Source organism: Manihot esculenta, chromosome 12 (genome assembly GCF_001659605.2).
Source record: "Manihot esculenta cultivar AM560-2 chromosome 12, M.esculenta_v8, whole genome shotgun sequence".
NCBI classification, from domain to species: Eukaryota; Viridiplantae; Streptophyta; class Magnoliopsida; order Malpighiales; family Euphorbiaceae; genus Manihot; species Manihot esculenta.
The window spans coordinates 9030167-9102255 of record NC_035172.2 but is presented as its reverse complement, the minus strand read 5'-3'; the positions used below and the strand labels follow the sequence as shown (position 1 = coordinate 9102255).

General features: G+C 32.3%; 3 protein-coding genes across 6 annotated transcripts; 1 reads left to right on the top strand and 2 right to left on the bottom strand.

Annotated features, from left to right (window-relative positions):
• Positions 1-11179: 11179 nt before the first annotated feature.
• On the top strand, positions 11180-15857 carry LOC110627940 (beta-amylase). 2 transcript variants are annotated; one of them, XM_021774353.2, is made up of 8 exons: positions 11180-11603; positions 13424-13486; positions 13613-14011; positions 14163-14327; positions 14417-14680; positions 14766-14975; positions 15175-15414; positions 15497-15857. In XM_021774353.2, exons 1-8 carry the CDS (start codon positions 11379-11381, stop codon positions 15713-15715), a joined length of 1785 nt encoding a protein of 594 aa, XP_021630045.1. In that variant the 5' UTR covers positions 11180-11378; the 3' UTR covers positions 15716-15857. The 2 variants fall into 2 exon arrangements, with proteins under 2 accessions (XP_021630045.1, XP_021630046.1); XM_021774354.2 differs by having other exon boundaries at positions 11490-11603; positions 13140-13486.
• Positions 15858-27160: 11303 nt separating this feature from the next.
• On the bottom strand, positions 27161-34256 carry LOC110628257 (peroxisome biogenesis protein 22). Of its 2 annotated transcripts, none has more exons than XM_021774828.2 (8): positions 33893-34256; positions 32394-32630; positions 32253-32300; positions 31102-31158; positions 30917-31018; positions 30353-30418; positions 27680-27800; positions 27161-27590 (listed from the first exon to the last, which is right to left on the bottom strand). In XM_021774828.2, exons 1-8 carry the CDS (start codon positions 33995-33997, stop codon positions 27553-27555), a joined length of 774 nt encoding a protein of 257 aa, XP_021630520.1. In that variant the 5' UTR covers positions 33998-34256; the 3' UTR covers positions 27161-27552. The 2 variants fall into 2 exon arrangements, with proteins under 2 accessions (XP_021630520.1, XP_021630519.1); XM_021774827.2 differs by having other exon boundaries at positions 27699-27800; positions 33893-34255.
• A 4444-nt stretch (positions 34257-38700) lies between these two features.
• Positions 38701-54995, bottom strand: LOC110628693 (uncharacterized WD repeat-containing protein C17D11.16). 2 transcript variants are annotated; one of them, XM_021775488.2, is made up of 17 exons: positions 54771-54995; positions 48651-48786; positions 46266-46465; positions 43760-43839; positions 43589-43684; positions 43395-43518; positions 43154-43212; positions 42986-43057; positions 41645-41715; positions 41466-41562; positions 40625-40699; positions 40333-40431; positions 40009-40152; positions 39893-39922; positions 39347-39409; positions 39184-39261; positions 38701-39078 (listed from the first exon to the last, which is right to left on the bottom strand). In XM_021775488.2, exons 2-17 carry the CDS (start codon positions 48767-48769, stop codon positions 38995-38997), a joined length of 1491 nt encoding a protein of 496 aa, XP_021631180.1. In that variant the 5' UTR covers positions 48770-48786; positions 54771-54995; the 3' UTR covers positions 38701-38994. The 2 variants fall into 2 exon arrangements, with proteins under 2 accessions (XP_021631180.1, XP_021631179.1); XM_021775487.2 differs by having other exon boundaries at positions 48651-48791; positions 54771-54994.
• Positions 54996-72089: the final 17094 nt, after the last annotated feature.

The following is a 72089-nucleotide window of genomic DNA, read 5'->3' as shown; positions in this document are numbered from 1 at the left end:
CTTATTTCATTACTTTGACAACTTGAAAGGCCCTTCCAAAATTGGGGTAAGTTTTTTAATGCCTTCTCTCTTATACTTAAGGTTCTTTCTGACTTTGTGGTCATAGTATCTAGCTGCTCATTGTTGCCATTATTCAGATGCCGGCTTTATCTCTTAACCCTTTTAGAGCGTCAAGATTGCTTCTCAGTTTATCTTCATTATTTAGCTCATTGCGGAACTACACTCTATGAGTAGGGATTTTGAATTTGATCCGTACCATAGCCTCTATCGTAGGAGAGTGAGAAAGTGTTTTCTCTGGTAGTGGCTCATAGTGAAGTTCTACAAGTTCATAGAATACTTGGTAGCTCATATGTCCATCTAACTTTTGCTCCATTCAATTTTTATCATTCAAGATAGTTATGTTAGTGACTTTTATCTAATGTTAGTCTACTGATGTGAATTTGTGATGTAAAACGGCAACATTGATGATGACAAACATTTCTAGTGAAAGATGAGAGAAATGGATTAAGGGCAAGAGACCTAATTGGATACTTTAGGGTTTAGGAGGGTTGAGTCTATATATAATGGCTCAAAACCACACAGTTTAAAATTGTATTTTGATTTGAGTTTTTTTATAAAAATAATCGAACTAAATATGAAACTCAAAAAGTAAAAACCAAAACTAAATTGAGTTTGCTTATGTGTCAAATGGTCCCACATTTTTATTATAAAGAATACTAAGTGGCATGTCACATCAAATTGGGCACACTCTCCTTAAAATTAATTTAGATTTTAGATAAAAACTTTCAATATTTTAAAATTTTGACTAATTATACTAAAAAGAAAAGATTTGGATAAATTTACAAATACACACAAAATTACAGATTTTTCATATCAATCGGACTTAAATTCATTTTATAAATTTTATTAACATCATTTACTTTTTTTAACAGATTAATTAATTAATTTTTAAAAATTATTTTGCTTATAAAATATTTTTCACTTATAAATTAATTTTTTAAAATAAATAAATTCTAATATTTTAAAATTTCCGTGAGTTGAATTAAAATATAGGACAATTATTGTTAATTAGTTCTTTAACTTATATTAATACATATATTTAGTTTATTTATAAATTTGGATTAACTTAACAAATAATCCTTTCATACAAATCTCAACAAATTTTTTGTTATTTCAGGTTACATTTATTTTATAAAAATTATTTTATTTAAAAAATTTAATCAACAAAAAATAACCTATTAATAAAAAAATTAAATTATTTTTCACATTTTGAAAATTTTATTAAATTTTTATATATAAATTTATTAATATTGATATAGTACAATAATCGCCTAAAGTAAAATGGGTGTTGGTACTCGAAAATAGAGTCATGGGCAAAAGTCTGGTTAAATGATACGCGATCCCATTAAAGGAAAAGAAGATCCGGATGTTTCAGGTCTCAGCTATTCGTCAAGACTCGCCCTCTCAACCTACAGGGCGAGACTCCATGGAAAGTTACCGTTAAATGATACTGTATATTAGATTTTCATTACGTCTACAGTCATGGCATCTCCTATCAATTAGCTGGTACCAACTGAATTTTCAGAAGATACAATAATTAACTTCATCTTCTTACGGTATAAAAGCTAATGATCGCAGAGACTAAGGTACGCATTCTTACACAACTACTCTTAAGTTCTAAGCAATTACTTACATTCACCATTTTCTTCAGTTTACTTATTTAAGCGTTAAAGTGGCTGCCATAAGCACTAACCACCTTACATTCTCTTTCTTGTATAGTGATCAATCACGATACAATTTCATTTCAGCCACATCATTTAGTTCTGCTACCGGGAGTATCTATTGAATTCTCTTTGTTCATTTGAATTAAAACTGGTCTTTTATTTCCTTTTCTATTCTCTAAAATACCTGAAAATTCATGAGTTGCTGCCAAGGCTACTGCCAACAAGGGCGTAATCATTTTTTCACTCCTGGTAGTGAACAAAACACCCTATCGATGGTCAATGAGATTGATCTTAGCAACATAAATAATGAGCAGATGCTTCAATATATAAAAAGCCTGCAGGCCACTTTCGAGTAGTATAAAGAGACCTCATTTATGGCTCTCAGGGGAAGGGAGAACGCCTCCATTGATACCCCAAGAACTCGGACAAAAGCGATTCAAGCCTAGTCTAAAGGGAAGCCAAGCTAGAGGAAGAGAAGTCATCGGATGAGGCTCTAAAGGACATTGACTGGAAGCTGATACGAGCTGTGCAAAGGTACTAGAAGGAGTAAGAGGAAGACTACGGGTTGAACGATGCCTCCCCCCTATCAGAAGAGATCTTAGCAGAAACATTTCCCGCCAAGTTCAAACTTCCAAGTTTAAATAAATACAACGGAACAGCAGATCTCAGAAGTCATCTGGTGATCTTTAGGACAACCATGCAACTTTAGGATGTCAACAATTTTGTGTTGTGCCGAGTGTTTCCGTCAATACTCACATGTTTGGCTAAAAAATGGTATCAATATTTGAGAACAGGTTCAATTCAGAACTTTACACAATTTGCTATGTTATTTAAATTCAAGTTTATTACTTATATACCTCCTAAAAAGCTCTCCTCTGACTTGCGGAAGATCCGCTAAGAAGAGGGTGATTCTTTAAGGAGTTTTATCTCACGGTTCAATGCAGAAGCAATAAATGTGGAAGAATTAAATCATGAGATAACATGTGAAGCATTGAAAAAAGGAACGTGCAACATCAAGTTCATAGGTTCTCTAATCAAGAGCCCAGCCTCTACGTACCAACAACTAATTTGCAAAGCTCAGAAGTACATAAGGCTGGATGATGAAGTCTGAGCGTTGAGAGAGGACAAAAGGATAAATCAAAAGTAAAATCAAAAGCTAGAGAGGCGAGAATATGGATGAAAGCGTCGAGATAAGAATAAGGGCACAAGGCGGGTATCTGCTAGGCTATAATCCGGGTGTTAGTCCCGCTAAACAAAATATCTTATGCTAGGCCGCAAGGCAGATTCTGCTAGGCCATAGTTCGGGTGTTAGTCCCACTAAATAAGGTATCTTATGCCAGGCCACAAGATGGATTTTGCCAGGCCATATTCGGGTGTTAGTCCCGCTAAACAAGGCACCTTATGCCAGGCCACAAGATGGGTTCCACTAGGCTATAATCCAGGTATTAGTCCCACAAAATAAGGCATTTTATGCCAAGCCACAAGGCGGATTCCCAGGCCATAATTCGGGTGTTCCCACTACCTAAGGCATCTTATACTAAGGCCACAAGGCAGATTCTGCCAGACCATAATCCAGGTATTAGTCCTGCTACCTAAGGCATTTTATGCTAAGCTCACAAGCGGGTGTTAGTCTCGCTAAAGGCATTTTATGCTCCGACCACAAGGCGGGTATCCGCCATTTCACATAATATGGGAGTTAGTCCTAATAAAGGCATTATATGCCACAACCACAAGGCGGGAATCTGACAGGCCATATAATCCTAGTGTTAGTCCCACTATCAAAGGCATTTTATGCCAAAGCCACGAGGTGGGTATCCACTAGACCACTTGACTGGGTGATTATTCATGTTAACTAAGGCAAATTTCTGCCGAAAAGCACCACAAGGTGGGTAATCACCAGGTAAGTCTTCGGGTATTAGTCTCAAAAGGCAAACGCAAGTTTCTGCCAAAAAGCGCCACAAGGCGGGTAACTATCAAGCGAGTCTTCAAGTGTTAGTCCCGCTAACTAAAGTAAATTTCTACCGAAAAGTGCCACAAGGTGAGTCTGCTAGGCGAGTCTTCGGGTGTTAGTCCCAAAAGACTAAGGCAAATTTTTGCCAAAAATAGCCACAAGACAGGTAAACGCCAGGCAAGTCTTTGGATGTTAGTCCCAAAAGACAAAGGTAAGTTTCTGCCAAAAAGTGCCATAAGGCAGGTAATTGCCAGATGAGTCTTCAGGTGTTAGTCCTGCTAACTAAACCAAATTTCTATCGAAAGCCGCCACAAGGCAAGTAACTGCCAGGCAAGTCTTTGGATGTTAGTCCCAAAAGACAAAGGTAAGTTTCTACCAAAAAGCGCCACTGTAACGACCCGAAATCGGACCGCTACCGGCGCTAGGATCCAGATCGACTTAAGGTCGCTGGGACCCGTAGCAAGCCTGACATACAACCTGTCATACCTGATAATCCCATACATGATCATCCATATACATAAAAATTTCGAACTTTTTCATTCACCAAGCTTGACCTGTGCATGCATCATATCCATAACATAAAAACCCCACACAAGAGCCCTCATCAAATGCTCTAGTGGGACATCAAATCATACATCAAGCTTGGTCTAACATTTCTTAACATTAAAACATTTTATAATAATCATGTACAAAAAGGGATTAACATAACATTAGGGCCAAGCACAATACTAGACCTCATAACATTTTTACACAATACTTTACATTACATTACTTTTCATTATTTTCTCATGTCCACGTCTAACTATTACATCCAAAGACCTTTATTCTTGCTGACATCCTGGTCTATCCCGAACCTGTAAGCCTAGGGGATTAAGGGAAATGGGTGAGCTACTAGAGCCCAGTGAGCAGAATAGTAAAACAGTATATTAAACATATGCTTTCATGGAATGCATCACAACACAAACAAATCACATCAAGGATGGACTTGTCACCAATAGCCCTCTATACATTCCAATAGTGTCAGGGCGTAGAATGGGCCACTGGTCTTTCTCTTAACATAACATAACATAACATAACATTCCAATGTGCCAGGGGCATAAAATGGGCCTCGACTTGGACTTTCTCTTAACATCGTGCCAGGGGCGTAGAATGGGCCTCGACCTAGACTTCCGTACCATATCATCGTCATCATATCATATCAAGGGCTACTGGGTCATCCAACATCCATCCACATCAACATCATAGTATGCAATGCAACATATTCGTGAATTCTAATGCAAACAACCTAGTATATATCATGGCATTCATGATGCATGAACATGCTTGAAATTTATTTGCTTTAAAATATAAAGTTCCAATCTACTCACCTCAGGCTGACTCTGAACAGACTCTGAAGCAGCTATCTCACTGCTGGGGTCCTCGGTTCCTCGGGTCCGAACCTACACAGGTGGACTCAAATGAGGGACCAAACATACCCAAACATGACTCTAAACATCTCCCCAAAAACCCCCTAAAACACCATAAAACAATCATAGAAAACATGCAAAGGAAGGCTGAACAGGGCACTTTCGGCGGTAGGTTCGGCGGCCGAAAGTCCCTCCAGAGCCGAAACTCAGCCACTTTCGGCGGCAGGTTCGGCGGCCGAAAGTGGTTCCAGAGCCGAAACTCTCCAACCTTCGGGGGCAGGTTCGGCGGCAGAAACTCCTTTCTAGAGCCGAAAGTCCAAACTTTCGGGGGTAGGGTTCGGCAGCCAGAACTGCCTCCCCAGGCAGGTTCTGTGGCCGAACATGGCTTCGGCTGCCGAACTTGAGTTCTTCCAGAATGGCAGAACTCAAGCTCCTCTCACACATTTAGCCTCCCAAACCTTCCAAATTCGAGCACAACACTCCCAAAACATGCATAAATATGTACACAAGCATATAGGGGTCTCAAACTATCCTATACCCCAACAAACATCAACAAAGCAACATAATTAACATGCATTTCATACTTAAACTCACAAAAACCATAACATTTTACAAATAACCTAATCATGTATCATATACCCTTAAAACCCCTCAAAACTTACTTAAAACATAGGAGAGGGTGAGGATCTACTCTTACCTCTTGAAGATCGAGAGGAAAGACGCTCCAAGCTTGGAGATGTAGAGAAACTAACCCTTGAGGTCTCCAAGCTTCAAAACTCCAATCTTTGCTCAAAATCTTCAAAACCAAGTTAAAACTCATCAAAACATGAATGATTTGAAGGAAAACATTAAAACCAACCATGGAAGGGTATGGACTCACCTCTGCCCGAAAATAGAGAAGAAAGCTCGCCCATTTTCGGACATGGGGCCTTTTATAGGTGGCTGGCCAGACCACCTTCGGAGGCCAAAGATGCTTCCAAAAATCTACCACGTTCGGCGGCCGAACTTGACATTCGGCTGCAGCAAAAGGGAGCCACTTTCGGCGGCCGAACCTGGCAATTTCCCTTCAAAACTTTCTTTTCTTTCAAAACTCAATTTCTTTCTTACTTAAAACCTTAAAACACTTGAAAACATTTTAGAAAAATATATTTTACCTGTAATACCCGGCTAGACTCCGGTATCGAAATTTCTACCGCCCGGTGGAATCTCGGATGTCAGAAACCTCTAGAAGGGTAAAAATATGTTTTATAAAATGTTTTCATGTATTTCATGGTTTTGAGTAAGAAAGAAATTGAGTTTTGAATGAAAAACACCATTGAGGGAAATCCAGGTTCGGCCGCCGAACATGCATGAGTTTTGGAATCATCTTCGGCTTCCGAAGGTGGCCTGGCCAGCCACCTATAAAAGGCCCCATGGCCGAAAATGGGCGAGCTTTCTCCCCTATTTTCGGCCAACGGTGAGTCCATGCTCTCCCATGGTTGGTGTTGATGATTTTCCTCAAATCTTTCAAGTTTTAACAAGTTTTAACTTGGTTTTGAAGATTTTTAAAGCTAAGATTAAGTTTTGGAGCTTGGAGACTTAAGGAGCTAGATTTCTCCCATCTCCAAGTTAGGATCGTCTCTCCTCTTGATCTTCAAGAGGTAAGCTTAGATTCGACCTTTCTTGTATGTTTTAAACAAGTCTTGAGGGGTTATGGGGTAGAAATGCATGTTTAGGTTAATGTTGAGTTTATGAATAATGTATGTTGTTTGAGTTGCTATATGTGTTTGTGTTGGGATTTAGGATAGTTTGAGACCCCTATATGCTTGGTGGTATGTGTATGCATGTTGTAGAATAGCTAAATGTATGTTTCAATGGTTTGGGAGGAAAAACGTGCATGAGGAGGCTGAGTTCTGCCACTTTGGAAGAACTCAGGTTCTGCAGCCGAAGGCACTTTTGGCCGCCGAACCTGCCTGTGGAGGCAAGCTTTCGGCTGCCGAACCTTGCCCCCGAAAGTTGCACTTTCGGCTCTGGAAGGGAGTTTCGGCCGCCGAAGGTGCCGCCGAACATGCACAAGTTTCGGATCTGAAGAGAACTTTCGGCCGCCGAAGGTGCCGCCGAAGGTGCCGCCGAAAGTGCATGACTTTCGGATCTGGAAGAGGGTTCGGCCGCCGAAGGTGCCCTGTTCAAGCCTTCCTTTCCATGATTTCAGTGATTGTTTTAAGGTGTTTTAGGGGGTTTTTGGGGAGTAGTTTAGAGTCACCTTTGTAGGTTTGGACCTGAGGAACCGAGGACCCCAGCAGTGAGATAGCTGCTTCAGTGTCTTTTCAGAGCTAGCCTGAGGTGAGTAGAATGACTCTTTATGTTTCAAAGCAAATAATGAAAGTTTTAGCATAATTCACGCATCATGAATGCCATGAGATATATTAGGTTGTTTGCATTAGAATTCACGAATATGTTACATTGCATATTATGTTGTTGATGTGGATGAACATTGAATGATCCATTAGCCCTCGTGTGATATGTTATGATATGATGATGATACGGTACGAAAGTCCAGGAAGACCCATTCTACGTCCCTGGCACTATGTAAGAGAAAGTCCAAGAAGACCCATTCTACGTCCCTGGCACATTGGAATGTTATGATATGTTATGTAAGAGGAAGACCAGGACCCATTCCACGTTCTGGCACTATTGGAAATGTAGAGGGCTATTGGTGACAAGTTCATCCTTAAGGTGATTTATTTGTGATGTGATGCATTTAATGAAAGCATGAATTTTAATATAATGTTTTACGATTCTGGTCACTGGGCTCTAGTAGCTCACCCCATTCCCTTAACCCCCAGGTGTGCAGGTACAGGATAGATCAGGAAGTCAACAAGAGTAAAGAAGTCATGTCTTATGTAATAGCTAGATGTGGACATGAAAATAATGTAATGTAAAGTACAGTAATGTAATGTAGTGATGTTTATTGAGGATTAGAGTTGTGCTTGACCCTAGTATGTTGGTTAATCCCTTTTTGGTATATGATCTTCATTTTATGAAATGTTTCAATGATGTTTATGTAAACCAAGCTTAATGTATGATATGTTGCCCCATTGGAGCATTTGATGAGGGCTCCAGTGTGGGGTTTTATGTTTATGAATTTGTGCATGCACAGGTTAAGCTTGGTAAATGAAAGAAAAAGTTTAAAGTTTTATGTATATGTTTGATCATGTATGGGATTTTAACAAGTATACAAGATGTATGTTAGGCTTGCTACGGGTCCCGGCGGCCTTATGCCGATCTGGATCCTAGCGCCGGTAGCGGTCCGATTTTCGGATCGTTACATTACCCTTCTAGAGGTTTCCAACATCAGAGATTCCACCGAAAAATAGGAATTCCGATGCCGGATTCTAGCCGGGTATTACAACCACAAGGCAGGTAACCGTCAAGCGAGTCTTCGAGTGTTAGTTACAAAAGATAAAGGCAAGTTTTTCTGTCGAAAAGTACCATAAGGCAGGTAATCACCATATGAGTCTTTGGGTGTTAGTCCCAAAAGATAAAGTTTTTGGGCCGAAAAGTACCACAAGGCAGGTAACCGCTAAGCGAATGTTTAGGCATTAGTCTGAAAAGACAAAAGTAAGTTTTTTATCAAAAATCACCACAAGGCGGGTAACCACCAGGCACATGACCGAGTGGTAGTCCCGAAATTATGCAAAACAATTGTAAGTTTCGAATCTAAAGAATCGAAGACTAGAGGGGGACTTCTGATATAGCACAACAATCGCCCAAAGTAGGCCATGTGCTGGTACTCAAAAACAGGGCCACATGGCAAAAGTCTGATCAGATAATACTCAGTCCCACAGAAGAAAAAGAAGACTCGGACATTTTAGGTCTTAACTCTTCGTCAAGACTCGCCCTCTCAACTTACAAGGCAAGACTCCATAGGAAGTTACCATTAAAGGATATTATATATTATATTTGCGTTACGCCTACAATCACGACATTTCCTTTCAATTAGCCGTACCAACCGAATTTTTAGGAGATACGATAATTAATTTCATCTTCTTACAGTATGAAAACTAATAATCGTAGAAACCAAAGTACACATTCTTATACAACTATTCTTGAGTTCTAAACAAATCCTTATATTCATTATTTTCTTCATTTTACTGATTTGAGTATCGGAGTGTCTATTATAGGTACCAACCACCTTACGCTCTCTTTTTTACAGAGTAACTAATCGCAACACAGTTTTATTTCAGTTATATCAAATATATTTTTTTAATTAAAATTAAATAATAAAAAATAAATTATTTTTAAATATAAATTGTTTTCCGGGGTTAAATTTTCAATAACATTGACCGAATAATTATAGCTTTGAAAGAAAAAAGAATTGGTTTAATCGAACGCCACATTTAATAAATGACTAGTTCAACTTTGCCAATGTGATGAAATAATGAGAACCGAGTGGCCGGTTTACCACCATGGCTTGATTGGTTACCAAGTGGCCTATTGCAGTTTCATACTCGACATTTATGGCATTTACAAAAATTTATAATAAAAAAATCTTTTTCTAATTAAAAACGAAATTATTTTTAAAAAAGATAATTTTTTAAAGAGAAAGTATTGCTTTTCTTTAAAAATTTTATTAATACTATTATATATAAATTTTTTTAATTTTTTAATTTAAAAATTTTAATTAATACTGTTATATATAAATTTATTATATATTTTATTTTTGAAAATACAACTAATAAATTAAAAAATAAGTTATTTTATTAGAAATATTTTTGAGAAAAAATATTCCACAACAAATTTTTTTATAAGAAATATTTTTAAAATTTATTTTAACAAATAAATGGAGAATCAATTATGATTATTGAAAGTATTTTAAAATTTTTTTTTTATAAAAAATGTATTTTTATGGAGCTCGTGCTAGCCTTAAGTTTATTTAAAATTAAGATAACGATGAGTAAGGAACAAAATATGCTGGGTATTATTTACAATACTTTTATATTTACCTATAATTTTAAATAATGTATTGAATACTTTTCATTAATAAATTTTTAAAAGATAACATAGTGTAAAATAAATAAATAAATATAAAATCATATAAATTGTCACCTTCAATAAGTTATTTAAATCATTATAGCTAATAAATAGTCTATTAGTTATAAGCTATAGTTTTGATAAGTTTACCAAATTGATAGTCATTTGGAAACTTATCTGCTGATCACTGCATCTAATAAATTAAATCAAACACCTTTCAATAAAATAATTCTAGAATTATTATTTTTTTTTTTTGCATTAAGTCTACAAATCTAAAAATTCCCATCATATAATTTTTTTTATTAGAGAAAAATGCAATCGTTTAGCAAGGCAACATCAAATAAGTAGAAATACGGGTAATGTGGGTTGAGCAGTATCTAGTTTAAATCAAGAAAATCAATCGAATTAAATTATTTTAGAAATTCGATTAGATTTTTTATTTATTTTCATTCAATTTGATTTTTAATTTTAAAATTTTTAATTATTTTAATTTGATTTAATTCTTTTGATAAAAATAAAAAAATTGAATCAGTAATAATAATATATTATTTTTGATAATATAGATATTAGATCATAATAAATGTTAAAATATTTTAATAAAATTTTTAAATATTAAAAATAAGGCATAAAAAATAAAAATTTTATTGAAAAACTCAATCAATTAAATCAAATTGAATCAAATCGAATCAAACTGATTCAATTTGGTTTGATTTTTATTTTAAAATCAATTTGATTCATTTTTATAAATACTAAATTTTTTTTATTTTTAATTTATGCAATTCAGTTTGATTTAAAATCAAACCAGCATTCACCGAGCAAATTTTCATTTTTTTAGTAGATAGACTTCATCCATTTCCTAAATCATAAAGATGAAGACTTTATCCCAGAATTGATGCTTTGATAACGTTCGTTTTTTATTATTATTATTATTATTATTAAACCACGAGAATAAAAACAAACATGAAGAAAATGACGGGAACGAAGATGATGAGAATAAGAAACAGAACCACAGAAAATTGAAGATTAGAATTGGACAGATCTTTCATGTGCAAAGGAACAAATAACGCAAGGGGACTCCATTGAAGCTTCAAAAACCAGATTGTAATATGCACAAACCACATATACATACATCGAAGAAAAGCCTTAATCATTGCAACACAAGAAGCAACAAACAAGAAGTTTTTTTTCTAAGTCAGAAAAATTTTCACCATTCCGTTATAATCCGTGGTTCTTGCTTTTATTGCTATTAAAAAAGTTTTTTTTATTTAAAAAAAAAAGGGAAACATGTCCTGTATTATACATTCAATAGAAGTTTCTTTGGGAGAGAAAGTGAGGCTTCACAAGCATCTTCTATGGGAACTTCCATCGGCTAATGGAGTTGAAAATCTGCAAGGTCTAAGGAATGTAAAGAGGCGAAGAAGACATTGGCGTACATTCACGTTTGGCGAGAGGAAACTAGAAAGGAAGCCTCAAGCCGTGGCATTTGAAGTTCTCACCAATAAACTAGAGGTACCCACTAGTTTACTACTTCTACAATCATTAATTGAAGTTATTCCCTGGATCATGGGGTACCGGGATTGATCCTCCTCCCCATGCTTTATACTTGATAGGCTTTAAATTGCAGTATGTTTTTAAAAAAAGATAAATTACATTTTAATCCTTAAATTTTAATATAATTAATAGATTGATCATATAGTTTTAAATGCGAATACTTAAATTCTTCTATCAGTTTATCTAAATTAAAAGTCTTTCTATCCATTTTTACTATTAAAAGTGTAGAAATGTCTTTATTATCTCTTTTAAATAGATAAATTACATTTAAATTTTTAAGTTTTAGTATAATTAATGGTTTCGTTTTTATATATTTTAAAATTATACACTTAAATCTTTCTATAATCAGTCCATCTAAACTCTCGATTTTTTAATCTATTTCTTACATTTAAAAGTGTATAAATATCTTTATTATCTTTTTTTTAAATTAAAAATATTAAAAAATTAAAATTTCATCTATTTTTTTTCATCTACTATAGTTTAAACATTTTGATTTTTTATTTTTTATTTAAAATAGCACGCAACTCTCCATTAACTTTTATCCATATTATCTCATTCAACTAATTTGTAGCACTTTTTATTCTTCAATTTTCATAATTAAAATATTTCGATACTTATAATTTAAAATTTTTAAAAAATATTTATAATTTTAAAACTTTTAGAAAATACTTATAATTTTATCTATATTTAAGTGGTACTAACTAATCTTTCAGTAGATCATAAACTTTTATAAAGATTATTTTAAGAAAAAATTTTACTTTTAAAAATTTAATCATCCACTAGTTTTGAATTAATGTCTATAATAATTAGAAGAACGGTAATATTAGACAAATTAAATATAGTGAGATTTAAAAATTTATTTTTAAAAATATAAAAATTGATCCATTAATTATATTAAAATTTAAAGAGTAAAGTATAATTTAAATAATATAATATTTTTTATTTATATTAATAAAAATTTAAATATTCACGATAATATTTTAAATATTTAACGTTTATTTCATTTTTACCAATTCACTAAAGAGATTATGAGTGAAAAACTTATAATTTTTAAAGATAATTATATAAGAATTTAGATATTTAATTTTAAAAATATAAAAATTAATTTATTACTCATTTTAAAATTTAAATATTAAAATATAATTTATATTAAAAAAATTATTGCATAACAGCTCACCCAGAAGTAGATATTTAGTTGTCAGCAATTGCACGTGTTATTTATTTTTTTAAGAAAATAATTGTGTGTGCAAGCTAACAAGTGCACAGAAATGTAACCTTTGAATTAAAGCAAGGATGTCATAAACACAGATAAATCTAACCTTTTGAATTAAGTCAAGGGTGAGTCCAACATGTACTTGCTCCTGTGCCCAAAAGAAATCAATTATTATTGAATTAGACTACAAAGTCGGTGGTCCTATCATATTTAGAAAAGGCATAAAGTTAAGAGAGGCAGAATTACCTTATTGACCCTACTACATGGAACATATCTCCCAGTTCTGCAGAATGGAAATGGGGGCAACATGGCCATCAAAGTGGTCCACAGGAACTGGACATCAGACAAAATACGATGCTAATGGTCAATTTGGCTCATATCGAAATAAAGGCCCCACGTTCAGCAGACATATTGCACTCTATTTCATGCAAAGATAAGGCTGCAGAAATATAATTACTATATTCTATCTATAAAAGGTGCAATGGCACAACAAATTTCAACACACTTTCATCTCCTTTCTTCCTAGAGAAATCCTGAACACCTAACTGACCTCAAGAAAATGCAGGCTCCTACCGCCTATGATGAGAAGATGTTGGCAAACTATGTGCCAATTTACGTACTGCTTCCAGTAAGTCACAGACGTTTTCTTTGCTTAATGTCTAGTAGTGCACCTGGTAAGTTATAATAGTGAGCTGCAATTGCAATATATTGCTAATTTTATTATTTTCCCCTGTTTCTTTCACCTCTTTGACAGTTGGGAGTTGTCACAGCTGATAACGTCCTTGAAAACAAAGATGAGCTTGGGAAGCAGCTCAAGGAGCTTAGAGCAGCTGGAGTTGATGGAGTCATGGTAGATGTCTGGTGGGGGATCGTAGAATCCAAGGGCCCTAAGCAGTATGATTGGAGTGCTTATAAGAGCTTGTTTGAACTCATTCAAGAGTGTGATCTAAAAATACAAGCTATAATTTCATTCCACCAATGTGGTGGGAATATAGGAGACGCTGTGAACATCCCAATTCCCCAGTGGGTGCGGGATGTTGGAGAATATGATCCTGATATCTTTTACACCAACAGGGCAGGAACCAGAAACAAGGAGTACCTCACCATTGGTGTGGATCATCTTCCTCTCTTTGGAGGTCGAACTGCCATTGAGGTAAGTTTGATGAGCACAATCTGATATTCAGCCATGGTCACTATGTGATGAAAGAGGCAATCGACATATGTATAAGTTTTCAAATCTAAATATTTCAGATAAGTTGTTTGTTTCCTCCTAGATATTAAAGGAATATTGTTGATCTCTATAGATGTATAGTGACTACATGAAGAGCTTCAGGGAGAACATGTCAGATTTGTTAGAAGCTGGGGTGATCATTGATATCGAAGTAGGGCTTGGTCCAGCAGGAGAGCTAAGATACCCTTCATACCCACAAACTCAAGGATGGGTTTTTCCTGGCATTGGAGAATTCATTGTAAGCTTCAGAAATTACATCACTATAAATTTTGATTGGCATCTTAGCTTCTCCTTCTCCAATCAACATTGCCTAACATTTATCTCTAGTGCTATGATAAATATCTCAAAGCAGAATTCAAAGAGGCAGCAGCAAGGGCAGGCAACCCTGAATGGGAATTGCCTGATGATGCAGGGGAATACAATGACACACCAGAAAACACTGGCTTCTTTAAACCAAATGGAACATACCGTACTGAAAAAGGAAACTTCTTCTTGATATGGTATTCCAACAGATTATTGATCCATGGGGATGAGATCCTTGATGAAGCCAATAAAGCATTCTTGGGCTGTAAAGTCAAAATAGCAGCTAAAGTATATCTCAAAATGTTATTACTTTCTTCGCTAATCAGTAAAAACGAAAAGCATATGATTCTTATCCCAGTCTATTATCAAACAGGTATCTGGAATTCATTGGTGGTACAAAGTTGATAATCATGCTGCAGAGCTTACAGCAGGATATTACAACTTGCATGAAAGAGATGGGTACCGACCCATTGCCAGGATGCTATCAAGGCATCATGCTATTTTGAATTTCACATGCCTTGAGATGAAGGACGCAGAGCAACCTGAAAATGCCAAAAGTGGACCTCAGGAACTTGTTATGCAGGTAAAAAAGCTTTAATTTACATGCTTTTCTTCCCTGATAAATTTTAAACACTTAGCGTGATGAACTTAAGTTCTCAAAATGGAATTACACTTGCACACTAATGCAGCAAATCTAAGAAAGGTAAAACCTAACTATTATGCAAGCAGATAAAGATAAATTCACACATATTTTCAAATTAATTCTACTCATGTAAGTGCAGGTTTTGAGTGGAGCTTGGAGAGAGAATATTGAGGTTGCAGGGGAGAATGCACTTTCAAGATATGATGCGACAGCTTACAATCAAATCCTTTTAAATGTCAGGCCTAATGGTGTCAACAAGAATGGCCAACCAAAACTGAGGATGTATGGGATGACATACCTACGGTTATCTGATGATCTATTAGAAGAAACCAATTTTAAGCTATTCAAGACATTTGTGAGGAAAATGCATGCAGACCAGGTAACCTGGCTTTGTACAAGGACATAAAATGATCTGTATGTTCATTTTCATTCACCTATCTGACATTAATTTTTATTTTCAGGATTATTGTCCAGATCTCAAGAAATACAACCATGAAATACGTCCACTGGAGCGGTCAAAGCAACAGATTCCAACTGAAGTTCTAACAGAAGCAACTAAGGCATTGGCACCCTTCCCATGGGATAAAGAGACAGATATGAAAGTTGATGGTGCTGGTGCTGGTCAGCCTGGTCTACTTGCTAGTTTGGTAAACAAGATCAAATCCCTATTCTTCAAGTGAAAATTACATCCATTGTGGAAGAGAACGCTACAATTACGAGTTGCCATCTAGAGCTGTGTCACAACCTTTTAAGATGTCGGTTGTTTGAATAAAAGAATCCGCATTATCCTTATCTTGCTCAAATGTACAATTGGCTTTCGATTATAGTTCAGTTATTCACTAACCAGTAATCACCGCATGAACAAAATTCATCCCTTAAGTGGTAGAATCTATCGATACTCCACATTATAATTCCTCAATAAGAGCTTAGAGATCAATCTTATAATATTGTGACAATCCCCACACTCATGAAGGTTCTTGATGATTCCTAGAATGGACCCTGCATCTACATTAATAATAACAAAGGCAAGTGCCAGTCCTTCACCATGATTGCAAAGTATCTTCTTCTCTAATTCTTCATCAACATTATATAACACTGAACTTCTTCAGGCTTGTGTCCAGTTTCCTGAATAGCTTATTCAATTGGTTTAACCTGGCATACATATTTTCTATTCATGGACATGACTCATCTCCCACTAAGAACCAGTGGACCATCTTATCTAGCTCAACATAGCTGCAGCCTGGAGGTTGTTGTAAAAGTTATTATATCGCAAAAGCTTTTTGTTCATGTAGAAAAAATACAAACATTTCATCTGGTTTATAAATAGTTTTTTATTATTAGACTTATAAAGAGTAAGTAAGAGGGATAAGACTCACACGTATGGTGAAATCTATTAACCCTTTTTTCTCATCAATGTCCAAACCTTTCCAATGATCCAATCTTTTCTCAGTAGCATAAATAGCTGTGAAGGCAAATGTATACACCCACCTGTTTTTTGCAATTATATCATTTTCCAGCTACCTCCTCTGATACAACAATTCGATAGTAATCTTTTAATTGTATAGAAGATTTCTTTACCTTCAGCTACAGCTCCACTCCATAATCTTTTCAATTATCTTGTTAAAAACATGACATGCACAACCCAAACATACGTGTCTGTGACGGATGTTGCCACAATGATAGTTGCACCACACCCTTTGGGAAAATCATCCGTGGTCAGTAAGGTGCAGTATGTTGCCTCTCCTGCACCTGTCTTAGTGCTGCTGGTCTTGTCGTTCGTATCCTTTTGCCTGCATAAACCAATGTTAAGTAAATTATCTTGATCAAAATCAAAAATTTCTTGACTTAAATAATCAATAATATCAAGACCATAAACGGAGGATACATCATTGGGAAATTTCATGGCATTATAAACATTAAACTTGATCATTCCCATTCAAATTCCATGGTCAATGTGCCATCATGCACATCAATTTTGGTTCTGGCTGTGTTCAAGAATGGTCGTTCAAGTAGGATGTCGAAGTTGTATTGCTTTTGTCCTCCTCCATGTTAATTACATAAAAGTCTGTTGGGAAGACTATTGGTCCACTTGCACTAACACATCTTCCAGAACTCCCTTGGGATAAACTACAGATCGGTCAGCCAACTTGAGTATACCTGCATTTAATGAGTTATAGATAGAAAGGGGCATAATGTTAATTGATGCCCCAAGATCACACATGGCCTTCTCTATCCCCACGTTGCCTATCTTGCATGAAACAGCGAACATTCCTCTATCCTTGCATTTGGCTGAAAGTTTTTTTTGAATGACAGCTGAGACACATTCCCCCACACTTACTTTTTCACGCTCATCAAGTTTCCTTCTGTTGGTGCATAGCTCTTTGAGAAATTTGGCATACCTTGGTATTTGTTTGACAGCATCTAAGGTATGTTGATTTTCACCTTGCGAAGTGTCTCAAGTATGTCTCTTTCCTCTTTTTCTTTTTGAGATCTTGCAAATCTTTTTGGAAAGGGGGGAGGTACCTTAAATTTTTCCTCAGGCTGATGACCTGTCTTGGTCTGCTTTGGTCTGGGTTCTGCTTGGGTCGTCGATTTGAGCAATTCGACTTCTACCTTTTCTGGAGATTTGGGCAAATCACCTCTGCGAGGCAATTTTGTCTGTTCACTGATTGGGTCCGTGATTTGGGCCAATCGATGCCCTGATCATTCTCCAGCAGTTTCTTCTCAGCAACTTGTTTCTACATTTGGGCAGATTGTTGCTCAGCCTTGCTGTCTTGAAGCCTTTCCCACTTCTTAATGTGATGGCATTAGCATTTTGCCTTGGATTAATTTCAGTTTGGGAAGGTAGCTTTCCTTGTGGTTCAAGCTTACTTACGGATGTGGCTATTTGACCCGCTTGTTGTTCAAGATTTTGCACCGTGTTTGTTAAAGACTTCACGATCTCTTCAAGGGGCATATTAGATTTCTGAGGTGCTGCTTGGGCTAGATTTCTTTGCTGATAGCTTGGATATTGATTGGCCCTTGCATAACTGAAGTTTGGGTGATCCCTCCAAACTGGGTTGTAGGTGTTAGAATAGGGATCGTACCTTCTTTGCCCATTAAATCCTCCAACTGCATTGACTTGCTAGTCCTCTTCTTGAAGGGAAGGACATAGGTCAGTTGGGTGGCTCATGTTTGCACATATCCCACATGGCTTTGGTTGCTGAATTTGTTGGGCTTGTTGGACTTGCTCTATAACAAGGCTACAAACAACATTGGTTAGATTTGAGATTTGGGATGCTAAGGAGGATGTACTTACCTCGTTTACCCTTCTTGGTAGCTATTCTTGGTCCCCAAATTGCTGTGAGGTTGCTGTCATGGTAGAAATTAAATCCCTTATGGCTTGAGGTATATTGTCTTCAATTGATTCTCCATATGCTGCGTCAATGAACTTTCTTTCCGAAGGTAGCAAACCTCCATAGAAATATTCAATGAGTGATTTGTCTGAAATGTCGTGTTAAGGACAGCTTGTGCACAATCTTTTGAACCTCTCCCAATACTCATATAGGCCTTCAAAATGCCTTTGCCTTATACCACTTATTTCTCGATGAATGTCAATGGCTTTGGAGGTTGGGAATAATTTGCTCAAGAATGCTCTCACCATACCAGCCCATGATGTGATGGATCCGGGTGGCAAGTAGAACAACTAATCCTTGGCATAGTCATCAAAGAAAAAAGGGAAGGCTCTAAGTTTAACATGCTCTTCGAAAATACCTTGGGGTCTCATGGTTGAGCACACAATGTGGAATTCCTTTAAGTGTTTGTGGGGGTCCTCATTTTCTAAACCTCTAAATTTGGAAAGGAGATGTATCAGACCTGTCTTTAATTCAAAGGGTGCTGTCAAGGGGGATATGTGATGTACAAGGGCGCCTGATCTCTTGTTGGTACAGCTAGCTCGCAAAGTGTCCTCTCTCGCAGCTGTGGGGCACGGATGGCTGCGTTTTTAGCTTCAACTTCTTCATGTGCAGCAGGTGGCTTAACCATTGTTTGATTTTCTAGTGCAGCAGTCTGTATCTCGATTTCTAGTATAAGTGCAGCAGCAGCAATAGGTGTAGCAGCAGGTGTTGCAGCTGGTTCAATGAATTCTGTAGCAGGTGCAGTAGCAGTTTTATCGGATGGCTCGGCGGCAAATTGAATAGTAGACACCAGATTCGTTGTTGTCGCTAATGAAGATGGTTCTGAGGCTTGGTTCCTCAAGTTTGCTTGCTTTCTCAAGCTCTTGGTAGTGCGTTCAATCTCCGGATCGTAAAGAATAGTTTCTCTACGACCAGCCCTGGTCATAAAGGGAAAATACATTAGTTAAATCAAGTCCCCGGCAATGGCGCCAATATTTGATAGTGATTGTTGAAGCCGTCAAAAATAAACCTATTATAAATCAATAATTAAAACTGTAAATGGTGGTAATAGGGTCGAACCACAGGAATTTGACACTAAGGACTTTCCTAACTATGACTTGGGCAAATCAATAATAAAAGTAAAAGGGGGGTTTATTTTTAGATGATAGTAAACTAAAATTAGAACTGAAGTAATAAAAGAAATCAAAAAATAAATGATGAGTAAATCAATGGTTGAAGGACTCTAGTTGAAGTATATGATCCATTTCAGTTTTAAAATTGATCATTGATTCTTTGAATCTTCTATTTATTTTAATAAATTAGTTTAGGTTGTGGAAGACGCTTCTCACAACCAAATTCCTCCTTAGTTTTAGTTTGATTAGGAAATGTTTGCTAATCAAACACTAGTTAACAAGTTGTCAAGGAACGTCCTTGGGGTTTTTTACTTTTCAACTGTTAACTGCATTAAGACATAGAGAATCCTGATTCTAATCTTGCCAACCGCGTGGTCAAGTTTAGATCATGCAACCAATTGTACTTGTGTTCAAATAATCTAAACAATTACGGACCTAAATCATTCAAACTAACAATATATTACTCATGCAATTAAAAGTAACAGGCCTTAGTTGATTCTAAAAGCAAGGCGGAAGACGCTTCTCACAACCAAATTCCTCCTTAGTTTTAGTTTGATTAGGAAATGTTTGCTAATCAAACACTAGTTAACAAGTTGTCAAGGAACGTCCTTGGGGTTTTTTACTTTTCAACTGTTAACTGCATTAAGACATAGAGAATCCTGATTCTAATCTTGCCAACCGCGTGGTCAAGTTTAGATCATGCAACCAATTGTACTTGTGTTCAAATAATCTAAACAATTACGGACCTAAATCATTCAAACTAACAATATATTACTCATGCAATTAAAAGTAACAGGCCTTAGTTGATTCTAAAAGCAAGGCGGAAGACGCTTCTCACAACCAAATTCCTCCTTAGTTTTAGTTTGATTAGGAAATGTTTGCTAATCAAACACTAGTTAACAAGTTGTCAAGGAACGTCCTTGGGGTTTTTTACTTTTCAACTGTTAACTGCATTAAGACATAGAGAATCCTGATTCTAATCTTGCCAACCGCGTGGTCAAGTTTAGATCATGCAACCAATTGTACTTGTGTTCAAATAATCTAAACAATTACGGACCTAAATCATTCAAACTAACAATATATTACTCATGCAATTAAAAGTAACAGGCCTTAGTTGATTCTAAAAGCAAGGCAATAATAACTTGAAGATCAAGTTGCATGAATATTGAAAAATAGAAGTTTAACAATGGAGTTTCAGATCTCCCAATTCATAACAAAACTGAAATTTCTCCAACTTCAACTAGGGATTAAAGTTTCTAGCCACTCATGGTGGACAAAGAACACATAAAAGAGAAAAGGAAGAAGAAAGGGAGAGAGGCGCTGCTGTATTGCTGCCAAAAAGTGGATTCGAATCTGAAGATGTCCTACTATTGGGTTGTTGTCCCTTTTTATAGGTGAAAAATTCTAATCCTTTTTGGAGTTGGAATCCCATTTTGACTTGGTCTTTGATGGTCTTTAATTCCTTCTTTATCTTGTATTTTAGCATAAATAGATCTTCTTTGGTGAAGGACTACCTTTGGTGTAACGACCCCAAAATGGACCGTCACCGACGCTAGGATTCAGATCGGCTTAAGGCCACCAGAACCCGTAGCAAGCCTGCTATACTTTCTGTGTACCTGTAAATCTCATACATGATCATACATTTTCTGTGAAAATAAAAACTCTTTTCTCTGTACCAAGGCTTAACCTGTGCATGCACTATCTCTGTACTCTGTACTCATGTACTCTGTACTCTGTACTCTGTACCCCTGACTAGAGCTTCCTCTAGATAGGTGATCTCATACCTGTTAAGCCTGGTTTTCATATACAGGAAAACATATACATACACAGATCATGTATAAAACATACATCACTAGGTCAAGCACATGTCTAACTGTATACATAACTCGTACATTTCTTTAATATTACATGTCCACTCTAAGCTATTACAAATCTCTTTACTCTTCCTGTACTCTGCTGAACTGTCCCTGTACACTGAACCTGCAAAACTAGGGTTAAGGGAGTGGGATGAGCTCTATAGCCCAGTGAGTAGAACAGTAAAACATCTCAGTACAATATGATCTCATGGAATGCATCACATCACAGACAAACCACATCAAGAGTAAACCTGTCACCACATAGTTCCAGTAACTCTGTGCCAGGGCGTAGAATCGAGCACCTGGTCTTCCTGTCATATATGTATATGTGTATATAACACCTCTGTACTTACCATTGCCAGGGCGTAGTCAAAGGCTCCTGGACTTTGCTATACCTGCCAGGGCATAGTCAAAGGCTCCTGGACTTCTCTATACTTGCCAGGGCGTAGTCAAAGGCTCCTGGACTTCCTGTCTGAGACTATTGGATCATTCAGCATTTACTCAGATCATCAATTACCGATGCAATGCAACATATTCGTGGATACTAATGAAATCAACCTACGGTACAATCATGATGCATGAGATATGCTAAAACATTTCATTGTGCAAGCAAAAGAGTTAAGTTTAGTTCCACTCACCTCTGGCTAACTCGACTAACTCTGCAGGCTCTGAAAACTCTGGAGCAGGACTCACTGTTGCTCTCTCTGGTTCCTCTGGTCTGTACCTATCCAGATAGACTGAAATGAGGGACCAAACTAGCTTATGACCAACTCTAGTAAACCCCCCAAGAATCCCCTTACACTCACTCTAACATCCATGCAAAGCATTCAAAAGAAAGCTGGTCAGAACACTTTCGGCGGCAGGTTCGGCGGCCGAAAGTCCTCTCCAGAGACGAAACTCAAGCACCTTCGGCGGCCGAACTACTCATAAAGGACAGAGTTTCACCTCAGACGACAAAGGAAGCGATGATCTTACCGCTTCAACCGACTGAGGGCCATTTATAGGTGGCTGGCCAGACCACCTTCGGCGGCCAAACGTGAAACCGAAAGCCATGCATGTTCGGCGGCCGAACCTCAACTTCGGCGGCCGAACCTGGCTTTTCTGCCTTGGTTCATTTCACTCAACAACTCATTTCCTTATGCATAAAACTTAATGAACATATCAAAACAGTATAGCAAAACATAAATCTAACTCTTCTAGAGACGTCCGACATCTCGGACCCCATCGGAAAGCAGAATTCCGACGCCGGACTCTCGCCGGGTATTACATTTGGCGCGGTTTCTGAGGTGTCATAGGATTGGTCTTGTGGCATTTGAAGTAGGATAGAACTCTTAAACTTTTAGAATTTTGAATTTCTGCAATTTCCCATGCTTCTGGATTTTCCTGTTGGGAACAGTCGATTGGGGCAGTGATTTGGGCAAATCGCTCGCCCCAATCGTGTCTGCGAGATGCTTCTGGGTTTCAATCTGTTTTTGCCTTTCCTGTGATTTGGCCAACGATCTGGGCAAATCAACTTGGGCATATCAAGACTTGAATTCTGGCTTCTTCTTTCCGCAGCTTCCTTGTCATTCTTTTGAAGCTGATTTGGCCAAATCACTTTGACCAAAACCGATTTTTCAGCTTTTTCTGCAGATTTTCTCCAAGCTTCCATTTTCCTCCTTTTCTGCAAAAAATATCATAAAAACATAAATTAAACTAGAAAAATACATATTTAAATAGCACTAATGATAATAAAAATGTGGCTAAATTATGCTTGATCAGAAAGTGAACAGCAGGACCTCTTCAACAACTTCTTTTGCAAAGCATCATACCTTGTCTCAAAGCCTGCAGCTCATTCTCTTCAATATAAACCTTCTCATTCATTTGATCAAGACACTTTGCATGAGCATCTCGGTATATAATCATGTCCTTAAAATTATAATCTTCCAATTCAAAGTTATAGAGGACCTTTAAACAGTCTATAACATGAACAATGGCTTAATGTTTAGCATCATCAAAGACTAACAAAACTAACCCCTACCCTCTTTGAGATAAACTTATTCCTTTCTACATCCGTATGTGGAAAGATCAATTTGACTATGTGCACACCATTCTATGATGGTTTTACATGATAGCATACATCAAGTAAACCCAAATTTTGGAAGATATGTTGAAGAATAGCCTTAAGAGGGACTCTAATAAACATTTTCTAATATGAGATAAAAAAAAAATATCAAGAACATAAAACAAAAATAGCATATAGCTTTTGCATATATCATATATGAAATTAATTAGATAATGGTTTCTTCCTTATTACTACTATTTTAATTTTGTTTATAGCAGTATTATTTTTGTTAATTTGAGTAAAAAAATGCCAATGCCTGCATCTTCTTGGTCAAACAAAACTTTTAATGGGTTCAATGTAAGGACACTACTCCTCTTCCTTCCAAATAAATATGTTTGTAATAAGAAACAAAACAGCAAGGAAAAATTTAAAAAAAAAAAACTTGAGACAGTTTACTACCAGCTAAACAACACACAACGAGACAAAATGAAGAGTAGAGTAAAATAATAGTAGTGCATAATAAGGAATAAGAAGTCAGTAAGCATCTCAGATGGAATAATCAAATGACCAAGAGGAAAGGCAGAAAAAGAAAGCAGAAGGAATATAGAACACCAACCTTAAATACAACCATGCAAACAAAGGTACGATGCTTGCCATTTATAGGCAAAACCAAGATCCAAAAATCAAATCTGTTAGGAAATCCTGTAAATACAGTAATATTTTACCAAATCTAGCAAAACATTTAATGAAGTGCATAGCATAATGGCTGAAGTATCAACGGAAGCTAAGCGTGAAACTGGAAAAGAAGATGAAGTTGTATTAAATAGCCTGTTAACAATTAAATCTATTAAAAATAACTACTGATGTTCTGAAAGAGAAATTGAATGAGCAATTAAATATCACATCTAATAAAGCCACAAACAACCAGTAAAAAGGCAAATAAAAGAAAACATTGGTAGCTAAGATAAAGCCACACCTCTAGCGCAAGTCATCTATGATATTGTTCATTAAACAGAGTAATTGGTGCATAAAGATACTCATGGAAGAAATGTAAGGATATTCATAGAGTGGATACAAAATGTGATATGTTCACTTAATGTAAACAATATACAGACCTATGCATAAGAATGCATGGCCATTAAGTCATTTACTGCCACGTAAGTTTTTTAAAAGAATACTGCAAGTAAAACCAAACATGGGAGTTCATGGACAATGGGACAATCATTGTCCATACATTACACTTGAAACTGCACCACTCAATAAGCAAGAATTACTATCAAAATATAGCTTTTACTTTTAAAGTATAGGAAATAAACTAAATATACATGGAGAAAAGAAACACAAGGAATAGGTGCAAAGAAGATAAAGGTTCCATGTAGAACAACATTTCTTCAGCAGCAACATTTTACGGGACACACAACATTACAGTCAACTGATAAATAGCACACGACTATTAAAATAATTTTTCTTAGAAAAAATACAGCGAATTCAGGGAGGAGAACACTGAAAGCACATGAAGCAAAGGAATCATAAAAAGGAAGACAGTGGAGATGCAGGTTTGTGCATAGTCGCAATCTTACATGCGTCAGTCCTATGGGAGCATTAATTGAATGAGTCCAATAGTGAAATAAAACTGCACCGCTGAATATTCACAAAATGATGTTGTTTTATAAAGGGGAAGGAGAGTGATGGAAATTGTTGTGTCATGAAAATAGAAAGCCAATAATTACTAATGATAAAAGACAGAAAAACTACCCAAAGGAGATAGCGAGCTAGGATTGCACAGGAGGGTAGGCAAGAAGGCAATAAAGGCTCCTATCATAAAGACAAAAAAAGAAAAAAAAAAACATGGAAACATAACTTGTGTTATAGAAAATGGAAATGAAAAATAGAAATTTTGCATACCTAAATTGACACTATTCATAGACTATTGTAAATTGTAACTAGGTTTTAATATATATATATATATATATATATATATATATATATACAACGTTTTACCATACTTTTTGTATGATGTTTTGAAATGATAAAAAAGCTCAAAAATAAAAAGTGCCACTATATGAATGACATATTATTTTAAAAATCTCATAAAGATCTCATTTAGATTATAAGAAGCATCATAGAAGGTTGTTCTTTTAAAAGTACGTTTTTTCTGTTATTTATACAATCAAAGAAAAAGTAGCTTTTATAATTATGAATACATAAGCCATTGGTGAGAGTTTGATATAGTATATTCCATCTATTAAATAAAAAAATTATAATTCCCGTGATCAACTGATTTAATTTTTTATTTGTTTATCTAATCTTTTATTTGTTTATATCCTCTCTTATATGTTTTTTTCTTTTCTGTTAGCTTATCTAATTTTTCTATTTCGCCTGAAACAAAAATATAAACTTTGACTCTTCTCATAAGATTATTTTTTGAAAATGAGTATGTTTTAAATGTTAGTTTTACTTTCATGATTGATTTTGTAGATAAGTGTTCGATATTAAACTACATCATAATTCAAATATTATAACTTTAAGAGATGCAAATTTAATTAATGGATATTAAGATATAAAATAATTTTAATAAGAATATTTAAATAATATAATGAATATCAAAATAATATAATTAACATTTAAAAGTTAATAGAATATAATAAACGTAGTATTTAATTAGTATAATAAAATATTTTTTTAATCTTTTTTTAATAACGGTTATAATTTGATCCATAAAATTTAGTACAATTTCAAATTTGAAAATGTAGTAATTTCACGATCCTCATTTTTATTAATTTATAAAACTAATGTTAGAAATTTTATTATTATTTAATAATTAATTTAATTTATTATATACTTTAAAAAAATTAATTTATTATATTTTATTCTTTCCATTGATATTATAAGGTAAATTTTTAATGTAAAAATGGTCGCTCAATTTATTATAATAATGAAGAATTAAATTTTATTAGTTATTAAAATCAATACATTATAATATATTATAAAAAATAACATTTGCGCGTTCCCTGTTGAAAAAAACTAATACTTAAGATTAGATACTGATTATACTATGAACTATTGTAGAATTTTTGGTATGAATAAAATTACTATTAAAATAATATCAAATGTAATTTTATTTTACAATAGTAAGATATTGGACGAAGAAGCTGTGAGAGTCTTGTTACATCACATTCATACCAAAATTTCTAAATCTTAGATGACAAAATAAAAAACATCTTAAATTTATTATACATACAGCTAAAATATTATTAACTTGTAAAAAAAAATTAACAATAAATTAAAATATAATATCTAAATTTTTTGTTAATAAAATAATCTCAATTTAAACCAACACATTAACTACAAGCTAACCCATAGCTAAGAAGGTTTTAGCGTTTGACTAAATCAGTAATCAGCGAGCTCTACAAATTTAAAGATATAGCCATTACAGTGTTCATAAAACTCATCAAATTACCACTTTCTTATCAACATATCAAAGATAATACTCAAATACAATTTCTTTTTTTTTTTTTTTTAAAGTAGGGAATGGGAAATATGGAGACCTGAATCTCTAGATGAGTCATGTGCCTTTAAAGCCAAGATAGGCTCCAAATACAAAATTTAATTTCAAAGTAAACTAATTTCACACTGAGAGCATAATCACCATCCAGTTCATCTACACGAGACTCCTTTAATACAACACTAGGAAACATGCAAAAGTACCAACAAACGATGACCTCAAACAAGAAAGATCCCACAAGTCATGGGACATAATACTATTTGAACTCTGCAAATAGGAACAACAGAATTATTGTTAATGACTACAAATCCTGTAACAGACACAAGTTACATACAGTCGATCCTTGCGCTTGCGGTGAAATTTCCAACCGAAGAAGAGTTCAAATTAACCAAATCTAATGCACAAAATTCAAACAAAATAATATAATTTGTGGCCACTTCTCATTGGAAAATCAACAACTGCATAGGGTTATCTAGACAACATTGAGCTGTAATCAGTTTGAACATAAAGAACAATCTATTCTTTTACTAGTGAGGCATCACATGCATCCAAAGAACTGTTCCAATGACGGAGAGCTGAACACATTTGCTGCAGTTCGTTCAGGTCTAATGGGAGAAACATGAAGCTGATACTTGATAAACCTCTGTAACAAAGAAAAATGGAAACTCAGGTGGCACAAGGTACAACGAGCACAAAAAAATTACAATCAGTAATTGATAAAGAATGACATGCGTTGGATGTTAATATTTACGGCTAACTGAGAAACAATTTCAGGATTAGTGTCAATATGCCAGTCTGGTTCTAGTTGCCGGACAAAAGATGATCGTCCATTTTCCGTGCTACAAAAGAGAACCTGCAGTCATGTTTTTTTTTCATCCGTTAGAGAACAAAAAGGAAGAATAAAACAGAAGGAAAAATGATGATGGCAGTATTAAAAGCTGCAAGTCAAGCAAATCCATATTCAAGCTTTATATTTAGTCACAATGTAAAGTTCATAGCTTTCTGGGAAGATCATGAAAGGGCACTCTCCAAGCTTGTTTCGTCTGAGGGGCAGCTTCCATTACAATCCCCAACTCTTAAAACAAGGGAAACAAAATTACTACAGAACTAATTATCAATCCCAATCATCCATCTCATTAGGAGCATGAATAAAGTTCAATGCTGCAGGAAGTAAACACTGCTTCTTCTTTTTCTTCTTCTTTATGTGCCAATGAGCCAATAACACACGCATTAGGATTTCGTTCCAACTTCAAAGTGCACGACTTCTCACAAGTATCTCATATTGTTTATTTCATAGTGAAATTTGATTGGGAGATTTTTCATTATATAAGTCAACATTCCTTATTGCTGGAAATTGGACTGACTAACATAATATGCACATTCCTTTTCTGATATTACCTAAGAAAGAGATGTCAAGGCCTCACTCCAATACAGAAGTGTTGTCAGCTAGGTCAATCAACAACATTCACCCGAAGAAGGTAAGAAATTAGCAAAAACTAACATAAAGAAGGCAGAGACGGGGTAGGTAGCATGTAAAGAGAAAAAAGATTACGCATGTACACAAGGTTGCTGCTACACCCATAACTCTTATCCTGGATAAGGCGTGCCTCCTTGTTGAGCTCCTTTCTACAGTAACGGAGTTTCCATTTCAAGATGCAAAGTATATATGGGACTTTCAGTAATCTACTTCCATGTGGAAATGAGCCTTTGTAAGGCCAATGTCTCACACTTACGCAAATAGAGGCATCACTTTTGAAATATTTTTTGGGTGTGAAAAGCAAAATGCCCTTTCTTTTACTTCAGCCATGGCATAGACCCCTAAGAGTCGATCTTTTTCAGAACTTTTTACCCTTAACTATTAGCGAAAGTGGAATCACAACCGTTGAAAGATCTGTGACTGGTTCTAGACTTGGGGCTGTTAAGCACAGTGACATCTTTAGAAAGAGCTGAATTGATGCCAGGAACAGGTTTCTTTTCTCCCAACATAACATCACACAGTCACAATTTCCCATAGTCTACTATTCTCATTGCAAATTCCAGTTACTTAAATCAGGGTCCTGCAGCATTACCTTTCACTTACATTTGATTTTGCATAAGCTAGAAGTCATTTCAACATCAACATATTCAAATTCCTTCCACTTATACCCTGTGATCTATCCATACCCTTGTTTGAGTAATTACCATTACATACCAAATGGCAGCCAAAACTTTAAATATTAAAACCATTTGCTGAAACATTTGTTCTGCCACCAGCAATGTTTTGTGTGTCATTTATATAATATTGTATTTCATAAAATATCAAGAAATTTACCTAAAGATTAAATTCAGTACTGAAAGCACAGTGGAAATACAATTAAACTAACAATGAGAAAAGAGTACAAAGACTGTGGACCAACCCATACCTTATTTGCTAGCAAGAATAAAGTGCTAATTTCATGCAACAAGTTTGTATTTGATACAAATGTTTAAAGTAAATAAAAAGGTGATTTTAGTAATTATAATTTTAATTTTTTCACATAATTCACATTTATTAGCAAAAAGATGTTATCTGTCATACCAAACAAAATTTAATAGGCAAATTTAAACTATACCAATGGTCAAAATTGACATCTTCATTTTCATTAAATGAATGATATGGACAATGTGATTAAAAAGTTTCAATTAATTTTACAAATGTCAATGCTATTGATACATCTTTGTTGTCGCCGCAAAGTTGTCATACCATTTTGATTTTGCTCATCTAATGACCAACAAAACTACCAATGTGATTGGTATTGCAATCAGCGATGACTCTAGTATTAAGGTCTTCAAGGAGCAAGGATTTTAAAAAAGAGAGAAGTAAGATAAAATATATAATAATAATAGATCAATATTCACTCGTATTATCACAGTACAGTTGTTGTTAAAAGAATAATTAAGAATATATTCTAAGCATGGAGACAGCTGGTACATAATGCTGTCATCTTCAAGAAATTATAGGTGAACTTTCTTTCTTAGGCCATCTAGAGAGATTGAGGATATTTACTGCAGTAATATTTTCCGAGAGTTAAAAGTAATTTTCAAGGAGTTTATGTTCAATGAGTAGGCATAATTTTCTCAAGAATCAAATTCGTTCAGTTCAATCACTGAAAGATCATACAAACATCTTCATAATTTCGCTGGACGAGTCCATATTAAGAAAATTAATCAAATTTATGATGACTACCTATTGATAAATACAGCATGAATACTAAAATTGATGCCAAGAAATTCGTAGCATTGTACTATGGACAATATCATGGATTATTTGCATGCAGTAATGACCCACAACTTATAGTATCCTGATGAGTCATAAAATCCAACCTCAGTAATTTTCATAGATATATAACCTAGAAATAGTATAATGTAGAAGCCATTTTTAATTACCTTGTCTTTGACAAGACCACCAGATGTAAAAAACCCTGCATTTTCCAATGCTGCAAGAACCTTTTGCTGCAGGATATTGTTCATGATATGAATATAAAGAAAAATATAGCAAACATAATTGACAAAATGAAAGCCGAAATAAAATAAACAAAAAAAAGCCGCTTGGAAAGAAATTAAGCTCATTTACAGTTAATGCAACTAGCTAATAAAAGCAAACACTTGATCGACCAACAGCAACCCTATTAGTAAAAAGAAAAATCTCCAACAAGAAGAAAGTTGAGAATATTGATCCATTATATTTTTTGAAACATCCAGCCAATTCAGAATTTTTAATTATTAAAATTGACCCAGGGTTCATGCATGAGTAATTTTAGCAAAAAATAACATTATTGCACATGGTAAAGGTCAGAGATGTGTGTGCCATCACAGGAAATAATTATGCAAATAAGAAAAAGTATACTGACATCATGAACCACAATCACCCAAAATGCAACACAGTTAAGCATATTGATAATCTTCACTATTTGATAAGATACTGTTGTAAACAATAGAGTTTGCACTTACTTCACTCTCATCATCAAGAACTCTTTCCATGAGATAAAGATCACAAAATTTGGTTATCTCCAATAGCACTTCCAGCACGGAGGACCTCACAGTAGCTTGTTTCTGCCCTTAACAAAACAAATAAAGTTAATCCTTTGCATATAGCTGTTAAAAGCACAAATTTCAATGAAAAAGCATTTCACCACCTGAAGCTCCTCTGGAACACTTTCTTCAAGGATTACTCCAAGTAAGCGGCATGTTACCTGCATAGAACAAGTTATAAGATGTGAATCCCAAAGCAGAATGGCTGTCTTTATGAAAGAAGTTCAAACTCTTCGCTTGCTACTTTGACAGAAACAAAAAATAATACAATGCCAATAGTTGAGAAATCTCATTAGAATGAAATTTCAAAACTCAATTGAAAGATGAGGCAAGAAAGCAATTTTTGTGGTTAGTGATGTGGCATGTATTTTAATACCACATAACATGCTCTGAGAATTTTAGAAGAACTATAAATTATCACCGACAGATACAATAGAGGCTAACTTGAGCCAAATGGCACGGCAGTTGACTAGTATTTGTTGATGGATAATAAAGCCTAACTTGAACAAATGGCTGGTAGTATTACAAAAGCCTGAACAAAAGACCCATAAGTTGCTTGCCCAATTTAAATGAGCTTTGCACTCAATCAGACAGGATAATCTAAATATAGAAATGGGCAATTAAAATTATCTGAATGCATCTGATACTACATTTTTACATACATTTCAAGTAATTGTCGAACAGTAATGCATTCAAATACCTGTTCAATTTTTTGCCAACATTTTAGAGAGAGAGAGAGAGAAAGAGAAGAGAGAATTCAATTCCAAAGAGAATTTGATTTTTCCAATGATAGAATTCAACTTTTGTTCCCAATACTTTAGAAAAAAAAAAGAGAAAGAGAGAGTGTCTCCTACACATAAAAAGGTACATGAAAGTGACTCCTCTAAGTTGTCAATGTGCATGTGTTGTATTGACTAAGAGCGAAACCAACAATCTGTGTTTCACCCGCTGGCTTTTTTTTAATGACCAATAGATTCCTCATGGAATATATGTTTAACCTTTTCTTAATCAGAAGAAAGTCAAAAACTCAACAAACAAGGTCCAATTGCATGTATTCAACTTATAGAAGTGATGAATAGCTCAAGTGTTGCCACAGATACATAAAATTGGCACATAAACTAAGATGTTTGAAAAAATATATGTTAAAACTCATCTAAATCATGTTAAAATTGAGCATGCAGAACATACTTCAAACAAATGCAAACAAAAAATGGAAAAATTATGTTGGCACATCTGACAGGCAACAAATGTTTACCTTTCTTCCTTCACTTAATTTCTGTCTAACTATCTGTCCCAAAGTTGGCTGAAAAAGTAGAGAAAATGCACAATAAGAATACACAATGCCTACTCAAATGACGACAATAATTTTCAGATCAGGACAACAAATGATGCTTACTTTTACTGGTTGAAAGAATTCATCAACAACATTTTGTGCTCTCAAATCCTCTGATGAAGAACGAACTCCAGATGGTATCAATGTTGAATTTGATTGAGTACCGACAACAGAGCTACTAGTTGTAGGAGCTTGTCGTTTTGGTCGCCTTTGTTGAGGTCCACCAGGTGACCTCAAGAGCCTCCATGTAAAGACTATGGCAACTGCAAGGCCTGCAATAGCCCCAACAGATCGAGAATCCTGATACCAATTTTACAGGGGTAAGAACTACTAAATATACCAATTACCAAATGAAAAGTAATTTCTTTTGCTCGATATAACACCTGCCACATAACAACACCTATCATTATAGATAGAAAACATCCACTATATTTAAGACCTAATAATTTGTAAAATAACACATTGTCACAAGGTGAAGATGGTTTGGCCGTATAGAGTATTCCAACATGAGTTAAGATTCAAGAACATAAACAGATTTCTCAAGATGAAAATAAAATCAAAGAAAACCCAAGAACAAGTAACATTTTTAAGCTTCAAAATTTGTGTTTATGAAGATTAAAGGAAAAATCTCCACCTAGCTAAGTTATTTACCTTTGTTAACCCATTTGTTATTATGGTCAAATGGAGAAAGATGCCACTTTCCGAACTTAAGAAAAATTCAACAAACAGAAAAGCTTGTAAGGAAATAACATAAACACATTTCCATTAGTTCACCAAACATTGTTAGTCAACCTTGTGTGTCACCAACCACCAGCAACACCACACTGGTTAACCACAATTTTAAGTAAAACCAAGTAATTTTACCATTTTTTCTCATAAATAATATTATAGTAAACAGAAAAAAATACGCAAGGAAGGTCATCCATCAAAGAAAACGGAACATCATCCCCACGCAGCTCTCCACAACAGGAGCTTAATACATGGCACATTTCCCAATTATATCAGCATAATTGCTACAGCATCCAGTGAGATAATAATGAATACTGCTCCTATTATTTCTGAAATGTAAAACTCCCTGCCCTTAAAACCCACAAGCAAGTAAGCACTAACTGCACGAAGTTCACCACTAACTCAAGACAAATTCCTCTATCCTAGTGAATTCCAGCGCCATTCAAGAAAATCTGGTCTTAAATAAAAACCACGAAAAATGCAAACAAAGCTTCAACTAATAAACAACTAGTATAGGAAATCGCTAATACTGAAGGTATGATCCTTGAATATACACATGCATCCAATTGCAACCGTTTTAATGTCACCAATCCATGATCTACAAATCTATCAATGGCAACAAAATCCAAAGCAATTTAGACACATTATGTTAAAGAAATGCAGAAATTCAAAATAGACGAATGATCGATCCCAATAGGTTGACAAAAAAAAAAGGGAAATTAAAAATGAAAGCCTTATAGATCAAACTAGAAAATGAAAATGAAAACGAAAACCAAAATTGAAATGAAAGTAAAAGCAAGAGATGAGAGAGAGAGAGAGAGAGAGAGAGAGACCAGGTTATGGAAAGAGATCGAGAAGAGATTAGACATCTTGACGGTTATGTAAGCGCCGAACCGCTTGATCAGCTGCAACAGCTCTTCCTTCGATGAGTCTGCCATATGCCCTAAGACTTGAGAAATTCCCCAATCTCTCTATTAGACGATCCAAAACGCTGTGCCGTTTTAACAACAAAGGCCAAAAAAAAGGGGGAAATCTCTTTTGCTTCTTTGAGAAATGCTTTAGATTCTGAGGACTTCCATTGATCAATTTAAGACAAAGCAGCTTCTTGCGAAAGATGGAGAGAGACAGAGAAGCAGTCGACCGCTTCTGCCTTTGCCTTTGCGATTCCCAAAGGAGAAAGAGTGAGACAGAATGTTGTTTTATGAGTTTTGTTTTCCGTTTAATTAAGAAAAATTACTATTAGTTACTTATATTTTATTAAAATTAATTATTTGACCTCTTTTCTTCTAAAACCAAAAAAGTACAAATAAATACCTTGGAGAATTTACTCATTTTCACACGTCTTTAATTTAATTTATATTAAATTAAAATAATATTTTATAATATTATATAATTAAAAATAATGATAATTTATAAATATAATTAAAAAATATTAACATAATAATTAAAATATAATTATTAATTAAAAAAATATAATTTATATTTCCTCAGCATCTATAGTTTAATATGACTTACAGTAATATTTGATAATATAATATTTATATTAATATTTAAAAATTATATTATTTATTAACGGTAAAATATTATATGTTTTTTATTTTTTTAACAATTAAAATATAGTTAAATATTTGATTTCACATCTTATATTTATTAAAAAATATTTTTTTCTTTTTTAATTATGTCTTCTTTTAACTATTTGTTCAAATTAATTCAAAAATTAATTTAAATTCAAGTTAATCTAAAAAAAAATAAATTTTAGCCTAAATTTCTAGATTTACTGATTTAGATAAAAAAAAATAGTTTATATGTATAAAATATTTTTCGGGTAAAATATTGTTTGTCAAAAATTGTTTATAAAAAAAATTCTAAAATTAATTTATTTTTATCATATGATTACAATATAAATAAAAGGATATAATAAACTTATACATAGTGATTTTAATAAAATGACATAATTTTTTATTATAAAAATATTTTTATTAATTAATTTTTTTGAATATTTTAAATATTAAAAATTATATATATTATTTTCCTGAAATTTATTATTCTCGAAACAAATAAACCCTAAATAATGTAAATATTCCGACTAAATAAACTTCATCAATGTATTTCTCTTTACACAAAATTAATATGAGAAAATTGACTGAAATTAATTTTATTTAAAACATTATCTTTGTAAAAATAGTTTTTTTAGTTTGGCTTAATACTCTCTTTAAATTAAAATAACTAAATGAATCAAATTAAAAATTGATTCATTTTTTTTTAGTTTGGCTTAATTCATTTTAGGTTTTGTAAAAATAGTTTAACCAAATTTATTTAGTTTTTTTAGTATAAAAAATCAGAGAAATCAATAAGAACTGAATAAATAAAATTTAAGAAGGATATGTTATTTCAGCAGATTGTGATACAGTGGTTGGCAACTTATAAAATAATGAGTTAATGGCCAAAAAATACTGTATTTTTTGTTTTGTTGTAATTATATTTTATATTTTTTATTAATTAAATATTAAATTTTAAAGTTACTTAAATTGTATCTTATCATTACTTTTACGGTTAGAACTACCAGAATTATCACATCACTCAACACAGTTAGATTATCACATCAGTAAATTTTAGATAAAATTGATAATAATTTAAAAGTTCAGAATAAAATTGCAATAAAATTAAAAGTATAGAATTTTATTAATAATTTTTTATTTTATTAATAATTTTTTTTAAGAAATGGAAGAATGGAGACTAAAATCTATGATTTCAGATGAATTGTATATTCTTTTAATCATTTAATCAATTGAGATTAGATAGTCAAATCTTAACTTAATTTATATATTATTAATTTTTTTGAAATTCACCCTAAATATTAGTATAATTTATGAAAAGTGATTGATTAGTATTATGCTTTAGAGTTAAAAGAATAATTTTGAAAAATTTTTAAAAAATATTTTATTATTTTTTATATTTTAAAATTATTCATGTTAAATATTATTTTAAATTATTATTTTAATATTTCATAACTAATATATTTAATAAAATTATTTTCGTAACGATAGTTTTAAAAATAATACTAGTAACATATTAGACAAATTTTAAAAAAAATTGATGGATAATGATTTTTAGTAAAAAAAAGTCAAGAGAACTAGTTATTAGAAATTATTGATAAAAATTAAAAAATAAATAATAATATAAAATAATTTTTAAATATATTTAATAGCAAAAAGGAACAATTTGATGAATTTTATATATACATGTAACAGTAAGATATATTTAATCAGACATTAAAAGAATAAAGTTTAATTGACAAAAAATAAAAGTATAAAATGAAAAATAAAAATAAAATACAATATGTAGCAATTCTGTTAGTTTTTAACGGTACAGACATAATACAATTGAAACAACTTTTAAAAAATTATAATTTAATTATTAAAAAAATATAAAATATAATGGTAACAAAATAAAAAATATAAGATGTTTTAGCCATTAACTCAAAGATAATAACACCAGCATTATATACAGCAGTGCCATCTCCCTTTCTTTTATCTTTAATTTATTTTCCTCAATTTGTAATATTGCATTTTTTATTGGATGATTTTGATTTTTAAGTTCTTGCTAATAAAAATTGTATTTGAATATTTATTCGGAAGTAATTTGGAATTGTTCCTCACATATTTGAATATGAATATAAAAGAAAAATACAAATTTCAAAAGAATCAAATATTTAAAACGATTTAATTGAATCAATTTTTCATTTCGATTGAATTCAATTTGAAAATAAATTAATTGAATACTCAATATCAGTTGAATGAACAATCAGCTTCCTGAATGTCTAAAATGTATTTTTCAACCTATTCTCAATTTCATCTTCTTCCTTTTTCATTTTTTCAAGCAGAATTCTTAAAGAAAGATTATAATTTTATGGACTAGAAGAAACAAAAGGGACTATTATAAATTTTCACACATAATCACTCAATTTTAAATTTTGTTTATTTTCATCCCTCAAGTTTAATTTGTTTTAAAAAATATTTGATTTTAATTTTTATTTAAAAAAGAAAAATACTTAATCTGTTATAATAGATTTTCAAGTTATCAAAAATAAAAACTTTATTTTAACCTCTCTCCATTATTTTTTTTTTTAACTTTCGCTTTTATGGACAAAACATCAAATTAATTGTTTCAATAGCTCTAAAAAATAGCAATATTTATATAATTTAATAATTAGCAATAAATTTTTTATCACATTTATTTTTATAAAACATACGCTCATTCAATTTAAATTCAATTAAAACTAAAATTAAAATTTTATAATTTTGAAAATAATTATTGTCATCAAGTTAATTATCTTTCATATATAAATGATATAATTTAAGAAAAATTCTAATATATTGGTTAATAATTAACTCTTAATTTATCTAATTGTATTGTAACAAAGAGAGTTGCTTTCTCAAATCCAAATTATTCAGTTAATCAAATTAATAATGAATATATTATATTTTTAAATGAAAGATTTATTAAAATAAAATAATTTCATTAATAAATATTCATCCTCGTGAAGGATGCAAGTTTATTGATTGCATTCACTAATTTTTATTATTTATTAAAATTATAATGAATATATTTTAAAAAAAAACATTATTATAGTCTAATTATAATATAAATTTTAGGTAAGATAAATTTTTTTCTACTGCAATAAGAATTTCAAAATTAATAATTTTATAATTCATTTTATTTAAAATTATTGAGCTTTAATAATAAATTATTTTCTTCCAAAGGAATAGTACATTATATTTAGTAATTTATAATTTGAAAGGTATTATTAATTTTTCAGTGTATATAATTTTTTTTATTAATTTTTTTTATTTATTTTAAATAAATAAAAAAGTATTATTACAAAGCTTTACTCTTACTAAAAAATTTTAAATTTTTTTTATTTTGATATGTTATTTTAAGTATTAGAATTTTAGTTATTATAATTAAATAATACGCTAAAACTATTTGAAAATATTAAAATTTTTTGAAATGCTTAAATTAATTAAATATATCTTGCGTTTTAAACTTTAACTATTATTAGTTTATCTTATTATTGTTAGCACTAAAAAATATTTAAAATATATAAATTTTTTTACTCTATATATATATATATATTTAAATACTAATATATGTATTAAAAAATTAATAAAATTAAAAAATAAATTAAAACAAGAAGTTACCATTTTTTTATGTAAATATTATACAAGTTTAAATTCACTACTGACCCACTATATTTACTTTTACTATTAAATATAAAATAACAGTTTTGATTATTTTTTTAGTAAATAAGAAATGCTATTAAAATTATAATTTTATTAAACACAATAAATTTTTAATTAAAATATATTATTATATATAATAAAAAAATAATTTTTTTATAACAATTTTAAACCAATGTTAAACTATTACCTTAGTGTATTAAAATAATAATTTTATAACGGCTTTAATAATACCATTACTTAAACTAGTAGTATTAATGTGTCAACATATTTATAAAAATTTAAAATTATTAAAAATTAAAATAGCTTAAATTAAACTATTGAAAAATAATATTTCTACTTCTATATTTATTTATCATAATATTAAAAAATAAAATACATACCTATTTAATTAAACAATATAATAAAAATATTTATATTTGTGAAATATTTGTAAAGGTATCTATGGAAATCCAAATGTCTTCCTCACTTTTTTACATGTATTATAGATATCACAAGACAATTTTTCTCTCACCCAACGAGGAAGAACATTTTTCAAAAGAAAATTGGAAAAACGAAGGAAACAAAGAACAAAACGACCTGCAACCTTACAAAATTTCATAATTATGATGGGCATTACTTTTGTATGCAATGCCAATCAATCTCAGAAAATTACACTCTCCATGTTGGAAAACAATGGTACCTTTCCCTCCCAATCAAGCTTCAGGTTGAGGTCCATTCTGCTTGCTGCGACTCCCAAATCTTTTAGACATCCCAGCATCTGATAATGTGTCCCACACCTGCAAATTTCAGTGATATATGTCACAATCTCTACCGTACATTTCCATACACCAGATAAGATATCATCAAAAAGAATAGACATGCAACAGGTTGTTTGCACTCACTTCCAGTTTCCCCTTTGAACCTCCTATAGCAAGCAAGGAAGGGCTATCTTCTGAGAATGAAATAGAAAATATGGCTCCCTATGCACATTCACAACAGTGTCAAAATCCAATTCATGTATATTTCTTAAGAAAGTTGGATAAAGGAGAAAGGAGAATAGCATACTGCTTTTGGATTCTTCGACGCGACACATGATGGTTGGTTATTCGACAAATCCCAAAGTTTTACCTGCACAAATCAGCAACATTCAGATTATATGAAACATTTTCAAGTACCATGTATATGAAGGATTGAAATAAGAGTAATTTATAGTGTAGTCCTTGAGATTTAGCTGAACTCACAACTTAGTTCCTACCTTTTCAATAGTAAACGATTTAAATCCCTGAGTTATTATTTTACTAACAAAATAGACATTCTATTAAAATTATCATTAGCCAACCATAAATTAGGAGTCGATCCAAATTGAAGGACTAAATTGATTAAATATTAGAACTATAAGGCCTAAATTGCTACTACAAATATTAAAACCAAATGGATTAAATTATTAAAAAAAATGTAGGTTCGAAGGATCAAATTGTTATAGTCTAATATTGAATTTTAACGGAAAGACTATTTTGTTAATAGAAAGAAACCTTAGCAATAGCAGGGACTAAGTTGCAGGTTTTGTCAAAACTCAAGGACTATGTTATAAATTACCCTAAAAACAAATACCATTTTATCTGTAGATCCAGTTGCCAGAAGCTGTCCAAAAAAAAGAAAAAAAGTCAGGCAAGGTTAAAGAATTAAAACACCTAGTTAGAAATGAGGTTCAAAACCCAGATATCTACATTAGGCAGATGAGGATTATAGGAGACTGTGCAAACAGCTTTGTCATGCGCATGGAGAATAAAACTTGGTTTTGAATGAGAAGTTGAATCAGACTTCGCAGCACGGATATCAAAACCTTGAACTGTACCATCTTCAAGACTCACCTAAAAGCACAGCAAGTTTCCATTAGTTAATGTTAGAGCGAGGCCAAGCAAAAATTCAGTTTATCTATTACGAACTTATGACACAGCGATGATTCGCCTCCCTGCTTTCTTTGCTTACAAGAAAAACAAAAACTCAAAACCTTAGTAAGATGACCCAAAATGAAATGATGAAGCACACACCACAAATGAGTGATTAGAATGTGGATCCCATGCCAAGCTTTCAACATCAGCTGTGACAGACCACTTAAAACCGGGATGTGTAGGTATCCTCCCATCCTTCTGCAATGATAGAGTATTACAATCAAAACAGAGCATCTCCAAAGCAAATAATACATAATGCCCAATCCAAAATAAAAAAGTTTTAATGTTTGAGTTCTTAATAATCATACTAAAGTGAAGCTCTCTATTTCTGAGTTCTGATAACAAGCCATTACCCATGTTAAGACAGAAAAATAAGCATAATTCATATTACCATGACAACTGAATGATCAAAAGATCCACTCAGAAGAACTTGTGGCTCGTGATGATTCCATGCAACTGCTTGAACCTGCAAGCAGTAGTACAAAGAAAATTTTTTAACCCACATCTAAAAGAATTAATAATACTCCCGCTATCCCATAATTTTTGTCCATATTTTCTTTTTTGGTTGTCTCAAATTATTGTCTACTTTCCTTTTTTAGACTATAATAACATATAAATTGACTGTCATAACCCTATTTAATTTTGTCTTATTTCTAAAAAACCTCCTAAAATATCTCTTAGTATTTAATAAAACTTAATGTATTTAAAATGGGTATAATTTAAAAGTTAATAAAAAAAATTGTATTTGTGCGAAAAAGTAAAATAGAAAAAAATTATGAGACGGAGGGGAGTATAAAATATATAGGAGTCTGCCTGTACTATAAATGTCATTTGGAGGGATTCAAAAATTGCCTCCTATTTAATATTGTCCCCAAATGTTGGAGGACATAGTTTATAACTTGGGTGATTGAGATTATCTTAGAAAAAGTCGGACCGAAGTCCTACGCTCTCTTCTTCTTCTTCTTTTTAAAGTTAAGAGTTGATAGGGATGTTTATATGTATATATATATATTAAACTTTGTACTTGACATAGGAACAGTGGCATGTTCAGTTCTGAAATCACATGCAGGTTAGCCTATGCATTGCTGAATGCATCAATTCATATGCTTGAGAGTTCTTGATGGGCCAATACAAACATCAGCAGCTCTAAAGTTGCATGAATGTTGATGAGAATCAAACTGAAAACAAATGATACCACATGATTTAAATAGAACATGAAGGGTATATTCCACCTTGTCTGTGTGATGCTCCATGGTAATATCACATTTTCCAGTAGTAACATCCCAAAGTTTGACCTGCCTGTCAGCACTGGCACTGGCAAGGATATTCCTGCACCGTCACCATCAGTATTATTATCATTAACATCCAGAAGAAGCAAGAAAGGAACTCGACACAATACAATCCAACAAACCTGAACTGTTTATTCCAGGCAAGGCCAAGTACAGAATCAGTGTGACTGCCTTCTTTGTATTTGGTTGATGTCTAATGCAGAAAGTTGCAGAAATTAGTAAAAGAAGGAAGCATGGAAAAAAAGAAAGTATTCATTAGGACCATATCATAACAACTATATCAGAATCATTACCCTGCCAGATATGGAATGGCAGTGTCAAAAATTACTCATTAATAATACCCTGAAGGGCGTGCAATCCGCTCAAGACTATCACTTAAATTTAAACAGAAAAAAAACAAATACATGCCAACAGAAATGAACCAGCCACTTCTAATTGTGCCAATTCAAATTGAATTAACCCAAATCTAGCAAGTAGCAACCATTTTACTAGTTTGTCCTAAGACCTTCACTTTAAACAGTAACTTGAAACATAATTTTCTCAAGAATAACCTCCACCCAAAAGTTAAAAAAATTCATTTAATATTCCCAAGGCATAGGCAGATCGCATCACGGGATGATAAATGGGAAGGAGCTCATTAGAGGGAGTTCTTAACACCTTAGACTCGTTAAGGATATAGTCTTAAATCTCAATTGTGTTTGTAATTTTTCTGTTTTGTCTTATTCAATAAAAATAAACCCCTTATATAGTAGAGGTTCATACAATCACAGGACTTCTAATTAAAATAGAAGACTCATACAAGTAATTATTTAGATAATAAATTATTAAGATAAGATAATCAAAATCTAAGAACAAACTAATAAGAGGAGATGAGATGATAGAGATAAGAAATTAGAAGATAAAGTATAATTTGTTTGTTATGGATTTGGTTTATCCATTATCAATAATAGATAGATGTATTTAACATGTTCTCATGTATGCTGTTGCTATACCAGCATATATGTTTGACTTCTTTATAAAAGGTGTCATTGCTTGTTACAAGATACCTCCTTTCAGGTACCAAGGTAAAAGTTGACTGCGCATTAAATGAGATGCATCAAATTTATGAGTGTCTCATTCCTTATAGAAGTTGATGAATAGGTGCATGAAGCATTCAGTATGACAAGCAGTGCACCAAAGCAGACAACCACATAGATAATTCACAATTTGAATACAATAGCATCTGACAGTTGTCGAGAAAATTTCACAGATTTTATAAGAAATACTTCAGGCATTCACCAGAAGCAGCATGATGCTATTGTACAATTTCATAGAACAAAAAATGATGTAGTAGTTCAAATTCTCAAATAGCTAAATATGTTATCACCTAATGTTCATATAAGGTATACTAACTGGGTAAGTATTTTGCAAATATAAATAACAAAATCAAAAGATAACGATTGTCTAAGGATGTAGTAGTATACCTTTTTTCCTTTCTTCTTCTTTTTCTCTTCAGCAACACCACCTAAAACCACAGATGGTTGCACTTCATCAATCTGAGAACATGAAAACTGTAAGAGATTCTGCAACAATCTAATAATTAAAGACTTAAGAAACTTGTAGCTTATGAGTAAAATCCATGCTTCACATACAATGTCAAGGTCCCATATTTCAATTGAAGGTTCCATTGAACCCACAGCTATAAAATTTCCTGCAAAGGTTTAAAAATCATCAATCAGTAGAACTGCTAAAAGATAAGTTTGAAGGTGATGCCAAAGTGAGATGCAGTTATTTTTAAATTAAAAGAATAAATAAATTATGAATGCCAAAATAAAAAAAAGGAACACATTAGAAAAGTATGGATGCTATACGATAGCATATGCGTTATCAAACCTTTTTCTTCCCCCTTGAGTGGACAATCAAGCCATGCTGCACAAAGGGGGAATGCTGACAGAACAATATCATGATGAACATACATGTTTGAATCATTATCATCTGATTCCTCAAATATCCAAACCTGCATATAAATTATGAGCACTTGATCAAAGAAAGAGAAAGAGAGTAATTTCCAACTAAAATTTACATGCCTCAAGGTGACTGAATTCATCCTCATTACGGGCACAAACTATGACTGCATCCTTTGGTTTGATGGTCATGTCCTCAAGCTCTTCTGAATCATCATCCTGAAAAAACTTGTACTACTATTAGCAGACAAATATTAATAACTTCTAGCCAGAATATAAGGTAGTTAAACTTACGTCTTTATCCTTTAAATAGGGGTCCAAATCATTGCTTGGGTAGTAAAGGTCCCCAAGTCCTGTGCTGAATAGCTCAATGCCTAAGACGCAAAAATGCACCATTAATCATGTACCCAGTAATAAGTTAACTATGCAAAGTAGTCCCAAAATATCAACTTCAATTGAATAAAAAAGTTTTGGCAAGAACTTTATTATACTTATGGCTTATATTCCTAGTAGGATTTGAAGAAACATTTTCCTAATTTGAATGGAAGAAATACTCCACAATAAAATGGATGATTACATCCCATTTTAGGTAGGACTCCTATTTATTGTGTTATCCCTAAATTGAATTGAATTCCCAATTAGATTAGGATTAAAGTGGTTAATGTTATCAGTTAAAGTATGTAAAAAAATGTTAATTTGGCTTTTGCCTATGGAAAGAAAGGCTTTTGCCATTCTGAAGCCATCACGCCTCTATCAAGGGCGAGAGCCTTCTGCCTAAGGTGAAGAAAGGACCTAGTCCAAGAGGAAAGGACAATTGCTCATTGCTGCCCATAGAGGGATCATGGATATAAAGCTAAAAATAGCAATTATTTTAATTATATCTAAATGGGAGTGAAAGGGACAAAAATCGTAATTACTAAGATATAGTCAAAGTAGTAAACATACTAAGTTATGTCCAAAGAAGAATGAGAGAGACTAGCTAATATATTTACTATAAAGAATTTGATATCAGAATTCTTGGATGTAATAGGTTAAGAATAGATGCTTTAAGCTTGCAATGTATTTAGACAAAAAAAAAAAAAAAAAGCTTGCAATGTATAGTTCTAAGATAGTAGAAGAAATGCATGTCTGTAGATGTAACCCTAAGTGAAAAGGATAAACTATGCAAGTATTGTTATTATGGATCTTTTGCTTTGTTTTATGCACCTCCATAGTTGCAAAAAAATGGTATAAGAGGAAGGAGCCAATCTTGGTGAGGAAGAAAGTGGAGGAAAGTTGAAATTAAGATGGAGATCTTGATGCAAAATCAAGAAAGTCAAAGACACGAGGATTTAGAAGAAAGAAGCATTATGTCCAAGATAAAGATTTATAATTGAACACTGATAGGGTCACGGAGGAAGGCCCGGAGATTCCAAGAGAATTCTAGTGGAATTTGTAATAGAAAGAATGAGGTGCAATGAGCATCTAATGACAGCTGGAAAGGTGGATAAGAGGACAATAAATTGAGGGAGAGAGGAATGAGCAGGACATGACTTGAATTTTTATTTCTTCCAGCTTGAGCAGCTTAGGGGCAGTGAGTATATTCCTCCTAGACCCTTTGGGTTTCTTTGAATAAATATTCTCCTTTCTGTTGCTATTTCTTAATTCTGTTTTTATTTGCTCCACTACTGGTTCTGTGATTCCTTACTGCTTGGGGACAGTGAGTACTATTGCCAGGGTGTGAAGAAGATAGTTTGTATCTTATTCCACCAGGACCCTTAGGGTTTCTTCGAAAAAAAAATTCTCTTCTTCCTGTTGCTATTTCTTAATTCTGTTTTTGTTTGCTTCCTTACTGAGTTTATGATTCCTTGCTATATCAAACACACTGAAATTTTTGAGCTATATAATGGTTGATGGATTTGAGCCAATGTGGTTACTATTATATTTATAACTCATAATCCTAGTAAAGATTGGAAAGACCTTTTACTAATTTAAATGCAGAAAAATTCCTCAATATAATAGAAGATTAGAATTAATTCCTATATTAGGTACAGCTCGTACTTACTGCGTTATTCCTAAATTGAGTTGAATTCATAATTAGAATAGAATTGGAGGCTAACAATAGAAATAAGAGTTTATTTTGGCCTTTACCTGTGGAAAGAAAGGCTTTTGTCTATTGTGGAGAGTGGCTCTTGCCTCCATGGAGGGGAGAGCGGTTTCGGCCAAAGGTGAAAAAATGACATAGTCCAAGAGGAAAGGACTGTTGTCCCTTGCATTCCATAGAGGGATCACAGATATGAAGTTAAAGTAGTAAACAATTTATGTCTACAGGAGAATGAGAGGACAAAGTATAATACTTATTATAATGTGGCCAAAATAGTAAATATATTAGGTTATGTTTAGAGGAGAATGAGAGAGACTAACTAATGTATTTATTATGAGAGCAATTTGATGTGAGAGTTCTCTAGGATGAAATTGGATCACAGGATAGGCAGCTTTGAGCCTATAATGCATGATTTTATTGATCAGTGGAAAAGCATGTCCATGGATGTGTCTCTATGTTGAAAGAGCGAACCAAATTAATATTCTTGTCGTGGAGCTTGTTTAATTGTAGAATATGCGCTTCCAAATTGCAATGAAATTAAGAAACTACAATCTAGCAATTTAATGAAACGTCTTCATCACCAACTAATAATTCAACAACCAATCCTAACCCTCCAACTAGACGAAAAGTGACCATGGACACCTTTCATTTTTGTACATATATAAATAAGTAAAAATTATACATGGAAGAAATAAAATCAGATAGATTCTAATATACCTTCATCCTCTTCATCATAATGGTCCATGTCAAGTTCCTTCAAGCCATCAGTTATATCATCAAATTTGGTCATTGAGTTCTTATTTCTTAGCGTTCTACCAAGTGCATCTGCTACAGCTAGTGCATGGGTAACTTCATCAGTCTGCTTGGCAGTATCTACACCCATATCTTCATCATCTTCCTCACTACCAGTATCTCCACTACATAAACCAAGGGTATCAAATATGTTCCAAATATAGAGGATTAATCCTATTACCTATAGAATTTGATAATTTCATTGCAAATATCAAAATCATACACAAGTAGTGCACCTAAACTGATGATTCAAAAAATGACACCATATAGCAAAATTCATTTATATTGTGTTTGGAACCAATTCAATACCAAATATTCCAAGTTATTTCAGATGCTAATGAAATTTATAAAAGAATTCGTAAATTTATTTGCTAATATAAATCAGACAATACATAAATGGATAAATAATTATAGATTCAACCATCATATTCTACACAAATGCATTTATATTGTGTTTGGAACCAATTCAATACCAAATATTCCAAGTCATTTCAGTTGCTAATGAAATTTATAAAAGAATTCGTAAATTTATCTGCTAATATAAATCAGACAATATGTAAATGGATAAATAATTATAGATTCAACCATCAAATTCTACACAAATGCATTTATATTGTGTTTGGAACCAATTCAATACCAAATATTCCAAGTCATTTCAGTTGCTAATGAAATTTATAAAAGAATTCGTAAATGTATCTGCTAATATAAATCAGACAATATGTAAATGGATTGCCATTACTTATCCATTACATGTTTAGTTATTTACACATAAATTTCATTTTGGAAGACAAAATCATTAGTGAAAATCAATGTTTTTAAATCTGGGCCGATCAAAGAACCGGTAAGGGCAAAGGGTTAAGAATTTCATGTTCAACTGTAGTCGAACCAAGGTTGAACCGGTATATTATTAAATAAATATTACAAAATAAATAATAATGATTTTTTTATTATAATTGATGTTTTTATATATTTTTATAAATAATTGTTAAAGTAAGTTTTTGAAATTTAAATATTTTAAATAATTTAAAATTTTAAATATGTAATAAAGAAAAGCTTAAAATTAAAATTTTATAATAATAAATGGAAAATAAATATTACTATATTAAAATTATGTAAAACCATAAATACAAAAATCTATGTATTTTTTACTAAATATGAGATAATAAAATAATGTAATAATTTAAATTAACCAATAAAACTAAATAATTAATAATGTTAATTATTTGAATTGTAATTCTTATTTTTCCTAGGTTAATACAAGTATTGCAAAAATATATTAATATAAATGAAGGGTGTCCAGATGATGATGAGCAATAAATGTTGCAGAAGGTCTCAGGATCGAATCCTTGCAGCACCTTAAAGCATTTTTTTTAATTGAAGGAGAACAGTTCAATTTGGAAAACTGGATTAAACCGTCTGGTTTCCGGCTCTCTGAGTACCCGACTGGTCCACAGCGGTTTACTCCGGTTCTATTAGATCGAGGGTTTTCTCACTAAACTGAACCAGACCAAAATCCAGTTCCTAGTTAAACAGGTCCGACCGGCCGGTCTAGTCTGGTTTTAACAACAATGGTGAAAATTATAAAGCACTGTACTTTTTTAGAATTCTTTTTGCAACTTCTAAAAGTTTTGATAGAATTTGGAAAACAAATTCCATAGAATGAATGAAACAATGCCCAAAATAATATCAATTGTCAAGTGTGAATCCACAAATAAATTCCGCAAAACTTTGTGAATTTATTCGTTCCAAACAACAATATTTGCAAACACATAAATAAGGCTCAATGATCAAATAAATCTTGAACTTGTGTGATTTTGCAATTGTATCATATGTGTTCCAATAGATCTAGGGTGCACACAATAGATGATTTGAGGTTGAGATGTTCTTAACATAGGGGAAAAAAAGTGCTGTTTAACTTTTGCACATGTCCTAGACCCAATGGATACAATTTAAACAAACTGATAATTTTTCTATCAAATTGACAAAACTGGAGGATGAAACTGCAGAATACAATTGAAAGGCACATAAAGTTTGAGATTTATATGACTGCTAGCCAATTATAAATACCATCTAAATAGAAACAACAACAATGATTATAATAACTAATTCACATATGGATAATTTTCGAGCTGCTTTTCCTATCAAATATTCCCCTAAAAACCATATTAATCCACTAATGAATTTACAATTACATAATAATTAAAAGAAAAAGTAAAACAAATGAAAAATACAAACAACCAGTAATGTGATTTGTTAATTGTTACAAGTAGAACAACCAATAAAACTATACAAAATGGATGAATTAGTTACCTTCTCTCCAAAGCACCAGCCTTTATCATCTCTTCAATTTCCTCCTTGGATGGTGGGTCTGCCACTGCTGGGACAGTCTTTGCAACCCCTTTGGGCACCCATGATACTGCTGCTATCATTCTTCAGTTCCCAGCTACTGATCTAAGAATGTATTTAAATATTATATTTCATAAATGCATTGAAGCTACTAATCCTGAGATAGTAAAGCAAGCTAGACAAATAGTGAAGCACCTCATAAACATAATTTTTATTATGGACTGAATTTTTTTACTACTTGTGTTAACATATAAACTGCAGTAACTTCAGCAATGTGGCAACAACAGCAACAGCAGCAGCTTCCAGTAGCTTCCAGCAACTTCTAGAGCTTATTTGCTGTTATTTTACAGTTGTAACATACTTCTCTCAAGTGGACTTCTCTCCAAAGGAGTTACAACTAATTTCTCTCAAGTTACTTAGCACCAATTAAGTTTTAATAGTTAGTTAGAATGGAAGATTCCAGATTAGTTAAGAGTTGTATAAATAGTAGAAGTAGGAGCTTAGATCAATGGGTTGTACAATTGTAATCATCATTTGACCATTAATGAGAAATTCTTCATTTCTTCTCATGGTATCAGAGCAAGCTATCTAAGCTTCTGCTCTGAATCTCTGTTTCTTCTTCATATTTTTTTTTTTTTTGCTCTTTGTGATCATTCTTGATTCTTGTGAATTGTGTCTGAGATAGCTTTCTTTGTGATCTTTGCTGATTATATACGATGGCAAATGCTACAAACCCTACTGCTGCAAACGTAACGCTTGATCCAGAGCTTGAATCAGCATTAACACTATCAAATTCAGATAATCCTGGCATAAAACTGGTTAGTAATCTTCTCATTGGCCCAAATTACTTGTTTTGGACAAGATCCATGACAATTGCTTTACGAGCCAAAGATAAGCTTGGATTTGTTATTGGCAAAATATCTAAACCTAATTCTGATGCTCCTGAATATAAGAAATGGATAACAGTAGATTCTATGATCATTTCATGGATTTTAAACTCAATTTCTAGAGATCTATCAGATGGATTTCTATATGCACCATCTGCTCATGATCTATGGAATGACATTGCAAGAGATTTGGGGAAAGTAATGGTCCTTTGTTTTTCCAAATCAAGAAAGAATTGGCTAATATAAGCCAAGGATCTATGACTCTTGCTGCTTATTATAACAAATTGAAAAGATGTTGGGACGAATTGTCGGTACTTTGTCCCTTGCCACCATGTGCTTGCGATGCAGCTAAGGAATTAACTGCTTTTGAAGAAAGGGAGAGATTGATACAGTTTCTCATGGGCCTGAATCATCAATATGAGCATGTGTCTAATCAGATTTTGTTGCTTGATCCATTACCTTCTGCAAGTAAGGCATATGGAATGGTATAGAATGTAGAAAAGCAGAAAGAAATTCAAGTAACATTTCCTGAATCTTCTGATATCACAACTGTCATGGCTGCTCAGAGATTCAACAACTCTAGAAGGCAATCTTCAGGTGACAGTAAGTTTAATTCTAAAGGAGAAATGCTTTAAACTCCATGGCTATCCAGAATGGTTTTCTGACTTCAAGAAGCAGAAATATGGAGCAAAATCCAATAATACAGTGGCCTTTAATACCATAGCTGAATCTCCTTTGGATATTGAAACTACTAATGCTTCTCACACTGTCACTAACAATATGACAGATAATGTCTCCAAAATAGTGCAATTTGAGATATCAAAGGCTCTTAAAAGGAAATCTACCCAGTCAAGTGTTGAGGAGGTCGCCACTGCACATCATGCTTCAAGCTTTGCAGGTATTGTTTCTATTAATTGCTCTAGCAATTTTGAATGTATGGATAAAGGAACCTGGATTGTTGACTCAGGTGCTACAGACCATATGTCTGGTGACCTTACCCTTTTTGATTCCATTTCCAAGCTAAAAACACCTAGACATGTTAGACTACCAGATGGAAGAACGAAACTTGTTACCCACACTGGAACCATTCAACTTGCACCCAGAATTACCTTGTTCAATACACTTTACATCACAGATTTTCATTGCAATCTTTTGTCTGTGAATTACCTTGCCCTTACTTGTAAAATCTTTGTTACTCAATATCCTGACCACTGTGTGTTGCAGGATTTGCAAAGTAAAGAAGAAATTGCTGTTGGATTAGTTGTTGGTAGGTTATATCATATCAACAAACAGTCATTTTCCATTACAAAAGTAAATAATGCTTGTACGGCACATGAACCTCACTTGTTTCAGCTTTGGCATAGCAAATTAGGACATCCTTCTACCAATAAAATGAGGCATTTATCTGTTGTACCCGTCATTAGCAGTGATATACTTACTTGTACTGTTTGCCCAATGGCTAAACAAGAAAGGCTTGTGTTTCCCTCCAACATTGAGCATTCTCTCACTATCTTTGAATTGTTACATATGGATCTATGGGGACCATATAGAATTAAATATGTGACAAGTGCATATTATATGTTCACCATTGTTGATGATCATTCTAGGTTCACTTGGACCTATATGTTAAATTCCAAAACTCAAGTACCTTCTGTGTTAACCCATTTCCTTGCTCATATAGAAAATCAGTTTAAAACTCATGTTAAAGCTGTCAGAACAGATAATGGTTCTGAATTCTTAAACAATGATTGTTTTTCTTTGTTTAGTTCTAAAGGAATTACACACCAAAGGACATGCGTATATACTCCACAGCAAAATGGAGTTGTTGAAAGGAAACATAAGCATTTACTACAAGTGGCAAGGTCCTTAATGTTTCAATCCAAGTTTCCTTCACATTTTTTGTAAGAAACTCTTTTAACTGCCACACATTTGATTAATAGACTACCATCGGAAATTTTAAAATGGCAAAGTCCATATGAGTTACTTCATGGTCATAAACCCAAACTTGATTATCTGAGAGTTGTAGGAAGTTTATGTTTTGCCACAAATCTGTCTCCAAGCAAAACAAAATTTTCTGTCAGAGGTCTACCAAGTGTCTTATTGGGCTATGGTCCACAACAGAAAGGATACAAACTATATAATCTTCATACCAAACGAATTTACATTTCCAGAGATGTTAGATTTCATGAAAATATATTTCCCTTTCATCTCACTAACCCTTCATCTATTACAGACTTTTGTTTGCCTGAATGTATAGCAGATGACATGGCTATACATTCTTCCTCTATTCCTATTGAACCTTCTGTCAATCCTCTTGTAGATCAAATTCCCAATGCAAACATCTCTGATATATCCTTGTCTTCTCCAACCCCATCCATGGCTTTGTCATCACCAATACATAACTCAACTCCTGTTGAACCAAATATTGAGTTAGAACCTTTGTCTATAGAAATTACTATGCCTGAGTCTTCACTATCCCAACTAGTTAGGAGAAGCACAAGAGTAAAACAAACACTAAAATGGTTAACTGATTTCATTGTTCCTTCCAATACATCCAACAGCAATGCTGCTGCAAATTCTGCTAACACTTATCCTCCCCATATTATTTTTTCCACTTCTTATAATGCTTTCCGGGCACAAGTGTCTCAATTCCAGGAACCTTGTTCTTACAAACAAGCTGCAAAAGAAATTAATTGGATCAATGCCATGCACCTGGAACTTGACGCCCTGGAGAAAAATAAAACTTGGACAATGTCTGCCTTACCTAAAAACAAGAAACCTATTGGTAGCAAATGGGTATACAGAATTAAGTACAAGCCAGATGGATCAATTGATAAGTTCAAAGCCAGGTTAGTGGCCAAAGGATTTACACAGCTGTTGGGACTTGGGACTTGATTACACAAAAACTTATTCTCCAGTGGCAAAGTTAGTAACTGTCAGACTATTATTTGCTGTTTGTACAAGCTTAAACCGGCATTTACATCAACTTGATGTAAACAATGCTTATCTTCATAGTGAGCTTGATGAAGAAATATATATGGTGCCACCGGAGGGTTATGCTAAAGCTTTTCCGGGTCAGTATTGTAAGCTTAATAAGTCCCTTTATGGCCTGAAACAAGCAGGCAGGCAATGGAACAAAATGTTTACTGCTACTATATTGATGATATATTGTTGACCGGACCAAATGAGCATTTAATTGATGATGTCAAACAGTTTCTAGACAAAACTTTTACTATAAAAGATCTTGGTTTAGCAAAGTTTTTTCTTGGGATTGAAATTGCAAGATCGCAGCATGGCATGTTTATCTCCCAGAAAAAATTCATTATTGATATGCTTTCTGAGGCTGATATGTTAGATTGCAAAGCTGTTTATACACCTTTAATACAAGGCTTGAAACTTGTTCCTGAAATGGGGGCTCCAATTGATAATCCAGAAATGTATAGAAGACTAGTTGGAAGGTTGATTTATTTGAGCTTAACAAGGCCTAATATAGCTCAAGGTGTTCAACAGCTTACACAATTTATGCAGAGCCCTTGTTCTGATCATTTGAAGTCAGCACTACATTTACTAAAGTACCTCAAAGGGACACTGTCGCATGGTCTTTATTATCCTATTGAGTCAAGTTTACAGTTAACTGCATATTGTGATGCAGATTGGGCCACATGCACCATAACCCGGAAGTCGGTTACAGGCTATTGTGTGTTTCTTGGAGATTCTTTAGTTTCTTGGAAAACTAAGAAACAAGCAACTGTTAGCAGATCATCTGCTGAAACAGAATACAGATCAATGGCAACCACAATTTGTGAACTTCAGTGGATTAGTTATGTTTTACAGGATCTACAAGTCCCTTTACATTTGCCAATTCCTTTGAAATGTGATAATCTTGCTGCTATGCATATTGCAGCAAATCCAGTGTTTCATGAGAGAACAAAACACTTGGATATTGACTGCCATATTGTTAGAGAGAAATTAAAAGCTTGATTCATTACTACTTCTCATGTCCCATCAAAATTTCAGATAGCAGATATGTTTACTAAGGTTCTTCCTTCTGCTGCATTCAAATTTCTTGTTTCCAAGCTAGGAATGTTTCATGTTTTCCCATCCCAAGCTTGGGGGGGCCGTTAACATATAAACTGCAGTAACTTCAGCAATGTGGCAACAACAGCAACAGCAGCTTCCAGCAGCTTCCAGTAGCTTCCAGTAACTTCTAGAGCTTATTTGCTGTTATTTTACAGTTGTAACATACTTCTCTCAAGTGGACTTCTCTCCAAAGGAGTTACAACTAATTTCTCTCAAGTTACTTAGCAGCTTCTTAATTTATAAGCCAAATTTAGCGCCAATTCAGTTTTAATAGTTAGTTAGAATGGAAGATTCCAGATTAGTTAAGAGTTGTATAAATAGTAGAAGTAGGAGCTTAGATCAATGGGTTGTACAATTGTAATCATCATTTGATCATTAATGAGAAATTCTTCATTTCTTCTCAACTTGACCTTAGATTTTACAATTTTATCTATTTTCTAAACATCAAGAAAAAAGGGTCTTCTCATTAAATTCATATTGTATCTGTTCGAAATTAAAGAGGTTTCTGACTTCAATCTAACTGCAACAGAATGCTTAGTATTCACGCCTAGCTGTATAATTATAACAAAGGACCATAACAGAATGGGCAGCCAACTCTAATTCCACAAGACCAAAACTAACTATTTCTAACAGACACAACAACAACATCAACAACTGAACCTTAATTCCAAACTATCTGGGGTTCGCAATGGATCCTTTGTCGCTATTCAGCTCTAACAGACACTAAGTCTGCATTTATATTCACTCTTTCTAACAGACAACTCAAAAAGGCCGACAGTCATGAAACGCTCAAGTTTTTCATGAAGAACCAGGCTAATACTCGGAAATCAATACAAAAAAAAAAATTAAAAACAATTGCAAAATTCATGTACAAACAGATGCAAATCCATGCCACGGTCACATATGCAATTACAAAAGAACTTTTCGCCTTTCCTCTTTCTCTTCAGTAACAGCTAGTTCACTTTAAAATTCCAAACTTTATTTCACGAACCGTTGCTTATCATCAAAACTAGCATTCATAAGCTAAAAGGAAAGGAACCCACTTTCCAGGTAATATAAAGACAGAGATTAAAAAAGAAATCACAGACTAAACAGAGATAGACAAAAAGAGGCGTACCGAGGGAGGCGTGAAGTTTCCGGCGGTAATAACCGACGGAATGAAGCAATGAAACTACGGAATCACAGTGGAGAGTGTTGCGCAGTGCGAAGGATCGAAGACAAATTCCCAGGGAGCTAGTTCGCTGGGCTGCAACTGGGGAGGGAGACGAGAACGGCTATAGGGAAAAAGAACACACGAAACCCACTAGGCTTTCTAGGCTTTCTTTGGGGTGCAAGAGAAAGAAAGGCAAAAGTAAATTAAAAGAGCGAAAGTGCATAATTAATGTTTTAAAATAAAATATTTATATATTAATTTAATATTATTAAAATTAAATTTTATTTTAAAAATTTTATTTTAAAATATTTATTTTACTATTTATGTATGTTTTAAAATTAAAATAATTATTTATTAACTTTAAATTAATTTAGATAATAAAATTATTATTCAATTTAAATTTTCAATATAATAGTTAATAATATAAATAATAATTTATTATCTTATAACATCATATTGCTAAATTTATTAATATTTTATAATTATCAATATATGCATATAATTAATTTTTAAAAAATATTAAAATAGTTAACATTTAAAATTAAGTTGATTTTTAAAACTATAATCTATATTATTTTTTAGAATTGTTTTAATAATTTTATATCAAAATTATATGATAATTTTATATAACTAAAATGATTAAACTTTTATAATTATGTAAAGAAGTTTTTAGATTATATTAAAATGGTTGATTTTTTTTATATATAGTTAATAATTAATTCTTAAAATTATTATAATCAATTTAATTATTATTTTATAATTTTAGTTTTATAAATTTAGATTTATTATCTAATAATTTAATATTATTATAATTATTTTAATATTTTAATATTTTTACTTAAAAATTTCTTTGTCATTATCCGAGTTATATTATCCTATAATTTCTAATATCAATTTAATTTTTTTAATATTCTAAAATTTACATATTTATTTATCAATTTTAAATTAATTTTGATAATAAAAAATATTTTTACTTTAAAAATAAAATATAATTATTATAACTAAAGGATCAACACATTATCTAATAATTTTATATTATCTAAACTATTATTTTTATATTCTTTTCTATAATTAATTAATATTCAATTATAATTTTTATATAATTATTAATAATTAGAAGAGCCATTTATTATCGAATAATTTAATATTAATAAAATTCATGTTTTATATTATTTTTCATAATTATTTAATATTTAAATGTAAATCTAATAATACATAATTATTTTAATATTTTTAATTAATATTTAAGCTTATTATTTTAATAATCTTCTCAAAAAAATTAATTTAAATATTATCAAAATTATTAATTTTTAATAATTATTCTACACAATTATCAAATAAAATTAATTAAACTCATAAATAAAAATTTAAACATGCATTAATTTTAAATGATAAATATTTAAAATTATTTTAAAAAATTATTTAAATAATAAAATAATTATTTATTTTAAAATTTAAAGTGAATTGTAAATAGTTAAATAATATAGTGGTAAAATTGGCAATTCCATTATTCCGCTCTTCCCACTTTTATATATAGTATATGATGATCTAAGATTCAGAAAATAGGGTTTTTACAATGGGCTCTGTAAAATTTAGAAAAAGTTTGAACATAGAAAGGAGTATTTCCCCTTTTATATGTCCCCTTTTGTCTGCTAGTGACGTGCCAACAAAACGAGTATCATTAGGGCAAAACGAGTATCATTAGACCACCTGTCCCTGCTACGCTGATACGGACGTACGAAGGAATCAGATCTCTGCCCCATGCGCAACGGCCTCTGATTCTCCCTGTGCGCGTGTAGGCGGGTCTACGAGGCGGGTGGATGGATCCTTCTTCGGGTTCCGAGTTGGGCCGGAGGATAGGAACAAAGCTGGACCCAAATGGGATCGGCCCAAGGTGCAGTGAAGACGAGGCCGGCCTGGTGGAGAAAGCCAGATGAAGCCCGGTGGTGAGGCTGAGCAGACTAGACCCGATTGGCGTGAGTGGCTTGAGAATCTCTAAGTAATGGGCTATTTTCTTAGGCCTGACCTTAGACTGGGATGATGTGAACTCAAAAGTCATCGGTATAGATTATGAGAACTCAGTTATTTCATTTCAATTTTTAGATTCAGAAGAAAATGAAAAGTGATTTTTTCTATTAAATAAAGGCAACTTATCCATCAAAATGATTATTTATATTTATAAATTTTATTTTAAAAATATTTATATTTACAAATGAAACCAATTACACATTGAAAATTAGTATATTGGATTAATTAAATCTATATTCCGTTAGGGAACATTTGATAATTTGAAAAAGAATCTCAAAGGAGAGTGAATGTGTAATTATAATATTTGGTTGATATAAAAATTTATTTTTTTTAAAAAAAATATTTTTTTTCTTTTTTTATGGAAAAGAAATTTATTTTTTCAATATGTAAATATTATCAGAAAATATTGCTCATATAAATTTTGGGCTTTGTTTATATGGGCTTTGTGGGCTAGACCCATAGTATCTATAAATTATTAGGCCTATGCACAGAAAAAAAAATGGAAAATTCTCTAAACTTTTTCTTAAGAAACTCAAAACTATTGCTTTTTATTTTTACAACTGAGAATTGAAAAAATTTTAAGGTGTAATATCTATAGGTTTAACACCTTATAGAGATGTATTATTTTTTATTGTATTGATATATAAAGATAAATTATAATATAACTAAAATTGTTTCAAGAGGAGATAACTGCTATTACATAATTAGATATATATGGTTTTCATGATAAACTACAATAAATAGATTATAGCATAAAAATAAAAGTTTCATTTCAAAAAAAAACATAAAAATAAAAGATAAACAGCAAATTGGTTATAGAGAATATTTTCAATAAATTCATTTATAAACCATATATATATATATAATTTGGTTACACCAAAATAATTTTTATTTTATCTAATTAATTATTTTAGACTTTTAACTAATAAAATTAATGAGAGATTTACTATTTAGTCATTATGTATTGTCATTATTAACAAGTCAATTTTTACATTTTCAAAAACTTATTAAAACGTTCTTATCTTTTCTGTTCATCAATAAAATAGTCATTTTGTCTTTTTTTTGTTAAAAATAGATTAAGAATAAAGGAGAAAAATTTTAAAATCTAATTTTACCATCAAATAAAACTCTTTATTTAGTCTATGGGTTTTGTTATTATTAACAAGTCAGTCTTTACATTTTTAAAAATTTATTAAAATGTTCTTATTTTTTTTTTAAATCTATTAAAATATCCTTATATTTTCTCCCTATCAATGAAATAGTTCCTCCACTTCTCCTCCTCCTTCTTCTTTTTTGTTTTGAGGAGGAGGAGGGGGTAATTTAGTTTTTTTTTATATTTTTAACCGTAAAAATAGACAAAAAGATTATTTCGTTGACAAAGATAAAAATAAGAATGTTTTAATAGATTTTTTAAAATCGAGAGATTAACTTGTTAATAATAAAAATATTTAGGGATTAAATAATAAATTTTTTTAAATTAATTTGGCATAAAAAAACCCACTTTTGCTCTTGAAATTTTGGTCAAGGATTAATTTTTGTCCAAAATTAACTTTTTGCCCTATTTAAATCAAAAATTTTGATTTTAGCCCATATTAACCTATTTTGACAAATTACTTGAGTGTGCAATGCACAAGTTCAAGAAAATTTAAAATAATAAGGGAGAGGGAATATTTTTTTCGAATATAAGTTCAATTAAGCCCATTTACTTTTACTCAAGAGTTAAATAAATCAAATTTAAATATTTAGACCAATTAAGGTCCTTATTATTATGCAAGGGCCAAATAAACTCTCCTATAATATAATATTATTTTTTAATAATAATTTTTTTATATAATAAAACTTATTTTTTTAATTTTAAAATTATTTATTATATCAATATATTTTTGAAAATTTTATGTTAATTAAAATATTAAATTTTGATATTTTAAATTATAAAAAATAATATTATATTATATTAGAACTTATGTGATCCTTAATAAAAATATAGGGGCTTAATTGAGCTAAAATTTTTAAATTAGACTCATTTGGCATTTAAGTAAAAGTATAAAAATTTAGTTGGACTTATTTTCATCTTTTATTAGTTTAAACAAAAAAAATTAAAAAAGTGAGATTACAAGAAGTTTAAATCTCTAATATCTCTTTATGAATATCAAAACACCCATTAACATTTCACTTCTTCATCTCTTCAATCCATGTATGAAACTATTTAGATTTTTTTAGCGACTTCATAATTATCAAAATAATATATCTAATATATATTACACAATCGATACAAAAGCTAGAGGCAAATTAATATCATCATTACTTTCCAATAAAGCAACAATAGCAAATAGTAAAAATACAACAGCATTAAAAAAAATCAAAAACTTAAAAATTGATATTTCTTTATAACCTTCATCCTCACTTTTAACTATTATTCTTAATAATACTAGGACTACGTTAAAGAGATCGATGATATGAATAATATATAACCTAAAGGTTATCCATGTAATTATTTTTGTGGTTAAGTCTTGATAAAGCAAGTTGTTAGTTAAAAAAGGTGACTAAGCTTAGGCAATTATCTAATCATAACCACATTTAAGGAGTAACCAAATATTGTAGTTCGTGGATCTGATCCTTATAGGTACCTCAGGAATATTGTATACTTTATTATTATTATAAATATTTAATTATTTTCTATTATTATCATTATTTCAAAACTATTATATTATAAAATGATTTTTTAATTTAAATTTAACGATCAAAAGATAAATTCATCATTATTATTATATTTTTAAATTATTGTGCCATCATAATTAGTATCAATGACTAGTGTACAATAGTCTCGTTATAAACGTTTAACGAGAGAATTTCTAATAACGACTTAACGATCGAATAAAAAAGTCATTAATGATTTTAAACGATCGATTTTTAATATTTAACAATGAATTTTTTTTCTCGTTAATGAGCACTTTTTTGTAATGATCATCAATTAATTTAGTTGTCACGGTTATTTTTGAAGTTAAGAGCATATTTAGTTGATATACTCAATATTTAAAATTACACACTCAAGTGGTTAGCCAGTTTTTTATTGTTTTTAAAGTGATTCTTTAGCACACCTAATAGGACCTAGGTTCTACTGTGTTGAAATAATTTTTTACACCATTTTTCTTTACCAAAGACTAGAAAATAATCTTTTAGCACTATTATTTTTTGAGTTTTAGGTTTGCAAGTATCAATGATAAAAAGTACTCTAGGCAAAAACATCGTCTAATCTCTTATACAAATGGAAGTTCCTTCCAACTAGTTTTTATATTTAAGTTCCATAGATAGTGGAAAGAACTAAAAGGAGGACAAGCACTCATAGAGGAGAAGTGAATCTCAACCCATTGAAAACTATAAATACCTTAACAATCATTGTCAACTAGGAGGAAAGTAGCCAAATACCTACCAATGTTGATGTTAATGAAGATATTTAAAACAATCTTGGATAACTTAGTCATGATTGACACTGAATTTAGGATCAACTTATAATAAAAAATTCTATCACACAATTTGATTCACAAAATGCTAAATATATCTTCTAAAAGTTGCTCTACCATAGAGCTAATTGACCAATATGATTAGAAATGAAAATTATGGAGCGATAGCGTCTAGATTAGAATGTCACAAGATTGAACCTTTGATAAATTACTAAACATGGATGTAATACTCGGCTAGACTCCGGTATCGGAATTCCTACCGTCCGGTGGAACCTCGGATGTCGGAAACCTCTAGAAGGGTGAAATCATGTTTTCATAAAATGTTTTAATGTATTTTATGTTTTTAAGCAAGAAGGAAATTAAGTTTTTAATGAAAAAGACTAAGGAGGCATTTCCAGGTTCGGCCGCCGAACCTCAAGTTCGGCCGCCGAACATGGGATAGTTTAGGGGGGCAAGTTAGGCTTCCGAAAGTGATTCAGGTTCGGCCGCCGAACCTTATGTTCGGCCGCCGAACTTGCATGAGTTTTGGAGGCACTTTAGGCTGCCGAAAGATGGTCTGGTCAGCCCTATATAAGGGCTCCATGGCCGAAACGGGCGAGTTTTCTCCCCATTTTCGGCCAATGGTGAGTCCATGCTCTCCCATGGTTGTTTTTTATGATTTTCGTCAAATCCCTTAAGTTTTAACAAGTTTTATCTTGGTTTGAAGATATTTGAGCAAAAAAGAGCAAGTTTTGGAGCTTGGAGACCAAAGGAGCGAGATCTCCCCCATCTCCAAGCTAGGATCGTTTCTCCTCTAGATCTTCAAGATGTAAGCTTCGATCCTACCATTCTTGTATGTTTTAAGTAATTTTTATGAAGATTTGCGGAGTAGAAATGCATGTTTAGGTTATTTTTGAGTTTATAGGTTAATGTTGAGTTTTTTAGCAATGTGGGTTGTTTATGTATGTTTGATGTGTTGTAGTTGGGGTTTAGGATAGTTTGAGACCCCTATATGCTTGCTGGCTTGAGTTTGCTTGTTGTAGAATATGTAAATGCATGATTGAATGGGTTGGGAGGCTTTTGTGCATGTTGAAGGCTGAGTTCTGCCCTTTGGAAGAACTCAGGTTCGGCAGCCGAAGGGACTTTCGGCCGCCGAACCTGCCTGTGGAGGCCAGCCTTTGGCTGCCAAACCCTGCCCCCGAAAGTAGACTTTCGACTCTGGAAGGGAGATTCGGCCGTCGAAGGTGCCGCCGAACATGCATGAGTTTCGTCTCTGGAGAGAACCTTCGGCCGCCGAAAGTGCCGCCGAAGGTGCATGACTTTCGGCTCTGGAGGGACTTTCGGCCGCCGAACCTGCTGCCGAAAGTGCCCTGTTCAGCCTTCCTTTGCATGATTTATGTGATTGTTTTAAGGTGTTTTAGGGGGTTTTTGGGGGAGTATTTTATAGTCATGTTCATGTATGTTTGGTCCCTCATTTGAGTCCACCTGTGTAGGTTCGGACCCGAGGAACCGAGGACCCCAGCAGTGAGACAGCTGCTTCAGTGTCTAGTCAGAGCTAGCCAGAGGTGAGTGGAATAACTCTCTATGTTCAAACAAATAATAAAAGTTTTAGCATGATTCACGCATCACGAATGCCATGAGATATATTAGGGTGCTTGCATTAGAATTCACGAATATGTTGCATTGCATATTATGTTGTTGATGCGGATGAATGTTGAATGATCCATTAGCCCTCATATGTTATGACATGACGATAGGATATGGAAGTCCAGGCGTGCATGCTCTACGCCCCTGGCACTATGTAAGAGAAAGTCCGGGTGTGGCCTGTACTACGCCCCCGGCACGATTGGATATGTATGATATAATATGGAAGTCCAGGCGTGCCTGCACTATGCCCCTAGCATGATTAGACTGTATAGAGGGCTAAATGGTGACAAGTTCATCCTTGATGTGATTTGTTTATGCTGTGATGCATTCTACGATATCATATGTTTTAAATATAATGTTTTATTATTCTGCTCACTGGGCTCTAGTAGCTCACCCCACTCCCTTAATCCCCCAGGTTTGCAGGTACGAGATAGACCAGGAGGTCAGCTAGAGTAAAGTCATATTTATGTAATAGTTAGAAGTGGACATGAGAATAATGTAATGTAAAGTATAGCATTGAACGGTTATGTAATATAATCAATATGACTAGAAATGATTTTATGGATGAAACAAGTTAAACATGTCTTCCAAGATTGCTCTAACACATCCCTAATTAACCAATATGACTAGAAATGATTTTATGGAGTGATAAAATTCAGATTAAAATGTCACAAGGCTAAATTTTGATAAGTTACTAAGTATCACAAAAAGTTAATTTATCTTTGCATTGAATAAAAGAAGAGCATGAGTTCAACTAATAAAAAAGTCTCATTATAAAGAAATATCAACTTCCTCTTTATGTACAAAATAAATGTTATTACAGCAAAAAATTCTCTTAATCGTAATTAAAATAGAAAAATAAAATAAATTCTAGTTGAAATAAGAAAATATAAGGTAATTCTAGTTGAAACTATAGGGACATACACTTCTTTTCTTGAGCTGTTATACAGGCTCCTTCATCTTGGCTAATGCGTTTGGTGATTAATTTAAAAAGTCATGATATTTTTAAAGACTTGAATTATTTGCCTTTGTTTTCGAGCTATTAATTTGATTTACTCATTTTTCAGCTTTTTCCCGGTGCCCATTGGTTTGTCAAGATTTCTTTTCTCTTAGTTTGTAATTTTTTAATCATTTTTTGATTATGTAGTTTTTTAGGCTTTTTAAATTCTAAGGGGATTTTGGCCTTGAGTCATCTTTCAAGTTTTTGGCTCTCCGTTGCCTTCTGGGCTCTTTAGTCCTGAGTCATCTTTTAAGCTCTTTAGCTCGTCATCGTTGCCTTCCAAGCTCTTTAGCTCGTAATTGCTACCTTCTGAGCTATTTAGCCCTGAGTCATCTTCCTAGCTCTTTAGCTCGTCATCATTGCCTTCTAGGCTCTTTAGCTTGTAATTTTTGCCTTCTGAACTCATTAGCCCCGAGTCATCTTCTAAGATTTTTAGCTCGTCATTGCTGCCTTTCGAGCTCTTTAGCCCTAAGCTGTCTTCCAAGCTCTTTAGCCTGAGTTATCTTCCAAGCTCTTTAGCTCGTCATTGCTGCCATTCAAGCTCTTTAGCCCTGAGTTGTCTTCTAAGCTCTTTAGCTGCTCGTTTGAACTCTTAGGTCTGGGCACATTGGCCTTTTCTTCATTTGGGCACTTTGGCCTTTTCTTTTCTTGGGTACTTTGGCTTGGTCACTTTGACCTTTTCTTTGTTTGGGCACTTAGACCTGGGCATTTTGGCCTTTTCTTCATTTTGGAACTTTAGACTGAGCACTTGGGACTTTTCTTCATTTGGGCACTTAGGCCTTGCTTTATATTTGAGCATAATGGACTTACTATCGCTCTGGGCTTATTAGTCTTGATTTATGTTCGGGCACATTGGCCTTATTATCGCTTTCGAGCTTATTAGCCCTACTTTATGTTCAGGCGCATTAGCCTCACTATCGCGTCCAGGCTTATTGAACTATGTCAGGACTACTCCGGTTAAGGTGGTAGGGAATACCTTGCAGAGAAAGGAATTAGAGTGAGTCTACAGTTCTATGAAGGTCTTGTAGTTGATCAAATGTTCCCTGGAATTCTCGATACCGTTCTATGCAGCCATGGTAGACATCATGAATTTTTTGGGATGGCTTCTTCTTGTATACGAGCTACTAAGGTTGAGGACATCCTCAAACTGGTTTGAACTCCTGCTTGGTTTTTTAGCTTAGCCAGCAGCTCTTTTTTCAACCATTCTAGCTTCTTTTCTACTCCTTCCTCCCTTGCTTCAGCTTTTTTGCACTAACAGGGGACTTGGAGCTAGTTCCTTCTCCCTCACTCTCTATTTCATATCATCCCAACGTTGCGCTCCTATTTACATCAACATCTTCTTCTATTAAACTCCTCACCACATGACTTTTAGACTTAGCCAGTGGATCCCTGGATGTTTCATTGTCTCTTCTTCTCCTGACTCCTTGTGTGATAGTTATTGGCTCAAGGTTTTCAACTCCAAGAACAAATGTGGGTGTCGGTGCTTGGCTGGAGTTTATCATTGGTGTTGGATTCGCAATCACAGGCTACACAAAGCCTCATTGCTGTATGATCTGATTCATCCATATCATAGTTTGCTGCAGCTGCAGCGACATGATTTGTAAATCTTGGTTGGATAGTGGAGTTTGCGGGATGGTGTTTATCGGTGTGAGGTTATTCATGGAGGGAATGGTGGATACCATCAGTGTAGTGGAGTGTGGAAATAGGGTCATTGAAAATCCCTAAGGATTGGGAGTTTTCGGGGTTTGGTTTTCATTCCCAATAGAGGTTGGTGTGTTACTTTCCTAGTTTTCCATGTGGATCTCAATAGGTTTTGTTTGAAAACTCCGGTGATAGAAAAATCTTCATTGTTCCTACAGACGGTGCCAATTGATGAAGTTGAGATCCAAAGGGATAGCAGAATCTTGACATATGGGCAAACAGTTTGATTCAATAGAAGAAGTCATTGGACTGGGATTGGTCCAAAGGGAACTAAATGCTCGTAGTAAATGAGAGTAATGGAGCTGGGTGCTATGTTTGGAGAAGTTCAGGTTTTCTTATGAGTGCAAAGAGGTGGTTTTCAGTGAAGTAAAGATGAACCATGTTTGGGCTTGGCAAAGGTATATATACATCTGGTTGTACTAACTCCCTCTGTGGTGGCGTGTCCCATCAAATAGAACAGGAACGCTTTTTAATAGGCTTTTTAGGCAACTTATTAATGATAGGCAATTGACTAATAAATACTGAGTTGGCTAACCCATACTTTGTTTTTAATGTGCGTCGTCTGTTGTTTATAAGTTACCAATATCGAAAGTTTCTATTATCACATGAGTTTAGAGTTTGAATTTTAATAAAAATTAATTGTAAGTAAATAGATAAAAAAGAAATAAAAATGAAGGTTAAGAATAATAACAGGGAGTTGAGAAGCAAAGTGGGGATCTAGCTCATGCCGACACGGCTCCCACTACGCGTGTCCCGCTGGAGAATCCTGATGATGTAATGTAAATACTAATAATAGTGTGGTTTTTGGTGACTAGTAGCAATAGCATTGTTTAGAATATTGTGTTGGTTGGTGCTTACTTAAAATGAAGTGGATGTTGAAGTTGGAACCTTCTCACAAATTGAATTTAATGTTTTCAATTGTGATTTGAATTCTCTCTGGTTATTATGGGGCCCACATCCCATGAAATCTCAACGACCTCTCATTTTTATTTTATTTTATTGTTATGTTGGTTTTTTATTTTATAATTGAGATTATGCAATCACCTGTTAATATTTTAATATACATCCTAATAATTGTCCTTGCCTTAGTTTTATTATATTATGATACACTACTTAATAATTAATCTTAAACTGTAAACCACTTTTTTCTTTTAATATAATAATTAATTTATTAATATATTACTGTTTCTTGTACATTAAAAATAATTAAAAATGAAATAACGAAGAAGAGCAGCTTTGAATTTTCAGGCATGGAACAAAGGAATTGCTCTCAGGTCATATTGGCTGTGGGTTGAGAATGGGAAGCAAACTATTTTTTTCCTTTAGAAGAATTTAATAAATTATAATGAAATTACATATAATTTTCGTTGCTTTTAAAATGATTGTTTTAAGTTTAAAAAATTAAATTATTTTAATTTTAAATAAAAAATTGATATTAATATTTAAAAAAAGAGCAAAATATATTTGCAGAAGCAATAAATATAAGAATATAATTCTAATATATTGTTCTAAAATAGATAGAAAAATATTACTACTTGTGAAATTTATGAACTAAATAGAAATTTATCTGAAATTTAACTAGCAAAACTGTTACAAAGTATATTTGAGATATGCATGGTTTGCAGGACTAAAATTACTTAATTAAAATATTTTCATATTTTATAAAATTAAATTCTATAATTTTTTGATAAAAAAAAACTAATTAATAAATTTTCTAAAAATTTAAAAATTTGATGGTAAATTAATCCCTTGCAAAACCCCAAACTCAAAGATAAAGTTATAATTCACTCTTTTCTATTTTGTATTTTAAAAAAACAAAGAGAAAAAGATCTTCCTGACCACCACAATTCAGAAATTATTAAAAGAATAACAAATACATTGTGCTTGATGCTGTCTTCTGGAGAAGCTCAGCATAAAGTGAAATTTTTTGAAGAACACAGATCATCAATAAATTATATTTGTGGTTGATAATTTGTTTTATTGAAAAAAAAAAGAGGTTTCTCTGCCTCACCAACAAAAGTTGTCTGGCTCTGCAGGCAGCTGAATTCATCAATAAATCAACTGGACCATTTTGTCTCCTTTTCTTTTCTTTTTTTTTTTTTTTTTTCATATTCGTTGAAATTATGAAACAAACCTGTTTTAATTATATGGAAAACAGAAATTTCTTGGTAAATATCAAATATAATACAACACACAGAGTATACAAACAACAAGTATGCATTCTCAGGATCCTCTCCAAGGTTTCTTTTCTCCTGGAATTCAGGAAAATGGATGATAAGTTGATAACCCATCTCCAAAAACCCCAGAAATATTTGAATTTTCTCTCCAATTCCATCAGGAAAACATCAGGACTCCATGATAAAGACTCTAAACCACTAATTTAACCAATTCCAGGAACAATCTCACTATCCCAGGAACCAGAACTTGCCCTAGAAAACTGACAAGAAAAGAAAAGGAAGGAAAACAAAGAACCCAGAACAAGAAAAAACAAGATGACGAGCTTGCTAACTAGAGATTAAAGAAAGAGAAAAGGCATTTTAGGTGATGTAGAAAACTGTTTTTCATCGTTGTTTGAATTATTACACTGTTGCCTTCTTCTCTCTCTCAAACTCACAATGGTCGGAAGCACTATCTCCATTGAAGCTCCGATGAGATATCTTTGTGTAAGATTTTGACAAGTGTTGCAGAGAAAACATCTAATATGTCTGAGAGCTAAGAAATTAGCACCATGTACCCATTGATCACATTTTCTACAAAGAAACGCATCATCTGCTTGGCAATATAAGAAAGCTCGAGACCCACATAGTTCACAACATACCAAGCTTGAAGCTTCATTGCCTGAACCAGCCTCCTCCTCCTGCGGCTGCGGCTGCGGCTGCGGCTGCTGTTTCCTGCAGAATCTGTCTGGGTTTTGGCTTCTCTCCTCTATACCTCTGCACATTTTTTCTTTGAGTTTGCCTGTCAAAACCTGAATATGGGAGTCCTACTTGTAGAAGAATGGGGGAAGAAATTTAAAGATAGGCTTTTTATATAATAAACAAAGAATGTTCACATGCAGTTTCATGGAAATGAGTACTGGACAGAATTTTAGCATATGAGAGAGGAAATGGAAGGAAAGCCACTAAATGACAAACATGTCACTATTTTTAATCTTCAATCAATCTTTTAATCACCCCTTTTCTGCATTACAATTGTTTTGTAAGGTTAAAGCATGGAATTTCAAACATGTGGCGGAGAAATTTTACTTGTACAATCTCAATAATAATAATTATTATTATTTAAGAAGTTGAAATTATAAGAATCTCAAAATACATGGGATTTTGCTGAATGGGTATGCAAAAGAAGACATGATTAATGTACAAGTTTTGTGATAGATGCTTGGAGCCATGATTTTTGCCGCTGAGTGGTTACCAAGTCAATTTGGGTTACTGAAGAAGCAAGGAGGTGTTTGTAAGTGTATGGCCAAGAATTAAAGATCCTACTCTTGGTGGGACCCTGCCATACATCAAAACATAGAAAGAGAGGGCGGATGTGTGATTTTGCGTAGGACAAGTATGGGCCTTGGGAGAAGTGATTTGACTCTTTTTTTTTTAACATACATTTTGCTTTTGGTACAGATTCTTTTGTGACCAGAATTCAACCACAAATCTAAAGAAAAAAAAAAAAAACACACTACTTTCTTACACTCCCATTAATCAAATAGATATTATCAATTAGTTTATTTCCAAATTGATATCATTGAGAAAATTAGTTGACTATCATTTAAAAAAATTTACTAAATATCAAATTTATTTCTCAAATACCAGAAGTACTCGTTTGGATCTTATCTACCATAAATTAAAATATAAATGAATGAATTTTTCCGTAAAAAGCAGATAAATTTTTTTTAATATTTCTTTGATTCATAATAAATTAGATTCACCTAAAAACTTTTCATCGAATATAAATAAAAAAATTAAATTTTATTTTGCACGTCACTTACAGTTTAAATAACAAAATAAATTAAATAAATAGTATACTATATACTTTAAAATTTTGATATTTTAATAATTAATTATTTAATTTTTTTAATAATAATTGATGTATCCGAAATAGATTTATATTGCTATTGATTAATTCTAAAAAAAGTGATAGCGCCCTCATTTATAGTAACCTTAGCAGCAACTCATAAATTACCCGCCATTTCAAAAAAGAAAATTTATTTTTTAAGAGAAAAAGGAATAAGAGATCGGTTTTAATCCAAATAAATAAAGAGAATTCAATAGAGATCTCGATATACGGAACTAAATGTTTTTAGCCAAAATAGAGTTGTATTGCGATTGATTAATCCTGCAAGAAAGAGAACATAAGATAGTTGGTGCCTACGACAGCCACTTTAATACTCAAGTCAGTAAACTGAAGAATAGGTTGAGTATAAGAAATTCCTTAGAACTCAAGAATAATTGTGTAAGAATTGCTTACCTTTATCTCTGTAATTATTAGCTTTTATATCGTAAAAAAAAAAAAAGAAGAATTGTGTACCTTTGTCTCTGTAGTCGTTAACTTTTATACTCTAAAAAGATGGAATTAATTATAGCATTTTTTAAAAATTCGGCAATGATGTGGCCGATTAATTGATAAGGGATTTCACCGGACTAATCGGTCGGGGATCCCGTGATTACAAGCATAATGGGAATCTGTTGGATTGTGCATACTAATAATAACTTTATGTGATGACTCAATCTCTTTAGAGGAGGGCGAATCTTGATGAAGAATCGGATGCAACAGTTTCTGGGTCTTCCTTTCCACAGGTAGGACCGCGTATCGGTTTATAAGATTTTTGCCACGTGACTCTACGGTGATAGCTCATAATTTATTTTAAGTGATCGTTGTGTTACATCAATAATTAAGAAGTGAATTTAGACCGCAAAATGATATTTAATATTTTTAATTTTATTATATAATTTATTGATAAATTTGATATTTTTACTAAAAAAATTAATATTCGTTTAACTTTTAAGTTTTTTTAACCCTATATCGATTTGAAATTCTTAAAATTAAAATTCCATGGTTTAGAATTATAATTATATAGCTTAAATTTTTTTATTTTTAACTTTTAGTCAATGACCCCTAATTTTTTACAATGACCACAATTGCTCAAATAAATAAAGTAAATTATAAAAACTTCTTTTAAGTAATGGGAATATTAATAAGTTAATTATTAAATTTGACTATTTTCATAAATTCGTTAAAGTACCTATAAATTTTTATTTTATTTTTCTTTTTATCTATTTATTTTTAATATATAAGAAAAATATTAAAATACTTTTAAAAAAAATATTTTAATTTTCTCTAAAAATACATGGACGAATTGTAATATTATAAAAATTTAAAAAATTAAATAATTATTTATTTAAAATTTAACCCATAAAATTGACGCTATATAACAATTGTTAAAGATAAATCATGAGTTATCATTATAAAATAAGATTGCATGGTAAAGATTTGATAAGTTGATACTCCATAAAAAAAAATTTTAAATATCATAATACTAGATTTTCACATTAGATTCTCCACTGAGACTTATCGTTTTTTAAACATGATGAAATTTCACAAAAAGTTATTGTTAATAGATATAATTCAACGAATCTCATTATATTTATAATTATAGAATCTTTTATTTATTAGCTAATATTAATAGAATTTTTAAAATATTCGATAATTTAGTCTACATTATTATAATATAAAAACCAATTAACGCATGCATCTTACATAATTATTTTAAATTTTAAATAATTTATTATATTTATCTATTTTTTTAATTTATTGATTTAAACGTCAGAGTGATTGGGTAGACGTCAACTACCTCATAATTTTTTTTATGAATTGATCAATTACAGTTAACTCTATTTCAGTCACATTAAAAATATACTTAAAATTAAATGAAATGGTCAAAGCCTTTAACAAAATTAGAATTTATAGATGTTTAATAGGTACTTTAAAATAAATTAAATATTTTAAAATAAGAATTAAAATTTTAAATTAAAAATAAAAAAACTTAAATTAAAATTAAAAAATAAAATTGATCAATGGCTAAATTAAAATTTTAAATTTTTTTGAAAGCAATTTAAATTTTAAATTAAAAATTAAAAAATAAATTTCTTGATTTTTTATTCAATAAATCAAGATTGTATTTTTATTGAGTTTAAATTAAAATTTTTAGATTAATTTAAAAAAAATAAAAAACGAATTAAATTAAAATTTTTCATTAAATTAAATTAAAAATTTTCATTCAGTACACAGTAAATTGAATGCTTGGACATTTTTGATATCTTAAAAAAAGTATGTAAAGAATAATTTGAGAATATTCTCATCCATAAGTATAAAAAAATAGACAAACTCACATAAATTACATTTGAAATATTAGTATAATGTATTATTTATTTTTAAAATTTAACATTTTAATCCTTATATTTTAATTTTATTAAATCAAAAGTCTCTTGTTAAAATAATATTTTTTTAGTTTATTAAAATTAAAAAATTATAGATTACATGATTTGTTTTCAAAAAATTTGGTGATATAAGTTTTAATTGTGATAAAATCTAATGATTAAATAATACTATATAACTAAAACTATTTTAGCTATTTAAAAGATAATTAATGAAAAATTTAAATATAAAATTTTTAATTTAATAGAGTTTGATGTTCTTAAATTCAGAATAATTGAATTTATAATGCGATTGTAAGTTTAGTTGGAGAGGAACGTGTTTTCTTTCTTTTATTCTTTTCTTTTTATTTGCTAGTGACGTCTAACAGTGGCACATGTCTCTGTCACGCCGATCTGTACGTATAGAAGTGTTAGATCTCTCTATGCTAGGCGGTCATTTAATTTCTCTCGACATGCATGCGGGCAGAACTGCGAAGTGACTGGATTTGCCATCCTTTACCACGTCATATCACTTGAATTTCTCATTACTGGATTTGAACTCGCAGATGATCCAATTTGCCCCGTGTGTTTGGATCAAACTTTAAGATGTTGGATCGATCTGTCGAAATGGACTTTCAAAATCTTATATCAGCTTCGTTTTTGAATTTGACCTCTTCAAAATAAATGAGAGCCGATGGTCATAAGAGTGAAATATAAAAATATGATTAGATTGGCATAAAAATAAAAATACAGCTATAATGGTAAATGATCGTAATTTCATAAATTTATTATTGATAATGGGAGGGTAATTTATTTTTAATAATAATTATTAATTTTTTAAATTTAATTATAAATTTGTTATTATTTTTTTTAATAATACTGACAACGTACAATGAATTGACTCTAATTGATTGAATAGTGAATAGAGAGCAATAGATAAGTGGTGGTGTGTAGGTGGAAGGTACGTGGAGAGAAGGAAATGGAAGGATTGTCCTTGTCCACATGTTTTTTGAGCGTTGATACCTGAGTCCACATGTATGGTTGAAAGAGGAAAGCTTCT

Coding starts and splice junctions, on each gene's coding strand:
- LOC110627940 (XM_021774353.2), top strand. CDS start 11,379: ATGTCCTGTATTATACATTCAATAGAAGTTTCTTTGGGAGAGAAAGTG. Junction 14,976..15,174: donor CTCAGGAACTTGTTATGCAG/GTAAAAAAGCTT, acceptor ATGTAAGTGCAG/GTTTTGAGTGGAGCTTGGAG. Junction 15,415..15,496: donor GGAAAATGCATGCAGACCAG/GTAACCTGGCTT, acceptor TTTTATTTTCAG/GATTATTGTCCAGATCTCAA.
- LOC110628257 (XM_021774827.2), bottom strand. CDS start 33,997: ATGGCAGACTCATCGAAGGAAGAGCTGTTGCAGCTGATCAAGCGGTTC. Junction 31,159..32,252: donor AATTAAGTGAAGGAAGAAAG/GTAAACATTTGT, acceptor TGTTCTATGCAG/GTAACATGCCGCTTACTTGG. Junction 30,419..30,916: donor TTCTTGATGATGAGAGTGAA/GTAAGTGCAAAC, acceptor AATATCCTGCAG/CAAAAGGTTCTTGCAGCATT.
- LOC110628693 (XM_021775488.2), bottom strand. CDS start 48,769: ATGATAGCAGCAGTATCATGGGTGCCCAAAGGGGTTGCAAAGACTGTC. Junction 43,213..43,394: donor ACTCAAGGGGGAAGAAAAAG/GTTTGATAACGC, acceptor AAACCTTTGCAG/GAAATTTTATAGCTGTGGGT. Junction 39,410..39,892: donor CTGGATCTACAGATAAAATG/GTATTTGTTTTT, acceptor TGATTTGTGCAG/GTAAAACTTTGGGATTTGTC.